At 42.8% G+C, this 51,905-nt stretch overlaps 1 protein-coding gene across 1 annotated transcript; it reads right to left on the bottom strand.

Moving 5' to 3' along the window:
* Positions 1 to 14,612: 14,612 nt before the first annotated feature.
* Positions 14,613 to 40,873, bottom strand: CRACDL (CRACD like). The gene is made up of 10 exons (XM_075057387.1): positions 40,807 to 40,873; positions 39,696 to 39,861; positions 36,650 to 36,785; positions 36,123 to 36,287; positions 35,412 to 35,480; positions 32,190 to 32,420; positions 28,464 to 30,078; positions 17,631 to 17,830; positions 15,761 to 15,896; positions 14,613 to 14,939 (listed from the first exon to the last, which is right to left on the bottom strand). The coding sequence occupies exons 1-10, from the start codon at positions 40,853 to 40,855 to the stop codon at positions 14,794 to 14,796; spliced, it is 2,913 nt and encodes a 970-aa protein (XP_074913488.1). The 5' UTR covers positions 40,856 to 40,873; the 3' UTR covers positions 14,613 to 14,793.
* Positions 40,874 to 51,905: the final 11,032 nt, after the last annotated feature.

Genomic DNA, 51,905 nt, shown 5'->3' with positions numbered 1-51,905 from the left:
TTGGGTACCTGCACAGTAGCCCTCAGTGATTTAGCTGGCTTTCTCAAAGCTTGCAAAGAGGGGCCAGTGGCAACTCAGGCAGAGCATAAAAAAGCAGCTCAGGAGAAGTTTGCAAGGTCTTGACACCTCAGCTGTTCTGTGATTTTATTCATTGAGTGGTGAAAATTTATTATGTAAATGTGTGCTTTAATCCTCACTTTTATAAAGAAGTGGAATGAAGTGGATTTTTTTATTGAAAAACAAATTCAGCACAATAACTTTCAAGCAAAAATTAGTGCATGCACATCCTCATGTGCGCGCGCACACACATATATGGCAGACTTTTCTGTAGAGATCCCAACAAGCTAAAAACATTAGAGCCACCATTGTTTGCCTCTAATAGATAAGTCTTGCTTAGGGATATGAATTTTTGCATTTCTGTGCTGGAAAAAAACAACTGGTTGAGACATTTTCACATAAAAGTCCTTTTGTCAGGAGAACTTAGGCTGCTGAAGAAAAGACTCTGTTACAAGATGAGTTTAATGACAGTGATTTCACAAGGACTGTCTGAGCCTTCCTGCTTTTTGTTCTTTCACTGATTGAACATTTGCATGAGGAAGGTTTACCGACTGGACCTTGGCAGTGTCCAATTAACTACTAACTTCCCCATACAATAGAGTAAGTGTAATGTGGTTGTTTCTCAGTTCCTCTGACATTTTCCCCTGAAATTAGTTTCCTGAGAAGGAAGGCAAAGTTCAAGACAGAAAAAAAAATTCAACATTGCCCTCATCTGACCTACTACAGCAATAATCAAATGCCTCTTGGCATATTCCGCTGCTTGATGCATGGAAAAAGTGCACAGTGAAGGAAAATGCTGCAGCTGCCAGAGGAGAGGAGTTGGAGCTGTGTGGCTGACACGCTAAAATGTCGCTTACTTCTGGTGAGGGTGGCAGCTCCCTTTTAGGCCTGAACAATATTTAATCCCAGCAAATTTCCAAATTCTTTCTTCCTGCTGAGTTATTCTCAAAATTGGAGAAGATTAAGCACTTCCAAACACTTTGTATTTAAATGCAAATGTTAAGGTCCAAATGCTGTAACAAACATAATAGGGGAGACTTGGGGGGAGAAATTGTTTAAAAAATATGGGAAATTTAAATACTTAGTGTTCCAGGTTTGGTTGCTAAAAAAAAAGCCCAAGGAGCTTGCTATTCTATACTAGCAAGAAAAAAAAAACAAAAAAAACAGAGAGAAATGCATAATCATATTTCAACAGAGGGAATATTTCCTGCTGGGAAATTTTTGCTAAGGTATTACCTAAATGGCAGAGTAAAGACAAAGTAGCAAATGCCACTCCAGCCCTGCTGTGATTTCACGTATGCTACAGTGACCGTTTCTGGCACACCTGAGCTGCCAACTTCCATAGGGCTGTGCGGTTGTTGTCATTCACCAGATTTGGAGTTTTTTTTATCCATGCACTTTTCCTGACTCAGTCAGAAGCACAACAGCGTTGTTGTCCTTGCGTTTCACCATGCTCATGTTCTGGCTTTCCCAAGCACTAGGAAAGATGCAAAAAAGGTAGAGGCTCTTGGCAGTGGCAGCAAAAGTCTTAACGGTTGCTCAGCTGAAGAATGGTCATCTGAAAATGGTCTGTGTCTCCTGACTGAAAATTGAGTCCTCTCTCAGAAACAGTATTTATTCCCAGCCTGCCACTAACCTTTTTTTTAACAGAGCAAACACCTTGGGACTCTCTATGCTTCTGCCTCCATTTCCCCTCAGTTTTGCCTTTTTCAACTGTAAGCCTTTCATGACCAATTCCTTCTTGCTATATGCTATCTGAGCACCTTGCTCAGTGAAGCTGTATTTCTGCTGGGCCTTTGCTACACTCCCATATCAACAATAAAGAGGGGCACAAATATATGGAGTGTGTATCAGGGAAGGATTGGATACGGTTGCCTGCTGTCCCTGCAGTCGGTCTGTTCCCCAGGCTGTCTCCTGCATAATATCACATGCCATCCCCACAGCACATGGCTGGTGAAAGGAAAAGCAAACTCCCCTTCAACCACCTTCTTAAACCCAGTGTGTTGAGGAGTCTGGCTTTCACTCGCTGTGGAGGTTCTGTCTGAGCTGCAAATGCCTCTGCCATATGCTCAGAGGTGATGAACATTTACATTTATTCATCTCCTTCTGAAGGCAGAGGCTTTTAAATACATTCCTACTGTTACATAAACATAAATCTGGAAACTGTGAAGTTCATATTGTGCCAATGTTGCTGACGGTAGCTGAGGTCCAATGCCTGGGTAAAGAACAGCCAGATACATTTACTACTGAAGAGAGAGTCCAAGCAAAAGGAAATAATGTTAAGAATTAAGGATTTTGATTGCCAGTTCATTTTCCGCTTGCCTGCTTCATGGTACTCTCTCTCCTAATTTTAAAAGATGGAAAATTTTTCAGGGAAATTTTGAGAACTAAACTTTGTGAATTGGACATCTTCATTGTAAGCAAAATACACTGAGAAGGTCTCTCCTTTCACTTACCTTGTAGTAACTCGGTGGTTGGTCCACTGATAGCAGGGAAGCTGCAGTGAAAGGGAAGTCTGAATCAGGCCGTCAGCAAGTATAGGCTTCTGAAAGTACCCTTTCCTAGCAAAAATAAGTACAGGTTCAGACAGCACGGGAAAAGAATCCAAATCAACTTACATAGGCAAAAAGTAAGATGTTTTAGAAGGAAGGGCCTCTCAAAATCCAGTGCATTGTCTCATTGCTAGATGAAGCTTTGAGAGAGACTGTGACTCCTGTATAATTCTTATTTTGTGCAGAATTGCTACAAACTGTAAAGATTTTCTAGCTCCACCCACTACAAATGCCCAAATACCCACTTGAGTAATGCACAGTTAAGACTCTAGCATATTCTCCAAAATGGAGATTTGTAAAACCTGAGCTAAAATCTGCAAAAACAATGCAAATCTAAATTTCTGACTGCCAAGAAACACAGACTAAAACTTTATACTCCAGACTTCCAGCACAGGCTCCACCACCAAAGAGTGGGCTGGCCGCATGTTAGTCTTTGCGTTATTTTCTTTGTCTCACCTCTCTTCTGGTCTAGCCCAGCCCAGCTCTTTGTCTTTAATCCTCCTTCCCACAGGAAGGTGGGGTTGTGCAGGACATGGTTCAATCCACTTCATTAAGACCAGATGTTAAGAGTCAAAACCAAGCACCAAACTGTTGGCTAAAACCCAACTCTGGGGCAAGTAGCTCCCTCCTACTCTTGCCCCATTACCCAGGAGATGTCTGATCAGTGGGCATCTCCTCCTCCTCTTTCTTCCACAGCTGACTGAAGGTCAGATCTGGACATCCTGTGAAGACTAAACTGGAATAAAGCAATTGCTGCCACATCTCTTCACTTTTTGCTCTGTTTCTGATGAGGATTAATAACCTGCAAAAAGCCATGCTATGGCGAGGGCTCTGCAGACGGAGAAGCAGGGGAAAATCTTCCCATGCTTTTTTGCACCAACCTGACATCTTTGTAGAAGGGGGAGCACTAGGTAAAGGATGAACTTAGTGCACATTTTCTGCTGCTAGAGACAGCACGGGGCAGGGGATGAAAATTCCCTCACCCATCAAAAGATGAACCATGGGGTTGGTGGCTACAAGTTAATAGATGGGCCTGTTTACAAGGATGGGGCAGGCTGCCTCTCCATGAGTAACAGTAGCTGTATGACCCTCTGCATGCATTCTTGGCAAACTAATTCCCAGCCAAAACTATATGTTGATCCTGATGCTGGAGACGATGGTCGGGTGAGCATTTGCACTAACTGCAATCATCGGCTGTGTCCTACCAAGGCTCGAGTCAGCATTGCCTCAACAGACAAAGAGGCATAGCCCTCGCTCTTGTACCTTCCTTGCCCCAGCACCTCCTGCTCTGATCCTGTGCCACTCTCCTGTCTTCCCCAACAGCTTTGCCTTCACAATCCTGTACTAAAATTGTGAAGAACAACCAGGAATTGTTAAACTAGCTCACACTGGGATGAAGGGAAGAAGAAACAGATTCATGAGTGACTTGACAAAGCATGACCTTGCAACTTGTGTCCTTCTAATCAGGTCCAGCCCCATCACGTCAGATACGGATAAAAAGTTCAAATCCTAGGTGCATCCCTAATCATGGTAAGGGGGTTTTGGTCTTCCCGTCAACCTGCCCTTTCTAAACTTTACCTTTACATTCACTGTGCATGTCATTCCACACCGCAGCAAGGCCATGGACAAGCGGACACAAATCCACTCTGTGGAGGACGAGAGCTGTCATTTGAACCCAAGGTATGTGCCAAAGTGATTCTGTCAGCCACTGATTTGAGGCAGGGACGGGAGAGGAGGAATAAGAGAATGATATCTTTACATCCCCTTGCTCAACTTACCTATAGTATATATCATTAACCTTAACCTGTATCACTGCAAGACACAAGTGTCAAGACAATCCCTGTGAACTCTGCAGCACTGAAAATAATTATCAAAGCCACTCTCCATTTAAACTAGCAGAGCTGTTGCTCTGCTGTAATGAAAAGATCTCATGCTTTGCCCTATGGCAGCAGGGATCCAGGCTGTATTAAGTCATTCTGACCGGCCTTAAAGGCTTTAGTGATGTTTCTTTCATTGGAGCATTATCTTTCTGCCAATTTAGAATCCCATCTCCTCCCCACAAAGCAAACCTATAGTTATCCAAGCAGCAGTGGGAGGATGGTAGGTGGCAAGGAAAACATAGATAGGACAAGAGCATTCTTCATGGCCTTTAGAAATAATGAGTGCAATTTCCCACATCTTAGGACTTTTTAGACCAAGGTTTTAGGAAGAAGAGAAATGAACCTCAGTCAGCCAGGAACCCTACCCGTGTATCTGGAATAACGTGTAAATAGCAGCAAGCTCCAACAGGCAACAAAAATGTCAGTAATAACATAAGAGCTCTGGGACTATCAGACAGTTCCATCCCCCAGGAAGGACACTGACGACATATGTTTTTAAATGAAGCAGTGTATTCCTTTCTTCACAGATTCAAAAAAAGCTTTAGATTCCCATCTCCACGTGCAAACTGGGTGTTCAGCCCCCTCTCAATTGCATGCAGATTACTCTCCTGGCACACAAAAGGAAACCAGCAGTTTAAGAGCAATATGTTGATATTGTATTTTATTCCCAAAAAGTACTTTTCAGAATGACAGCTCCTAGTGTGATCCCACATGCTGTGCAACCACGTGGGCAAATGCTAATTCCACCACCAAATGTGCAGGTAATGAGAGTGAATGGGACAGGGGTCAGGAGCAGACACCAATCAATCAAAGCCATTAAGTACTGCTGGCAGCCGGAGCACACCAAACAATTAAACTCTTTCTGAAGTTTGTAACATGTCAGTGATGATGAGTTTGATAACTGCAATGGCTGTATCACTAGCATATTGCATGTCATACATACTATTACTGTTATTCCTATCCTGAGAGAAACAGAGCTGTAACAAATTACAAGGCTGACACATGCAGAGTCCTTTGGTTTTTAAGATCATTACACCTTAACCCTAGGTTACAGAGTTATGGCACATGTGTACTGACGTGTTCAAAGTCAGGCCTCAGGATGACTCCTATTTATGGATAATTAAACCCTAAAACCATCAAGGGCTGGGTTTTGTCCCTGGCCGCCAGAGCTGAAGGGGGAAAAACGCAACAACAAGGTGGAGAGCATCATGTTGGGCACAGGTGAAGTGGTCTTGTGTGGAAAGCAATGTCTTTCCTCCCCATCTCTCCCATGGCGCAGGCTGTCTTGCAGCCCACAGCCCTACCTCTTCCCTCTGCATTTAGGTGAGGTTGCTGGCTGCCAGAGGGTGAACCTTGCTGGCCTTGCTCCCCAGGGAGCACAACTGGGATGGTGGGTGGTTCTTGGAGGAAAACATCCCACCTTCTCCTCACAGAACGTGGCTACAGCCTGTCCCCTCAGCCTTACCCTTGTACTCATCCTGTTTCATCAGAACCTGTTTATATTTTTAAATCACAGTAATACCATATCTGCTGCTAATTACAGCCCAACAATACTAACTCAGTGTGCAAACAAGGCCATCATCCAAGTATTGTTTTGCATAACCAGAATGCTAGGGTTGTGAACATTTGCATAATGTTTGATTATTTAGTCAGAACATAAAATTTGTCTTCCTCTCAAAAACATTTTTATTAAATGTCTCAATAATTAAACACCACTATGTTTATTAACAGCAGGGAAGATTCATAAAATGCATTACTCAGAAACAAGCAAGTAACTACATCTCACTACAGTAATCAAAATACGCTGGTCCAAAGTAAGTCCCCAAGCATAGCAAACACCAGTGTGAACTCCTATGTGCAACCAAGCAGAATACAACTAAAAGTGTAACAGTTCAGTGGCTGTACCTTGCAGGGGTCAGGGAGCCAGAATTCGATAGCTTAATTCACTCATTAATCAATATATATACCATTTTGAGAAGACTGCTTCAATTCTATTGAGTCAGCTGAAGTGAGCCCATTGTCTATGAAAGGTAAAATTTGGGGTCAGCTGGAGGCCTGCATGTAGTCCCACAGTCTGGGGAAGGCGTCTACAGGCTTCTGCTCTGGCACGCTGCCTGTTGGAAGGCGGCAGGACCTGCGCACTGGGTGACTGGCCCATGTTTGCACCCTTTGTGTGTGACCTGGGAGCAGGTGGGTTCTTCATGGGGTTCCTCTAGGCAATTGCTTAACAGGCTGAAAAAAAGTAAAACAGGGTCTAGGGAAGTAGCTAGAGGCACCTAATAAAAACATCTGCCTTGACGGCATAGGAAAGGAGTTCCTTTTGCAGTGTTTCTGCACCATTGCTTGCTGATAGAGAAGAGGGGTCAGCTCCAGCCTCAGTTATTTTGGTGTGTAAATAGAAAAAAATCCCCTGAAGTGAATGGTCAGAGACTGGGCTGAAGTTGCTGAATGTGTTGGGGATGTCCCAGCACCAGGCAAGACCCAGAGGTTCTTTTAAGCAAGTAAAACTCACAGGCTGCTGAGGAAGAGACGGACACTGGCTGTGACACAGTGGACTCCAGTTTGCTCAAAATAGCTTCTGTGCGCAAGTCTAAAAGCTCCAAATTGTACTAAGTTGTTTGAAAGGAAGGCAGAATTCAGGACCAGAAATTGTTTCTTGTTGAAGGAGTAATCACCCACTAAATTAGGAGGAAGAATGCCTTATGTCCTGGGAACAAGCATTCACCTCTAAAATCCAGTATTTTAACAATTTGAACTTATTAGCTTACATATAAGAGAAGCATAGAATTAAAAGGTTATTTTATTTAGGCAAGATGGAGATTTTTATTGTCTCTTTTAAATTCAGCTTTGTACTTCAGTTGTATTTCAATAACGTTATGCAAGAAATGAAGCTTGTGTCCTTCTGCCCTCTCCAAAACTCATCTGTTACTTGCTAACAATGATTCCAAATTACTCAAGCCAGTTTCTGACACATGCATATAGTTAAAAGGCTCCCTTTTTGTCCATCAGTTACATAAAAGCAGCCAAGGAAACTACCTCTTCTCCTCCCATATCCTTGGCGTAACTTCTAAGGTGCAGCCTGAGCGTTAGTGTTTTGCAGCACTGCGCTGGGGGATCATGTCAGACAGGAGCTGGTGAGGGTACGGCTTACTTTGGTAGGTAGATTTGAGGAGCTGTTTGTGCAATGGCGTAAAGCAAATGGGGAAACCAGCACAAATTTACCTGTTTGAATAACCACCCTTCACTTTCCCCACATGAAGATGTAAGCCCGCATAAACAGGCTCTGACAACGAATGCTGCCTTTTTCCTAAGCCAAAGCAAAACCCCCTTCCCCATCCTGCTTTAGGGAAGTAGGTCACCATAAAATCTGCATCCCCCACCTCCTGTCCACGATCACAAGGTAAGATAAATTATATCCTCACATTAATCGGGGAAATTGTGGCGTGAAAAGGCAATTCAAAAGCTCAGTGTCTCTCTGGAGAGCAGCTGACACTGTGATCCACCATCAAAAGTGCCTTGCAACCCACTGCCCCAGGCTGCTTGTGCCCTGCTCTCCGCTGACGGACCGAGCTCAGTAGCTGGATCTGGTGATGAAGAAATGCAGCCACTGTGGGCTGCTTCAGCGCACCAGGAAAACAAACTGAAAATCACAGAGGAGGAGGAGGAAGCAGCAAAGAAACCGGGCAGTAGGAGTTCCCTGCTGAGCAGGAAAGTTTGCCTCTGTTATCTCTAGCTCCAACTTCTTTGCTTTGCTTTGCTTTTCTTCCTTCCGAGACTGTAACACCGCAGTACGCAGACTGTGCCCACCAAATTACCATGCCGCACGAAAGCACGTGCAGCTCATCGAATCCACAGTGAACGCACACTCGTGTGCATGTTGCACACCCGTTAGTAAACGTGAATTTATGGTCCCCTTGTGCTTCTATGCCACCTTTATGCAGAGGCCTGATAACACGTGGTCCAGCGTGACGCCTGCCAGCCGGGGTTCATGCGGCATCGTGTGGTGTACGGTTTGCAGCGTGCCGGCAGGGCCTTGCCTTCCTTGGCCCTTGTGTTTCCCAGCGGGTCCTGTGGAGCTGGATTTACTGCGTCATTGAACCACCCCATAGCCCCGGGGTTTGAAAGAGCGTATGGGCGAGCTTTGCAATGCCACGAAGCTGGAGTGCGGGGAGTGACATGTGCCACAGCTCCTCTTACTTAGGAGTCTTTTTTTTTTGTGGTTCAAAGTAAAGGCATGAACCAAACAAAAGGCTTCATTAAACAAAAAGCAATCCCTTTTGCATACTGGAGATGAGTGCTGCAGGAAGAGGCAAAGGAGTTAAAAGAAGTCAACCCTTGTTTAAAGGAGTGGCCAGATGGGGAAGATGATGTCTGTTTTGCCTGGACAGGCTCAGGGCCTTATTCTTCTACCTTGTCTGCAGGCAGCCTGCCCATCAAAATTATCTCTGGTGCTGAGTGCAGAGAGGACGAGCCAACAGCTTATTACAAGTGTCTGTTATTTCTGCTGAGAAAGGTGGCTTTTATTTTCCTAAAGGGTTATTAACTGAATCCTCCTCTTGTCATAACTCTGGGTGTTTTCCTCTGCTCTTTCTAGACATTTCTCCTTGGTTCTTTGATGTAGGCAATGGTAGGCAATTTGTTAAAATTGCGGTAGGAGGAATAAAAATAATGTGGGAATAGGATTTCTTTGGGAGACACGATCGTCAGAGCATGACTTCGGTACAAACTTGACTCTGCAGTTCAGCGGCCTCCTGACATGGTGTTGAAATCTTTACAGCACCTTGGGCTGTCCCTCGCACAGATAGTCCCATGACTGGAGTTAGAGCCCAGAGACAAGGAAATACTGCTGCTTCACCTCAACACGGTGGTTGGGGCAGGCAGCATGGGTGGTGGTTGGCAATAGGAGGGTCTTGCCGGATTCCTCTGCCTCCTCGCTATCTCTGATGGGGCCATGCTCTTCCACAGTCTGGCCCAAGAGCAGTACAGGCAGCCTGGTTATCTTGTCCTCTTGGAGCTGCTGGGATGGGTGACGAGTGACAGTGTGGAAGCCATGCACCGGTAATCATCACAGGACCCATTGGTGCAAAGTGCCATTTTCCAGTAGACAGTGAACAGAGATGTCTTTCTTTTTCCTTTTTTTTATTAAAATGTTTCTCAGGCAGAGTTGACTTTCAAAGGCAGTGTAATAAATTACATGTCAGTTCTAAACTTTAGAGATCAAACCATATTTGGGAAAAAATGACAGTGAGTTAAGATACCACGGTACCTGGCTCAGTGTCCTTGAATAGGCTTCAGTGGAGTTATGAACCTGCAACATATACCATTTCATATGCAAATAAGTAAATAAACAAAGCAAAAAGAAATCAACAATGAAAGTACTCAATGTGAAAGTGTGTGAGATGGAAGGAAGGAAAATTGTCCTCTATTGCTTTGCTTCAGTAAAATCTTATACACTCTTAGCTGCATTCCTAAGTTCTTAAGAGAGCGATTTGACATCCCAGCGAGGGAGATATAGTTCAACGTTTTCCTGAATGACCTCCATTTAAGCTGCCTTAGGTGAGCTAGAGAGGTTTTCTTCTGGGAATGCAGCCAGTGTACATAGAGAATTAGAATCTGCAGCAAAGGTGCTGCAAGACACTGGAAAGGAAGCAGATCTGAATGGGCTATGAATACATGTTCCATCATTCTCCAGCTTCAAAGTATAACATGATGCAGAGAATTATCTGGGAGCAATAATTGTAAAAATCTTCACATGGTATTTATTTTGTGAAGTCAGACAATAAAAGATCCCACGCTATAAAACTCAGCGGTTCCTGTTGCTTCTTTACCGTCTTGGTGAACATTGGGAGTATGTGAGCCTGAGACCTGTGCCCACTTGGAACTGAAATGCCGTCTCCTACAAGAGCTAATCCCGTTCAGTCACTCTGTGCTGGATCACACAAGGTTATGTTCTCCCCCTGGGGTGTTATGAGACATGCAGCACTGCCCAGTGTTCACAAATGGCTTTTTTTTTTTGGACTCTGTAACAGTACAAAAGTTATCTTCTAACCACAAACAAAAAATCCTGTAATTAAACCTTTGTTACCCACAGCAGAGTGTTCATCAAGTATACAAAGCAAACATTTTGGCAAGTTTATTATGCTCCTTGAGACTAAGAGGGAATTAATGGCATTGCAAAATTACAGCAAGCTGCTTGCTAGGCTGCTGCTGGATATTTTCACTAGCAACAAGATTTTATATTCCTCTTCACCTTGAAAAAAAAGTAACAGATTTATTAAACATTTTTACTGTCAAAGGTAACACAGTGCAAAACACCATATCAAAGTAAAAGGCCAGAGGGATATTTTGGCCTTAAAAATTTATTACACTTTGCTGTATATTAAAATAATTGAGTTGTAATTTTTTACTTAAAATTACTAAACATTAAGAGGTAGCTAATTAGGATAATCCAACTAGTAAATTGCATAAGTCACCAAATCTAGAATTTTTGTGCTGAAAGACACCTGATATGTGATTTCATTTGCATCGTACATGGTCCTTCACTGCTGGGAAGGACAACTGCTTGCAGACTGTCACCTTCCTTGTTAAACGGAAAGCCAAAGATGTCTCATGAAGCACTTCTGGGAGAGGAAACTCTTCCATTTTTCAAATCCATTTTGTTGTTGTTGTTTGACTGTAATTCACACTATGTTAGTTTATGTGCGTGAGTCATGAACAAAGGGTGAATTTTTACATTTTATGTCCCTGTTAGATGTTATACACCAACAATATATATTGCAGCTGCCTGAGCAAAATGGATCAGCCTGAGTCAGTCATATTGCTTCTCAGCTGGAAAAGTACAATGACGTCCTTAGGAAAGCTGATCAGATCTGAAAGGCTCTTCTGATGGTATCGAGTGTGAAACATAAATCACTGTTCATACAGACAAGAAAAATATATTTGTATTTGTATCTTTCCATTGCCACAAACGAGCCATTTGACCAAAGAAGAATACACAGGCTCTAAAACTATTTTCTGCCTATCTATTGACAATTACATGACCCTTCAATTTAGAATGAAGAAATCTGGGTACAGACCAACGCCCTGCAAAAATAAAAATTCCCCTAGCCGTCAGATCAGAGGTCCAGGTAGCCAATTGTCTTCTCTTGCACAAAGAGGCATTGGCAGTGGTGGGAGAATATGAAGAAGACAAGTCCACCAGCCGCTCTACCTCCCAAAGCCTTTCCCAAGCCAAGGCCCCGGCTTTCATGTTGAGCAGCATTTGATGGATTTTGTTTTCCACTGATTTGTCTAGCTGCTTTTTGAAGTCAACTAAACCTTTGGTGTCTACAACTTCCTATGGCAATCAGTTCCAGTGTAATTATGCATTGCATGAAAAGAAGCACATCATGTTACTGCTTCTCCAAAGCATGTTTTGAGATACTTAAATTCCTCCATAATTACGGCAGAATTGGTCAAGATCCTGAGTTTGTTTCATGTAGGCCTAAGCAGCCTGTGGGGCTCCAGACCCATTCCCTTGGAGGTCGGGTGAAGGTTGCTCATGGGCTCATAGGGATCCACAAAGCTGGTTGTCGCCACTCATGGCAGTCATTTGCACCCACTCAGCGCTAAAAACCAAAAGTGAGTTGAGACAGTGAAAGCCCTAAGGCAGCAATACCTGGACCACATCGTAGTCAATGGCAGAATGCGGGCTGATGTCCACCCCACGCTTCCTGCCTCAGCATGCTCCCAAATTCAGATCCCGCATGCCGCACGAGGAGTAGGGCTGCGGTCTGTTAAGAGCTAGCTGCCCCCTCACTTCCTCTCCTTGACATGTCTGCAAAATGACGGGGCTTGGTCTTGAGATTGTGAAGGTTTTGCCATGATACCTCTGCCTTTCGTCGCTGTTACTCCTGAGCATCCATCTATGAAAACAGGAGATAGTCCAAGAGGTTTGTACTCTTCCCCACACAGCTGCACAGGTCATGCTCCCGGAATTCAGTCACAATTCAACACTGTTTTAATCATTTTAAAGAGGGAGAGAATTGTAAGGAGACAGACCGTACCTTTAACTACATTTCCTGAAAACACTCTGCTCTTTGCATGGTGTGGCAATAATTAGAGAATACAAATTTGGTCCTTTTTTATATATTATATTCCTTTAATACAGAAACTGTTTTTTTTTTTTCAAGATTGCTACAAAAAGTAACAGCATATCTTAAAATTACACTTTATGCTAATTAGTTATTTATTACAGAAAGGGTGTTTTGGAGAGAGGGAGTTAAGATGGGTTTTATTGTATCTGAAAAATGTATCTATTTCTACTGTAGGTCCTAGAGTATAATTTGAATAGAAAAAAAATATCGCTTGAGATTAAGGACTGTGCATGCTTGCTCATGGGGAAGCAAGGTGAATGTTGTTTGCACAACCAACCTTCAGGCGATTGAGCCCAAGGTTGCATGTCCTGTAATTAAGTTACTATTTCTGTTGTGGATCTGTTTAACAGAGAGTCATCTTGCCACCTCTGATTTCAGCAGGCATGCCCACACTGCCTTTTGTGATCTGCATAAAGGAGAAAACCCTGGGACAGCTGGCAGAAACCCGTTTGTGTTGGGACCACTGACAGCTGCTGTGATGGGCTGGAGCAGGTCCATGCAGTGGCTGCGTCAAGCCTTCAGCAGCCATGCAGGCTGATTTCAGCAGCGATGTAGGCTGACTGGCTTTATCCAAAGGCTTTGACAAATATAAAACTTGGTTTTCTTCCTCCTATTTTTGATGATGAAAGACAACCTGTCTGAAAACAGTTACCAGTGTCTTGGATATTCACATGTTCCAATGCCCTGTTTCTTTATTCATTACAAAATGCAGTTGTCATTACTGAGGGAGCTCAGGTTTTCCTCCCCACCTCCTTAGAGAAGGCAAGATTTTGAAACTGCAAATGCAGGTGTTAGGAAATCCTAGGTTTCCTAAAGTCTCCCTACATTTTTCCAAAAAGAATGTTAATGCCACAAGAAAAAGAGAATCACAAATATAAACATAAATAAACCTAGGGAGTGCAGTGCTAAGGTAGTACTTCACACATACACAAAGTGAAATGCTTGCCTTAGCAGTAGGGCATTTAGTTTCAAAGAAATTCCCTAACGGGGTTTGTCGTTTGCTTCTTCAGCTTAGAGGGAGGTCTTAAAATATATTCAGAGTGATTTTGGTCAATCAGCAGCAATGATTTCTCTTGTCAATCTCGTTAAACAGGTGAAGGTGAAGAGCCTTCATAAGCAGGAGTCCCAAACTGGTGGGGGAGACTCAGGCTGATGAGCCTGAGAATTTTATATAAAGTTAGTAAAGTACAGAGATGCTATACATTACTGGTTTTAATGAGAATAATTAAGCTTATGTAGGGGATGATACATGAAGCTGACACCGCAATGAAGTTCACAGTCTTTCCCAGCATTTCAGTTTGGACTCTAGCTCAAGGCTTTTCAGTTCTTATTTTTTAACTAAATTCATATTGTCTATTGCTACTAATCCTAGCTTCCTAATTGAGAATGATGATTTCACATAAAGGAAAGCCAGTTGCAACCAGATAAATTCAGGTAGAAAAGCAACTGTGAATGCATTGATGAGCTTCCCACTGCAGTTCAGTTTCCTTAATGCTCGCCTGCTTGCAAACACTGTGCAACCAAGGTTGCTCACAGAAGGAGCTGAGGAATTTTTATTCGTGGTCACGCATAAATGTGTGTCTTTGTGCCTCATGAAATGTCACCTAAGCCCAGAAACTGGACCACTTGGCTCAGCTAGGCAAACACGCAGCTCAAGCAACACATTTTAATGGAGTACTCACTAGCAGCTATTCATGAAAACCTCCATGGGCCAAACAGCTTGGACAGAAAGAGTGTCAGGCGATTCCAGTGAAACACATCAACAGAATCAGGATGTTAGTGCACAATTTATAAATGTAAACAGAGAAAACCATGACAAATAGAAGTTTCTAGCAACAACAGAAGTTCAGCAAAGTTTAGCAAAGATCCTGTTTTGATGCAAATGTCATTAAAAGCAGAAAACGCAGGAAATACATACAGCAATAGTTTTATTTTCCAAAGTGTAAGTATGTCCTTAGCGTTGTTTAAGTAATCCGTTGCCATTGCGATCCTGATTGCTACAAAGTTGAAGGTAAACGTTTTGACTGCATCTATTGCACACTTTCTCCACAGCTGTATAATAAAACCCTTCTCCAGTATCAAGAGATTCTTCACTGTGATTAGCTGATCTGTAGAAGTTCAGTTAAGTAGTTGACTTAATTATGAAAGATGCCATTTGCTTGCATCGTTCTATTTTATAATCTGTGGCATATCACTCCAAGCTTGCGATTTCTTTTTGGCCAGTTCCATCCACAATGGCTGATCTGGAGCAGCATTACTGGCTTTCTTCAAGTGGCTTATTTCCTCTTTATCCACGAGTGGTAGTGATGGAGCTACTGTGAATAAAACACATGGACATGTTACGTTCACTTGCTGTACAGCTATACACCCTAGCTCTTTCATTAAAAACTTCCTGTGCCCTGCTCTAAGGTAGAAAATCTTTACATTTCACATGGAAGCTTCTTCTGCAATACGTTATTGAGGAAATAACCATTCTGTGCTCAAAAGAATGCAATGTTTTTCTCAACACTGATCTCTTTAGTCCCTAAATTTACCAAAACCAACATGATGACCTGGATTCCTTGCTGTGCCTTATGTTAACACCCAGGCCAAAGAAGAAAGAGTCTTTTCATTAGCAAGAGCATTCATTTGCGAATTCCTCCTTTACCTAGCCCCCAAGTCACAGGAATTTTATTATCTTCAAAACTGCTGCCCTTCTTTCAAATTTGAATTTACTAAAAAGATTCAAAGTTATTGTGGGAGGACTGATGGGCAGACAGCTTGTGATGACATCATTCCAGCTTGCTGTGGAAACCACATTAAAACTGAACGTGACTGAAAATAATTTTGCATGCATTTTACACTTTACACTGGGATAGTGCATTTGGGACCCTGTCCTGTGAAATGGCCTAGCGCTCTTGATTTGCATTTCTTTCAACACAAGTTTTGACTACTCTGTAATCGAAGTGGTCAAAAGAATATGCCATCAAATAAAACCCCAGATATGAGCACTGAGAAAACAGTTTGCCCTTACTGATGTGGGGCTGGGGAAGAAATTACAACCTAGCCCCTATTTGTTTTCCAGCACACTCAAGCAGGATTTCTTCTGACAAGGTTGTGAGATAACAGCCTACATTTTAAGCATTTTATTTCCTACCAGGGACACAATGTGACAGTGAATTGGTTCTCAGCAGCAGCTCCTTCACTTCAGACTTTGTCTCTTTCCTCTGTTCTTCAGAAGTGGTTTTAGGTGCCAAGTGTGAAGGTTTGCTCCATTGCTGCTTCACTGACCCCTAGGCACAGAGAGGGATAAAATCCAGGTAATGCAGAGAGAATGAGACCAGTTTGGAAGAACAAAGGGAGTGGATGCAGTGCCTGTCATGGTCCAAAGACCACACGTGCTCATCATAAACTGGTCCCAGTCCTCTCACTTGAGCTGATACCTGTTCAGAAAGCTCCAGTGGTTTCACACTAGCATCCGTGATACTCTACAAATTAAAACTATGCCTCTGTATCTCTTATTCAAAATGGTATCTATGAGTAGGTTATTATAGTCTTCAATGCAAAATGTATTTCAAGCCCTTTGCATACCTCTACTAACATATATAGCATTTGGAAACAGCCTTGTTCTCTCATGTTTCCCTTCTACCTCCCAAATTTTGTGGGTTAGGGCACTGTATTTTTGGACAGTTGATGGTAAATGGATTTTCCATAAAAAAGAAATTGAACACAACCTCCCATGGATTTTCTTGCCAGTATCAAAAACTACCCTGAAGCAATACTGCCTGGTGCCATGTGGGAGAAGGAGAAAGTGGGAGTAGTACAGTGGCACCCAGCCTCACATGCTGCAGTCAGGAGCATCTTGGCATGTTTCTCTGTTAGCTGATACAGGGAAATAAAATGCATGGCATGAATTTTAGGGAACGTTGCCAGCTAAAATCTCTAGTTTCCTATTCTGACACAGAAACTGTATTTTGGGATCATTTAAACCCTTGGTGTTTTAAGTGCTATGACAATGTTGAACATTATTGCAGTTCATAATCTTCCCTAGACATTTTATTAGGTATTATTTCTTGTTAATCTAACCACTGCTATTTTTCATCATCTAGAGATCTTCTGTTATTCCAGGATATAATACAGCTATCTGGGTTTCTAACAGTACCACCTGAAGCAAGAAAGTAGGCCATTTGCACTGGGAATGCTATACTGGTATAGGACACACATGCTCCTGCATCAGTGCAGGGCTCTTACTGTGCCAGAGGTGATACAGGCAGCACTTGCACGCTGCTGTCTCCGTGAGCTAGCCCAGTACCAGGGAAGCCTTGTTAGTATTCTGGATTAATGCCAAGTGCTTCTGCTGGCACACCTTTGTCATCTGGGAAGATTACTTCCTACAGGCATCACCCTCTTTTGCATGGGATCTTTGAAGAGGCAGAGTCAGCCCATATTCCATGGCACCACATGGCTGTCTGAGTTATCCATATACACAGAACCAGAATTTTTATCTTGGCACTGTCTGCAAGTGCAAAAGTTATTTTTATCCTATTTCACTTCTCAAGGCTCTAAAAATTGTTACCTAGGAGCTTCTGGGACCGAGCTGTTCATTCAGTGTTAAATCAGTCAGGCAGTATAAGAGGTTCAATGAAATGCTGTGCTTAGAAGGATAGTTAACAAGAATGTATTCCCTCTGTATTGAGAGAGATCTGAGACTGTACAATTTAGCACTTCATCCTGGGTATTTTAGCATGCAATACACATATTAGATCTGGTAAGTAAGTATTGGGCACCCACGAAATTTTACACATCTCACATAGTTCCAGGATTTCTTGAAGATATAAAATCACGTATCTGAACAATCGGAGAACTCTGCATCTGTAATACATTTCTGAGAGCAGTGGCTTTCTTACTTATGAGTATACTCATTAAGCATCTGTAATCATTATGGCATGACTGGTAATAGAGCAGTAGATCCAAAGAATACTACAGGAAGATGATATGAAAGCATCACAAATTTGTACCCTAAGTACCTCTGTTCGTTCTTTCTCTTTATTTTGTTTCTCTGTATCTGACTTAACATCCAGAGCCACAAGTTTTTCTCTGTCGAGTTCCTGCTCCTGCTGCACGCCCCTCTGCTTTTGCCTCGCTATGGAAAGCCAGGCTGGTTCTGCAGGAGTGTCAGGATCTCTTCCGGAGTCTCCAGCAGCCACGGGGGAAGACACGCTTCTCTCTGTTGACAGATTATTTATGTACATGGTTATATGAAAGAGAATTGTAATTAGCTTCAGATTGCACTTGCTCGATACACTGATTGGTCCCAGGATGTGTGATCAGCCTGGGTAAATAGGAATTCTGTTTAGTTTGGTCTTCAGAGAGCAATCTTCCTGTGCTCCCTGTTTTAAGTTACCATTCTACTGGTGAAAAATGCTTTGCATCTTTGTTCGGCTAGAGTTGCAGTGTTACTGCCCTCACGTGAGGGAGATGCAGAAACACGAATCAAGCTTCATTAATCCACCTATTTTCCAAGGTCTCCCCCTCTGCCCCCTCCTCCCATCTGCTTCTTGGCCTCTTAGAGACAAGCAGCAGCCGATTCAAAGCTGGACACAGCTGGACCATGGTGTGGCAAAGGCAACCCCCTCCCCGCTGTGGCTGCCCTCGGCTCCTGCTCTTCCCAGGCCCACGCAGCAGCAGCTGATGCCTTACTCTGGTTCCTGCCTTCCTTCCACCCCTTTAGGAGCAGCCTCTGTCACGCAGCCCCTTGGTGCCCACAGGTGCTGTGCGTGACTGAGCACAACAGTCTGTGTCGTCTGATCACACAGAAACAGTGCTAAAACCACAAGGTTAATTTACGGTCTTTTGACGTGAGGTTTACTTTGAGTTATCCCTGCTGATGCTGGCCGTGTTCTCCACTGGGGCCAGTCACATTCATCATGCTCCACCAGAACTGAGATTTCAGTGAGACAAGAAAATAAAAGCACTTCCTAGAGTAAAGGGTCAAAAGTGCTATCCTGCTGTCCTCACAACTGCTACCCAGGGATGAGCAGTATCCAGAGGTATGGGGAAGTGAAATACCCCCTATTCAAATATTCTGTGAAGGGAAATCCTGTCTATACGCTGAGCAGAACTGGATCAAGAGAAGAGCCTCAGCTCCCCTGTTGGCTGCAGCCCCCAGGTTCTCCACTTCTTCATTGGCTGATGCTGCACCTAAAATTCAGTTTTTCAACTAATGTGGAGCATTTGCATGGTTTAAAAAAGGAACAAGAACAGTACTAACACCCTTAGAGCCATGTTAGAGCCATAAGGAAAGACGATTTAACTTTTCCCAGCCGTTTCTGGCCACTAATGTACCCAAATTTATGGAAGGCTATTTCAGAGTAGAAGTTAAGCTTCTCATCCTCAAATCACACATTGTCCTGCCCCTGGGAAAAGTTTGTTACCTAGACAGCATCCTGTTCAGGGACCCAGGAGGAGGCAGACCCAGCCAGGAAGCATTACTGCCCCAAAGTCCCTCGGGGCTCAGCTGCTGTTCTGGCGTAGAGCTGGGCCACCCAGCACAGGACCCCATGGAGCTGTCAGACGCATTTCTGGAGGGCTACAGTCTAATTTAGGGGAACATGGCCCTGATCAGGAAAGCTGGCAAATGTCTCTGAAGGCACATTTGAGATGCCTCATAAAGGCACAGGAGATGAAAGGGATGATGCTCTCCCAAGAGCTGGAGTCTGCAAACTCAGGCACATTATGAAAGCCCACAAACTTTCTTTGCTTGGGGATTTTCTCAAGTCACTGTTGTACCTCATCAGAGATGGACTAGTTACTTGAGCAAGAAAATATTGTAAAACCTATGTCAGCTAAAAACCACAAAAAGAGAAAGCACAAGTTTTGCTTTAAGGCCAAAGCAAGATGTTTTGCCAGCTGATGCCTGCATTTCCCTTCACATTCACCTCATGTGATCTTGCAGGGAAACCTCTGAAAGAAACAAGCCAGAAAGTCCAGCTGTGCAAATGCAGCACAGATAAAGCAGAGCCCTTAGATGCTGAATGAGCTTCCCTCCCTCCTGCACAGCAAGCTACTTCAATTCTCTGCATCCTACCTACACCCCATCTTTCTATGCCAACAGCTGTTTCTCCCATAATCTTCTTCCCTTCTCTTCTCTGGCTGCCCTCACTTAATTTTGTCTAATTTTACAGAATGATAGAGAATAAGGCTGGGAGCGATCTCACAATGTCATCTAGTCTATCCTTCAGCTGCAAGGCAAGAGTCAGTTACAAGATCAATTTCACATGTTTCCTGACAAATATGTATCATCTAACCTGTTCTTAAAACCCTGCAAAGACAGGACAGATCTCAGACTCTCCCTAGACAACCTATCCTATGGCTTGGCTTTTCTTTTTCTACTCGATTTTTTCCCTATTGGGTAAGTTAAATCTTCCTTGCTCTAATTTGAATCCATAACTTCTTTTCCTATATGCTACGGACATGAGCAGATTATTTGTAGCCTCCTTGTGGCAGGCTTTTATGCATTTGAAGACTTAAACCATATTTTCCCCTATTTTAACTTTTCTGATTGGTCATATTCTCTAGATAACTCTTGCTTTTGTAGGAATTGTCCTAATTTGGTCCAAATCATCTTCAAAATACAGTGCTCAAAACTGGCATATAGCACTTGAGATGAAATGGTGCTAGCATCAGGTGAAGTGGAAGGACTACCCCACTTCACCTGAGATGGTCTCCTGTACACATCAGTCAGTATGATGAGCTTCTGGCACAATGATGTTATTGCTGTTTTGTATTTAGTTTGTGAGCTCCAGATTGTGTTACTTCCCCTCTTCCATTCCCCATTTGTATCTGTGCATCAAATTATTTTTGCACATATAACAGAACTTTCTACTTGATATACGAAAATATTCTTTTCAAACTATGTTTGTACTTTCCCAAGGTAACCCTGATTTCTATTCTTGTCCTCCAGTGCGCCCACAGGCTTTCCAGCTTGGTAATACTTGCAAACATAATAATCACACATTTAGTTCTGTCACCTATGTCCTTAAATATACTGAATAGTGTCAGAACTAAGATGGCCACCGTCTAATATGACAGTGAATCATTAGCTGGCACACTCAGTAGCTTTGCATCAACCCAATGAGTAGCCTCACCAAGACTGTATTTATAGGAATGTCATGATATTTATAGGAATGCCCTATGATACCAGTTATCATTTGATTTGAATGCTCTTGACCAAGTCATGTTGGTTGAAACTTATGTTATCTTGTAGACATTTAGAAATAGCTCAATTATTCCTTTCAGTAGTTCATATTAAGTTAAGTGGTATGTAACACCCTTTCTCCCTCCTTCTCTTCTTCATCTCACCTCCCTTTTCAAGATGTGCTACCTTCTGGAGCCTTCTCTTATCTTCCGCAGTTTGCCAAGATAACCACTAGCAGCTCAAGGACTGCTAACCCATATTCTCTGAATATCTTAGGACAAACTTCCATTAGGAGCTTCATAAGCCAAATTGATGTGATGCCTGCTAATGCATCTGCCATCACATTCCATCCTTTGCTTGCAGGCCATGCCCTTGAACCCATCTGCACCAATTGCACCTTTTTAGGTCATCCGCAATTTGGGCAGGACCTGTTAGTGCATTGCCCAGTAAAACCAGGTGCCACGCTTCATCAGTTCTCAAAGCACTACTGTGATACGCAGACTGACTGCCGCTACTGAAGGTAATGGTGATGTCTAGTGTTCCTCAGAGGTGAGGATCCCTCACTCAGTACAAAAAGTAGCTTTTCACTTCAGTTACCTTCTATCCAAATAATTAGTCAACTCGTTTTCCTAGCATCCTATAATGAATATCCATCCAACAGTTACGCTCAATATTACGAAAGTGTTTCCCCACTGAAGCCTCTCTGTGCCCTGCTGGACTCATCCTGTAAATCCATCCCATCAAACATACCCTTTCCCCCTGTGCACAGGCTCTTCTCAGCCCAGAGAAGACTGGGCTGCTTCTCTGACTGTACAGCTACAGACACACCACCACACACATCCTTTTCCACCACCTTTTTACCTTCCTTCACCGTCTGTAACATCTCGGTGCTCACAAACACCAACGTCTTTACCCTGAAGGCCCTTTTCAATCCACCTACCAGCTTTGCCATGATACTGGGAACCTGGCTTCTGCCTTGATGCTGCTAGTGATGTACTTAGTGTCTGTGATTCAAAATCACCCTTTGTGTTTTGTCCCATTTTCCCTGTCACACCACAGGAACTTTCTGTAAACACCAACCAAACTGCACATTGTTCCTCCTCTGCTCCCAACATACAATCAATATCAATAAAATGACTGCTATGCCCAGGCTCTATTTACTGTGATACATGTAATGGTCTTATTACTACCTGTGCTCCTGTTTCTCTGTCATCCTCATGGATTTAGGATTCATCTTTCTGTTATTTCGATCTGCATCACCCAGCACAACAGGGTTCCCAGTCCCACAGCGGTATGTCTGGAGGCTGCTATTATAACAATGTTTTTCATAAGGCAGACACTCTAACGAAGGCATCAAGCACTTTTGCTCTTCAGACAACTCTCCCTGATGAGACGCCAGACATCCTAGTCATGCCAATTAGAAGGCAGCCAAATTAGAGACAAGGATCATCCCATAAGAGATGGTATCAGAATGCTCCTGTGATAGTAGGGAACAAAAGCTCTTTATCACCATCTTAAAGATTTTATATGTATCTGTACAGGCCTGACTTAGGACAGCAGAGTCGTATCACCTACAGAGGATCAAGACCTGATCTGCTTCTGGGAGGGGCTCTCTAGTTTCTTTAAGCAATTACGTTCTGCCCTTGTTCCTGTGAGAGTCTTTGTGGCAGAGAGCCAGGTGGACAGGCAAGGCAGGGGAAATACCTTATCTTCAGCAAAAAATCATCAGATGCAACCCGTGCAGGATTTGCTACCTCATCTGTCAGCCAGAATTACTGTAAGAGGTAGAAGAGTCATATTCACTATTTATTATCTTTCCCATTGCCCAGAGGTCTTTACATCCTCCCACCTCCAACTAGAGAAGGTTTCTTGGCAGTATACATGCACCGTTGTTCCAGCCAGAAGGATGAAAGGTGGTGAAGTAATCCAGGAGATAGTACAGTGAAATGAGTCGGTAGTTTAAGGTGGTCTGAGACTCTCCCAGGAAGCTCTAGGTACCCTGAGGGGCACCAAGAGGCCAAAAGCTTTCTTGGGAACCACCTGTTCACAAGAGAAGTGCTGCTTGCACACCCTCCTCAGTTCGGCGACTGTCTGATCACCTTGAACAAGCTCTCCCTGTCTTACCTCATCCGGTCATGAGGTAGTCCAGGCACTTTTATGGTTCCCCATGTGGCAAAGCACAGCATTTAAAGAACCGGATAGCCAGAGTGGAACCAAAAGTACTCAAAAGCACAATGTAATTCCTGCTTCTGCTGCACATTGCATGCACAGCACAGCAGCCTGCACAACAGCTCCCAGCTGGTAAATGCCACTTTTAGGGAGACAACATAGTACAAAATGCAAGTGGTGGCATTCTCCGTCGGAAGCTGGGTGAGTTTGAGAGGCCACAGCCATCACAAATGCTCCATGTTTCACTTCTCTGGTGAAGCAGGGCTGAGCCTCTTGCTTCTGCATTACACTCGGGAGATTTTCTGAATAAAACTAGAATTTGAATCATATTCTTCAGTTCTTATTACAACATGTTATTTTAAACAATATGCTATTCAACTTGTTACTTAATAACCTCATAAGCTAATAAAGGATATTGCTGGCAGCGATTTGTCTCTCGTTCACTCACAGCAAATAACCTCGTGATTGCATCTTTCCCTGGTTTCCTTGGAGCTGGCTTGGCCTCAGGCTTTTCAAAAGGCAAGTGAGCCCCTTCTTCCCATCGGGCTAAGTCACCAACAATGGGAATATACCACGTCAGAACTTGTCAAGTCATCAAGCTGCTTTGTGCATAATGTCACCATGTATTAAAACTAGCATTTAATGTAGGTTGTCGAGGTCTTCTGCTGCCATGTGAAACCCCACCCGGAGGCTGCTGAAGCCCTCCCTTCACATCTTTCCCACAGCCACCAAACACACACGGACAGTCGCAAGACCAGCTGTTCTGTCTGCGTTCTTTGTCACGTCCGCAGCTTCCAGACTGACCCCCCCAGGATAAGCCCTGAAGCCAAGGGAACCACAGCCACCTTCTCAATTCCCTTCCACAAACCAGAATCACCCAAGCTCTTCTCCGCTGGGTCTGACAGTGGCAGGGCGGGCTGTCTCAGTATTCCCTAAGGGGGGATATTCCCCTGCTGCAGCCCCATTAAATGCAGGTATCTCTTTCCTTCAGTATCTTACTAAAGCAGCTTTTTTTTTCAGACTAAAGCTCTGATCTTATAGATGAAATTTCTTTTGCCTAAATATTGTGGAAATGAATGTGTACACTTCTCATTGATAGTTGTGTATTATCATTTAACGTGTGTCAGACTGGTTGTGTGAACAATAAGATGAAGATAAAACATTAATCTTTATGTACAGAAGGAGATCTATCATTGACTTGTTATTGTGCATTGGTTTATACACACACAGAAAGTGAAAGAGAAATACATACCTATTTCTGTCTATTGACAGACAGATATACTGAGTATATACAGGTGTATCTGGAGGGCGGGGGGGGTGCTGCTCATATGGATAACTGCAGCAAAGACATACTTAACATCACCCTGAGATTTAGGGATTGATTTTTTTTTAGAGATGGCCTCAGGTATTGTACCCGTTTCCTTTAAATCTAAAGCCTTTGTGTGCACAAAATATAGCAGAGGGTCTTTATAATATTTAAATCTCATACCTGAAAATGAACATCTTATGCCTGCAAGGACTGCAAAGAGTGGTTATTCTTGCCATACATCTGTGCAGGCAAAAGGTCAGAGGCAGAATATTAGAGCCTTTTGAAAGTCATACCTCTAACAGCAAGCAAAGCTAACTTGTGGATTCCCTGCATATTTTAAAAGCAAACATACTCAAAACTAATCCAAACAACTTTACACAGGGAGATAACACCCCCTGTATACAACAGTGTCATTGTTTTATAACACTGCTTATGCATGCATATTTAATTCCACACTGTTGTAGCTTTGCTCATTTATAAAACACCAGTTATTTTAAGATAGGCTTTACAAATGCATATGGCATTTAGTATATCCTGGCCTACATATTTCCCTTTGTTTATTAAATCACTACATGCATTTGTGTCAGTGTACACACCCAATTCCTTAATTTCAGACAAAGCTATTCTAAAAGATTTGGCTAAGTATTTCTGACATTTCTTTCTTCTCTAAGCTGCTCTGTGAGGTATTTGACTTTTGGTTGGATCTATACCATGGATGCCAGGATAGTCTTTTTTACACAAGAAACTGCTATGTTTGCATCAAAGTCTATTTCGCTGCTGGAAAACAGCCATATTGCAAAATAGCCTGACACAACCGAAAAAGCAACTTCTTTTCGAAAAAGACAGCTTTCTTTGCAGCTGTAGCCAGGGCAGCATTAAAGCAATGTCTTTTTTATATAGAGAGAAACATTTCTCTTGTCATTTCAGAGCCTGTATTTGACAGACAATACACACCAATTTCATTCACCGTTATGTTCACTGTTCCTCCCTGAGCTCCCTTCCTCTGTTAGAGCATGTCTCCCTGCTACAGCTCCTCAGCTGCTGATTTTTATATATCCTAATATGCAAATTCACACAGGTATTGCTTGTAGTTTTGCTCTTGTAATAACCTGTTAGCATATATTAATTGTTTCTGCCCTTTACAGGATTTATAGCAAAGTATATCAACCCCAAATGACACAGCTTAACCTCTTAATTCTTGCAAAAACTTGTGCCTTTAGCTTCAGAAACTTAAGAATTACTCCTCCTGGGGTGACTAATTTCATGCAGCCATTAAAGAGCCACCTTGCAGCCTGAGAGAGGCCAAGCAATCCCCACTAGTTCCCCAGAAAACTCTGGAGAGCAGGAGTGCTGCTTTCACCTGGGGTGGTAAGCCAGCACCCCCACCAGCCCTCCCACTGCCTTTGGTACTAGGAGTGCTGAAAAGCTAAAAATTGATCTGAATGAACCAAATTGCTCCTACTCACCCCATGACACAGCAAACTGACTTTTTCGAGATAAGTGTACATGAGAAGGGAACTGCACCCCCTTACATCACCGCTTCACAGCTTGTCTTCTTCAGCGCAGGGATTTCCTAACACTCAGTGGGAAGAAACTCCCTGACAGCATGAAGTGTCTCCCGTTGGTGACCACAGTTCTTCAAAAGGGCTGATGAACTCAAGGACTAGCAGAGAGCTGGGTGCCAGCATTAAGGGCAGTTGGATGAAAAAAAAAAAAAGAAGTGGGTGTCCCAGCAGATCAGGAGGCCAAAGGTGGCTGGTAAGCCACACAATCCATGAAGGGCTGTGCTGATTGTGCTTGTCAGGCTTCTCCTGCTTGTGGTTGCAGAGACACATTCCTGACTCACTGGGCTGAGGCAAACGTTTCAAAGAGCTTAAAATGATGTTTGGGCTGGGGTATTGCCCTGCTAAGCCCTCATTACATCCTGTGGCAATCCTATGGTGAGGTGCCAGGGCAATCGGAGGAGGTGGGCACACCTCGTTCACCCACGACTTTAGGTGGCCAGCTCAGGCTAATGTGGCAACTTAGCACAAGGAGGTGCTTGGTCAGATGTCCAAGGAGAAATGTCTGTGGTGGGGTGGGAAGAACCTCAGGTCAGTTTGGAGCAGACTGCTTTGTATTTAGAATTAAAACTCTCTCTGAGTCCTGACATGCCCACATATCAGAACCCATTACTGAGCTACTCCAAGCTGGAAATATGTGGAAAACTGTAGCAGCTTTGCTTAAGTTGATACAATAAGATCAGTAGGGCAGCGGATAAGATTACCATCAGAGACCAATCCGAACCACTGTGTTAAACAACCCCAGGCCATACAGATTTGGTGTAATACTGTCAGGTGGAGAGGAACGTGTCCAAAACAGGGCTCCTCGACCTGCAGCCCCAGGTTCAAATTCTAGGTGTGTGCATCCCTGCCAGGGGGACTGGGGCACAGCTCTCACCTGCAGACTCTATTTTGCAGAGGACAGTCCTGAGCCTGGAGGCAGGAGTCTCCTTCACCCCAGGGCTGAGGAACAAGAGGACAAACGTGCTCCCCAGCTCCATTTCTTCCCCTTCTCCCTCCTCCAGCACTCACTGTCTCCTGCCCTGCTCCTGCTGCAGGCACCCTGGGACACAGCAAGAGGGATGTGAAAAAAGGCTGTGTGCAGGAGCACTGGTACTCCCGCTGCTTTCCTCTATCCTCTGCCAGACCAACCCTACTGTGCTAGATCTCCTCCTCGCTTGTTCCTGGTATGACTCTCCCCAAAATCTCAATCGATCAGAGATTTGGGCATCACTACAAATAATCAACTATTCCTCAGGGCAGGGCAGAGGAGAAAATGCCTTTAAAGGGAGTGTTGGGATTATACATAGGGAAACCACCTTGCCCGTGGGGTGCGGGGAGCCTCTGGCTGGACGGCTCCTGTGTCCAGCCATGGAGGCAATGAATCCCCTCATCTACAGCCGCTGGGAGAGCAGAAAACTGTACACGTGGCCAGTGCCCTGCAAAAATATCTGTGATGCTGCAGCAGATGGAATCTGCTGTCACTCAGGGCATCAGCAGGTTGTCTCTGGGGCCAGGAAAAGGCTTTTGTCACCCTATAGGACAAGTGGCCTGCTGTGTCCTGAGGTCTTCTTTTGGCTTGGTGTTCCCCCACTCTGAAGCTCAGAGACTGATCCCAACTGGAGAAGAGCAACCATGCAGGGGAGCTCTGCAAGGGCACAAAGAAACCTTTTCATTTGCTTGGCCAGCTTCTCCTCCTTACATTCTTAACATCAAACTCGTGACCAGACAGATTCAGGGCAGGGAAAAAGTGTCTCCCATGTATCAGAAGACCTAAAGATTTTTTTCCCCTTTTGGCTGTTCTCTGAAGTGAAGAGCTGAGGTCTCCTCCTAGGATTGCTTGAGCATACTTCACCTAACTTGTTTATTGTCATTGCAAAGACCTCAGACAGTGGTGCTGCTTCCAGTCTTTTCTGTTCTCTGCCTGTAGCACACAATATGTGTCCAGAGGACTGATTTTTTTTTTAACTCTAACCCAATTATATAATACAGACAAGAGGGTAAAATTTAACAATCTGCAGTAGACATGATCTTACGCTCTCTCCTGGCTTTAAACTCCAAGAAGCTGCAGGGTAGTTAATTTTTGTTTTTAAACAAGGAATGAATAATGATAAAGATGGATAAATTAATAAGCAAAGCTCAAAGAAGATAATAAATAAATAGTCTGTTGAGCATGCCAGGCAGTTACTAGTATTTCTGCCTCAATGCTATGGTGAAAAAGAAGGCCTAGAGGTCTGAGTCACTCATCCCACACAGGGCACTGCACTTAATGTGTGCTCCTGGGTTTTGAATTGCCATACAGCAGCTCTGAATGGAGACACTTAGTGGCTTGATATTTCCGTTTCACAATACTTGCTAATGCATTTTATTTTTTGACTATCCCTTTGAACACCCTTTAAACAATGCCCTGAAATGCAAAAATCACAGGCAAAAATATCTTATTTTGTCTGCTGCTTGTTCCCTGCTGTCCTTCTGATAATGTTTTTAGCAAGGGAGAATCAGGGAACAACATCACTGAAGGCAGAGCCATCAGCTCGTGCTCACCAGTGTTGTGACTGACATGACAGGGCTGCCTCATGCTTTCTTACAGGTAAGGTCATTCCTTACGAGTTAATATAACTTTATATAGTTTTGTGAGTCTTACCAGGCACTTTACAAGGATTTGACTTTTTCTCCAAGTCTCTATCTTCATTTCTGGATTCAGGAGAGTGAATGGCTTTGTCCTGCTTCTCCTTGTTTGCAGTAGTATTTGGAACGGTTATGTTTTGCAAGGCTGGCTTTTTAGGCAACGGAGGTTTGCTACTAAGCTGTTCAGAGGACTTTGCTTTGGGTTTGATCTTTTCATTTAAAGAATCACCGATATTTGTATCGGCTGTTTTTTTGATCTGTGCCTTATCACCTTTTAGAAAGGAAGTCAATCCCTCATTTTCAAAATGAAGCTCTGCACTGTATCTTTTAATCCCTTTTGATTCTGGTGATGAGTTGTCTCTATATTTCAAGGACAGTGAGGTGGATCTAAGTTTCACTTGAAAAGGACTTTTATCTTCACAGCTTGGGTTATTCTGAGATACCACCAAAGAATCATTTGGCACCGGCACCGAATCGACAGCCGGAGAAACACAGCCAGCCACAATTTCTGCAGGTTGGCCTGTATTGTCAGAGTCGGACTCTGGCAGCAAAGCCTGCTTTTTGTTGCTGCTTTTTTCCTCCTCCAGGTCTGATCCCTTCTGCAAGTCTTCTTTCCGCTTCTCATTTCTTGAGGAGACCTTTGCTTTGGACAGGAAGAATCCGGTATTTAACGGGCTTTCCAACTCTGATCTTTCTGGGAAGTGTAGGCTTCTGGTCCTTGGTCTCTCCCGCGCAGAGGAGACAGAAAACTTCCTCAGGGCATTGAGTTCATTGGCTGCTTTTTCAGCTTTCTTCCCCAAAAGTTCCTCCTTGTGGACCAGGAACTGACTATTCTCCTTACCAGAAGCAGCTGCCTCTTGTGCAATCTTTGTTTTCTCTAGAGAGCAGGAAGCAGATGATCCCATCCGCGTTGAGGAAGCAGGATGTGAAACATGGAACGAGTCCATGGGCTGGAAAGAACCTGTGGAAAATTGCTTGCTGGACTCTGACAATAGAACAACCTCTTTCTTTGCCTCTTTATTAAAGGGCGTTTCCACAGGTATCTGATCATCCTGCCATATCTTTTCTTCTGACCCTGCCAAGAAAACAATAGTATTCTTACTAATTGAAATATCTTCTTCGGATGGTATTTTATTTACTGAAAACACAGTAGGAAGCTCCTTATTTTCTTGATTTAAAGTATTGATTGACACATCATTCACATCTCCAGACAGCAGAACCAGTGTTTCTGAGGAATCTTCTTGCTTTTGTACTTCTCTGTCTGGACTGGAGTAGGAAAAATTTGTGGAGTCTTTGCCTTCTAACAGCAATGAGGACTCAGACTTCACACATGTCGTTTCCAGTGTTGGTTGGCAGCCCTCCGGTTTCTTCTCTGGTAGCAGGGCTTCCCGTACAACAGCAGACTCAGAAGCAGGCTGAGTCATCGCTGGTCTCAAAGCAGGGGGAAGGTCCTCAGGCACTCTGGGCTTTGGCCAGGTAGCCACATTCTGCGCTGCAGCTGTGCCACATGGCAGTTCTTGATTGCTGGGTTTGAATACAGCATCTGGCAAGTCTGCCTGCACCTCCTTTTCATCATCCTCTTCTTCTTCTGGGGTACAGCTCAAATCAGTCAGAGATTCAGACTGGGTCCTCTGCAAGAAAGAAATTCAAGAGAGCTCCATCACCACGTACAGATTTACTTTTTTTCTTATTCATCATTGCATTTACAACCAAGACCTTAGAGAGGAAGGCAATATTTGCCTCCAATGCTGAGCTCGCTTTTTTCTTAACCTACATATTGGATGCTTTTTTATCTAAGCAGATCCTGGAATAATGTATTTAACCAATATAAAAGCAATCAGTGACACTTTCTTCTGCACAACTAGTGCTTTCATGCCTTTGTAGATGGGAAGTTGGCCATTAAACCGTCCTTGGCACTTGATTCCCAAGAGCATACTGGGTATGTTGTGTTGCTCTTGGAGAAAAAGCAGCACTTGAAAGAGGAAAATCTGTCCCTTTGTATTTTGCTACTCCATACTAGCATTAAAAATAAAACAACCCATTCTAGCATGACTCTGAAGAGGGAAGGGTACACAGAAGGAAGAGCAAAAACCTACCAAGTCCATCCGGTTATGACACTCTATGCCAGCTGAGCATCTACCCACATATGGCAGTCTTCTGTCTAATCCCACTGCCATACAGCATTACAGCCTTGCCTCATTTGTGTAAAAGTCTTCTTTTTCTTTCAAGAGTTAGAGTATTTGATAGAAGTTTATAAATGCATATGTAGTTATCTGTGAGGTCTTGTGATTAAGCTTCAGGTAAGGACTGGCTAAATATACAGGGTTTTTTGAAAGCACATTATTAAGCTGATGAATATGCCTTTTCATATGGTGCCTGTATTAACTCACTGATTCACTGTAGTTTGTTGGGTAAATATGTATTTTGGATGTAGGCTCTAATTCTAATAACACAAAACTTGCACTCTGAAGATACTTTTAGGGTTCTTCCAACTTCTTGTTTTGCAAGTGTAATTGCAAAGACAGAGCTGCAATGCCACCTGCATTCACAACCCATATACACAGGAACATAAAAGCAGAAGACATCAGTTAGCCAGAAGCAAGGTGCACAGACAGAGTCAGGCAGGAAAACAATAAAAATTAGATTATCGAAAGATGTGAACACTCTCCATGGAAAGCCAGTCATCTGGCAGTTTATAGGCAGACTGGACAAAGCAATTGTATTTCGGTAATGTTGTTACAATGGAAGAGGAGGTTTGATCAGTGAGTTACTGCGTTACATGCTTTTCTAAATAAGTGGCCTCATCATTGTGTTGCTCACAGCGGTGCTCTACCAAGCCCAAAGATCACTCACAGATTTTGGAAAACACAGAATATCAGCTAACTAATATTTAGAGACAGATGGCATAATATTCCTGGTGTTAAGCAAGCCAATTTAATGGCTTAAATGTATTTAAAACACTGAAAGAAACCACAAACAATAAAGTGCAAATACTGTGGTAAGAGCTGCAAACTTCAGTTCTACAAAGAGAAGAGAAGAAGAAAAATTAAACTATGTCCCTCATAAGATATGACAAAGAATCAGATAAACGGTGTTTTAAAAGGATGGGTTTAAAATTTTTTTTTTAATAGTATAAACTTTAAAAAATTTTTTTCTGTGGAGACTTATTTTAAGTCTCTGTAGTGCACATAAAGGGTTTACAAGTATTGGGGCATGGAAAGGGCTGAATTCAGAACAGTCCTAATGTACAGAATTTGGCTCCAATTAATAGGTCGCAACTTATTCTTTCTGTACTTTTTGAAAATATAAGCCCAATTATATTTGGAAAGTTAAAACTGCTCTGCCATCAATACTCTCTCAAAGACTCTAACTCTCTCAAGGATCTTTCAGACTAGGAAAAGTACACAAGTTGATCATAACGCTTTGCAAAAAAATTTTCTTAAGTAAGAAGTTGTGCAATCAGCCCCAACTTCTGCATCACAAACAAGATACTAAATTGTACTGCACAGTAAATTTAAGAAGAAATTGTTACATAAAATGCTGCATCAAGAGTTAAGAAGTTAATATTTCATCTGTTCCTAGTGCCTACTCCAGATACGTAGCCTCATCAAATAGCAGCTACTAAAACCCAATGAAATATCCATGCCGAAATCTGCCTTTTCTTATATCTGAGTTTGAAATAAGTCCAGTAAGGACTTCCTGGTTTTGTGTCAAAGGTGACACTGTTTATTTTCACAAGTACCTGAGAAAATCTTCTCATTTTACTGGATCTCTGGTTCCGAGGTTTTATTAAAAGCTTGTGTTTAGCAGCAGAATTATCCAAGCAAGAGAAAAGCTCAGGTGGAGTGTCAAAACTGGCTGCAGGCAAGATGGGATTGTCAGATATCTGGGGAGCTCCAGTTTTAGCACTTCCATGCCTAGGGAACAGCTGACCGTCTGTAGAGCAAGATCTAAAAGAAAGACCCAATGTAACCTGAAAAAAAAAAAATCCCCAAATAGAGAATCAAACAAAGAAACAAATAAACAACAATAAAATAACAATTCTACAAATAAGGGCCCATGTTTATTTTAAGGTTGCCTCTTTTTCTTTTTGACACCTCTTTAAAATACATTGCATTTCCTAATGTTGCACGTGGAGTACTGGTGTTGTTCCCACCCACAGTTCTGCTGGGCTGGAGTATCTCTAGCTTCCTATATATCATCAGGTCCCTTCCAACTCTACAACACCCTCCTAAAGACAAAAGAATCAAACATCAGTGGCATTGACACTTAAGTCAGCTTGCGTTTTCTCCTCATGTATTTATATCTGCAAAATAACTAGTAAGTTTACCTGAAATGTAAAATTTCATTTGCAGACTATTCTGAGGAAGGAAATGATGGACAATTCCTACTACAGGCCAATAACCCATCCAGAAACAACTCCTTAATGCTCCAAGGGCGAAGCTGGAATCCAGCTTGCCTGTGCCCTTCACCACGAACTACCCTAGTCCCAGGCTGAGGCAAAAAGGAGATTGAAAAATTTATGAAAAATGACTCTAAAAAGGGTTCTTCCTTTCTCTCAGATTCAGTTTTTGCAAATAGGCAAAACAGTATTTCCAAACTATCTGTCATGGCATTAACATGACCTCTGACAACTCGTGACAGCACTCCCTTTGCAGGCTTGAAATTCCTGTTCATTTCATCAGAGGAGCTTTCCTCCTTTGTCATGCTTTCTTCTACGGGCTTTCTTCTTCCTTCTTTTCTTCTTCTTTCTCTGGAAATGGTATTTTACTGAGGGGGTTGGATGGGAGAAGGGGAGAGCAGGATAGTGTCGAGGGAGGATAAAAGCGCCAGTGTTTTCTGCAAGTAGAATTCTGCATTATGCACTGCAGCCAAAAGATACTCTGTAGTGTAGCGAGGTCCTGCTACAGCTTCCTCAATGGCCAGGGGAAATCTCCCATTGATTTTAGTGGAGGCTGGATCCACAGCTTCCAATCATGCATTCTATTTAAGAAAAAAAACTAGCTCAGCCATTCTGAATAATGGATGCTCTCATTAATTTTCCCTCCACAATATCTGCAGTCTAGTACTCAAACATGACTAATGTACAACAAACAATATGTGGCTGCATTATACATTAGTACCTAACAGTGAATACATTGACATTTCAGCTCCATGATAAGGACGTAGCACATGTTCTCTTGCAAGGCACGTCATTATTTGCCTGCCTTTCTTCTGGCTTCTGCTTTTCCTCGAGAACTTTGGATGTCTTCTCATTGGCAGTGCTCAGCACTGGCCATTACACTGGAAAATCAAGAATCTGGTTTGTTACTTAAATTTCAGGAGCCTGAGTGAATGCCAGCTCTGAGCCGGCTGCAGAAGTTGCCTGTCCCACGAAGTCTGGCTCCAGCGAAGCCTGCGGAAGGAGGGGATGGCTGGCGGACCCCTTTCTCCAAATCTCATTGTGCACGTGGCTCAGTTGTCCTTCAGCTGGTCGTGATGCATGGCACAAGGTGGGGGGCCATGAGGAAGCCCCATCCCCAAAGCCCGGATGGGTCAGTTGCAATCCCTTTCTCCCTTCTTCAATCCAGGAAAGCTTCCAAGACGCAGCAAGGTGTCACTGCTGCCCAAAAACTCAGGGTTGCGTTATGCAAACTCTTCAGCCCTGCGAGCTGGTCTCCTCTGACTTCTAGAAGCAGGCCTAATCTCTCTGAAATGCCAGATAGTAGACACTGCGGTTTGGGAGTAAAGCCTTCAGATGGGGCTTCTTCCTGGCTGTGTTCTGAAACAGGACGGGGATGAAGAGAGCTCTAAGCTAAATGATGGGGCATGTGGAAAAAGCTGAGCAACCACATAGTCACCACCGTGTCTCAGGAGACAGCAAGTGAGTCAGAGAGTGATGTTAATGGAACAACAGGGAGACATAAATCCTCCGTTAGCAAATATGCATCTGGACTGGACAAATTTACACTGAGCCTACACCAGTTCTCAAGAAATACCTTCTTCACGTGTTCTGTTGTTTTTCTTTAAAAATATAAAAATTTCACTGCATATAAGCAGTTTTTCAAACAGCTGCCTGTGGAATCTAATGAGTGTGGCCAGAAATCTTTGCTGAGCCCTGCTGCAGCTGGCCTTGAAATAAATTTTGCATAATTACCAAGAAATAGTCAGCTCAGGACTAGCTTCTCTACTTCCTTTCTGCAATTCCCCTCCACCCCTCCTCCTATTTCTAGAAAACACTTTTCCCTTTACCCCCTGTGTTGTTTCTACCATGACTCCAGCTGTGGACAACTAAAAGGGACTCTTCAGAGCCTTTCAAAACTGGCCTTTAATCAGCCAGAACGGCTGGCTGCTGATTGAAGCAAGCCATCTATTTGCCTGTACTCAAGTCCTGAAAACATCACTTCAGCAAAATTCACAGCCGAAATCTGACTGAAGGCTGAACCTCAGACTTCTAAGCAGCAATGTCAGCCACTATCATCAGGCAAACACTTTCTGCATCAGTGCAAGGTAACCTTGTATTTAAAGCAAGGGTCTGGGCAGATTTCAGAGGATCTAGATTTTGGTCACAGCTCCTCAACAAGCTTCCTCCCTTATCCTATGCATGTAACACAAGCAGCCTTTACTGCAATTTCCCATCTTTAGAAAAGGGGATACTGTTTCAATGTCTAAATCTGGTTGGTTGTGCTTGCAGATTAAATCATGTCTGTGAAGCCTGCTAAAGGATGCGAGCTATTCTAGAGGGCTTAATTATTATCAATGGGCGATTACTTGGCATCAGAATTATGTTGATAAATAATCATAACTTTTATGTTAGACAGACAGGCATTAAAAAAGCATAGCAAATAGACAGGCATGCAATTACATACATACAAAGTTGTTTTTTGCAGCAGACAGGCAACAAAATAATATTTATGTCTTACATTTCTTTAAAAAGGTACTATGCATAAATTGCTTGGCCCTTAATACATTTGGCAGAAGTTACCTGTTCTTCTTCTTCACTGCCTGTTCCAGCTAAACTCAAAGAGCTAAGGTGCTTGTGAGAGTCAGAGAACTGCGGGATGGAATGAGGAAGAGATTCAGTAAAAGATGACAAACGAGGTGGATATACTCGCAGAAACCATCTACACAAAGTGCACACAGATACTGACAATGTAAGTTGTTTTTCTCTATAGTCTTAAGGATTAGCAAGGACACTGCAAACATAAAGTGTAAGACAGGCAGATAAAGAATGAAATAATGTATAACAAAACTATCATTTAAAATGAAAAAACAATTTCAAATTCTTTTATGTTTCTTTTTCCGATGACAGCCTCGAAAAACATTAAAGAAGACAGCTCTCTTATCAGCACATTCAAGAGGGAATACAGATTTTTCAGCCTTTTTTTTTCATGCCTGGCAGCTCTCTGTAGTCCCTAAAAAACCCCCAGCATCCCCATGCATGCATACAAACACATCCTCTCCTTCCTAATTCTGCATTTTCTGGCATGATATTTATATTTTAACAGGAACAGAGATTCTAAGTAGCTGTTTACACAGAGAGAAAGCATTTTCCCATTTCAGGTAAGGTATTTCTGAATTGTTCAGAGATAAAGTAGTGATACCTTTAGCAAACCAACTAAATTTATTCTGCCTTCCACACACAGGTAAAACAAGTCATTAAACACTGATTTTTGTCAACACTAGAACTACTCACTCTTGTTGTTGTGCCTGAATTTAGGTTTTCATGGAGCAAAGACATTTCTGGAGGGCTCCTGGGTAATCCATCATCTTCAGAACTGGTCCCAGCATCCTCTGTTCGCTTTGCATGAAGTCCAAATGGAGGCGGAGGTCCCAATTTCATGGTAGGCTGGAGTTTCAACTTCAGTTTGCACAAAATACATTAGCATGAGATAGTGATGGAGGTTTCCCCAGTACATTTTTTAGCTAAGGTCAATGAGGTACCTTTATTTTAACTTCACAATTGAATGATCCAGGGCACAGGACATCTCACTTTAGATGTTCTCTTAGGGAGCCAAACAACCTATCCATTTTTCAACTATCATTTAAATAGAACCAAGATATGATACTGCTCTTTAATTAAAAACCGCGACATTTAATGTAAGCTGCAGACAGATATTACTTACTAATCAAATGTTCAACCACAAATATTATCCCACAAAATCAAGCCTGGAAAGATGTTCCACCTCCTGCATTTGAAAAAAATTATGTTGTGTACATTACCTGTAAAGCTCTAATCCGATCAGAAACATTTTCTTGAGAAAACACTCTTACTGGCCTTGGAGGCTCTTGCCCAGTCTCAGGGATGAAAATGCTATCATGTGATAAAGCTCTGCTTCCCATAATGCCTTTATGTGTCCTAGAATAATATAACAAATGAGTGAAAACATACAAGTTTTTTTGCCAGTCCTCTTACTCTTAACTCAGGTGGTCTGTTGAACATGGAGTGTGGGATAGGTGTGTGCAGCATACATCACACACGAGATTCCAGACTTCTCCATGAATACAATACAGTCATTCAGGCTAATCTAGGTAACACCTTTAAAAACCAAACAAAAAATTGCAAATGCTGTTATCTGTCACTGTAACAAACTGAATCAAGATTAAAGACAGTTTTACCCCAGCAATTGAGTTATATCTTATGGCAAAGCTACTGCCCCTTGGTTGGAAGCCAGCAACTAGGTTGTGTGACAGTGCCACAGGCAAGCCCAGGTGCAAAATGAAGGGAGTTCACATAAATGAGCCTGTACCTGAGATGGACTAACTTCTTGCTAATGTAAGAATGTGTCTTGCAAATGACTGACCATTACCATAGGAAGAATAAGTACCTTTTACTATTTAAGTGCAGTACAGCATTTAATGAGTCTCTGCCATACAGGTCATTAACAAAAATATTTCAGTCAATGTAATTCTCACATAGAATAATTTGCATAAATCCTTACAAGATGCTTACAAGGTCCTGTGCTCTTTATCAAGATCCCTGGGATTTTCTCTTACAAGCCTGGGGGAAACAGTTTTTTATGGACATTCTTTGTGGGCTAGTGAGAGGAAGCGGAAGATGCTTTGTGGGGTAGCTTCTCTCATATTCTGTTTCCTACTTTTGATGCATGCGGTATGTAACTTCTTTTGCAGATTTACATGTGGGGCATGAACACCTTGTTTCCCCATGGGAACGGTACAGGAGACCCACGGACAGACAGCTAGTTGCTGGGATGTCTCTTGTGCTCATTTTCCTCAGCTTAGCTCATAGCCTAACTGAGCAGGGATCAGAAATGCGTGCACGTGGCATTTCTTCTAGGACTCCCTTCTTTTAAGTTTTTTGAATAAGACAGCTATGAAATGGCAAACCAGGGTAAAGAATACAGAACTGTTTGGGCTCATGTCACTATGAAGTTAATTGAGCAGACATTTTAGAGAAAAAAAAAGAGTACTGTGTATTTTTGGATCTTGGATACTGTTATAGGGACATTCAGGAACATAGAAAAAGCATGGCAGAAAATAACATTTTCTGTGTAATGGCTGCTATAAATAAGTTTGATAAAACAATAGCAGGAAAAAGCTGATCTCTATTCCTGCTGCAGAAGGAAGGAAAGCCTGCTGCTTCTGCTTAATGCATTAGAGACATTAGAAGAACAATTTATCCAAGTGAAAATGTGATCTCTCCAATGCATCCAAGGTCAGACAGATCTATAGCAATTTGCAAAGTAAGTGCCAGTTAAGGCTGCGATGGCTGCTCAACGCACCAACATTTTACAACGACTGCAAGAGCAGCCAGATAAGCAGTGCTGTTGCATGCGCACATTTATCCCAGCATGCTACTTTTGCTTTCTCTTTCTAGCAGACGCATACCTCCCGGATTCGTAGTGGAGGTACCCTAGATGTCTCCTCAGATTACGAGTGCTCGAATTAATTTTCCTTCCTTTCAAGGAATTTCCTGGTCTTTGTCTGTCTAAACAAATAGTAAGAAACAGTAATGTAACAACCCTGCGAGTAACAGCACAGGAACATGGCCAAAACAGCCAAAGACCGGTACCCACTTGGACATGACCTCGTTGAGTCATGCACAAGGGAAAGAAAATCTGACCATCTATGTCTTAAAAATGTGTTGTTGAACAACAATGCCATAGCCCCCTGTTAGACCTGGTGCTGCCAGGAACTCCTGGGGCTTCAAGCTGGACTAATGTTACTGTTGCCAATGCCACAAAAGAAAAAAAAAAGTTAGTAATTTTTTTTGGTTGTTTGGCGCTGCCTGGTGGCCGCGTTGCATAATGTCCTTTTACATGGCCGGGATGGTTTGCCTTTCCCGATCCTGGGCACAGCAGCATCTATCGCTTGAGGACCAGGAGGTTTGTTCTGAGGCACAACATCCACCAATGCAAGGACTTGCTTTTTAGGCAGCCAAGGGGCTCTTCAGTCCATTTCTCCATCCAGGAACACATCTCAACTTCAGACCGGGTTTCTCATCGTTACCTTTCAGTAGTGGGTAACATTTTTGGCAATGTCTGAACAAAGAGGATTTTCACAGGCAGACAGATACACAGGCTGGGATTCAGCTGGTCTAACTTCAGATGTTAAACCACAGGTATCTACATCAGAGCTGGTCACCCCAGGCTCCTGTTTACATTCAGAGGGGAGAAATAGGCACTTCTAGAGCCTGGTTCACTTGAACAACTTCAGACATCTACACAAAAATGACACAAACTTTCTTAGTAATGTTGACTTCTCTCTGCTGATTATAATAGGTAGCTGGTGATTAACTCAGATGCAGACATTTGTCCTTTGGTCAGATGAATCCCATGTATACAGGGGAAATAAAGGCTTCACAGCCTCTGGTTCCTGCTGATTTCAGTTGTAGTCATCCCCTTATCCCTTCCTTGCTTTCAAAACCTGGCGTAAATGGTTGCGCATCTAAATTTCTTTAACAATCCTTAGGAGTTACATTTTAGGGGCATAAGACAATCCTGGTAAGATATAAGCTGAGTACCTAATTCATTTTTGAAGACGGGAATTACATTCTTTTGAAATGATAACCCAAGGCTTATTTATGATTAAATGAAAGCTTTTTTAGTTATTATTTCTTGCTGCACCCCATCCAATTCCCTTGTGATTTGTCTTGCATCAGCCATTTTAATTTTTCTTTCCTGAAAAAGGCAACTGTTTGAGAATGAAGCATTCTGAACAAGTGGAGGAGGCAATTTTGGGGTGTCTTTAGTCTACAAACATTGTAGCAGTTCTGTATTTGTTTACCAGCCAGAGTCCAAAGACTTACTCAAGTTCATCTTCAGAATCATAATTAATGTGCATGTCATGAGAGGCCGCGACATCACTTGTTGACTGGAATAACTTCAGACTGCTGCTCCCAGAAGACGACGTCTCTTTCCTTTTCTTTTTACCAAAAAACTTTTTGAAAGATTTGAACTTTGATTTTTTCTTTCCTAAGTGAAGAAACATAAAGAAGATGCAACCAGCAGCATGTGCAAGTTTTTTTGAACAGTAATAATTCCTTTATAATTTCTGCATAAGTGGATTTTTTTCCTGGAAAATGCAACACAGTCCAGTCTTGCATTAATGTCTTTCAAGACTATACTAATAGCATGAAATTACTATTATCTTGGAGAATGGATTGCAATGTTTATGATACATAAGAAATAACCTATGGCGTAGAATCTTTCCTAATAGAGTTTCTACTTGCCTCTTGAGATAATTAGACTGTGAAGAAAAACTTTGGTATTAACAGCCTGGGATACAGAGAAGAAATTACAACTTGGAAACCCACTGCCTTTGTTCAGCAAGCTAAATAGTGATGATAAGGACAATGTTACCAAAACCAATTTAAATGTAGAAAAGGCTTACATAGGTGGAATGTGCAGTGTTGGGAGGCTAATGCTTTTAAAATGTCAGTTCTATAATACATCCCAGAATATTCTGAAAGCTAATTACAAGACTCAGTGGATCACAAAGTATTACACTAGAAATCAAGCAATAATCTTGAAAAGCAATGCTAGTCTGCTCAGTGAGAAAAGACCTGAATTAGGATCAGCTGCAAGCTCTGAAGGAAACTACTTAAAATGAAATCAGTGTTTTGCACAAGACATCCAAAAAACTTGTGCCTGTCCCATATAAATTGTTGTGACAGCACTGCGAGGCATCCCTGTCAGCATTTCACTTATTGTTGGATCTTGTTGGGTAAAAAAGTTAACTTAGTCACAAGATGCTACAAAAAATCTTATTTCAAGCCTCTGAAAATGTCAAAAATATAACAGGAGGAGAGAAAGGGAGAATGCGTTCTCTAAACAGATTCACTCCTATGATAGAGCTAAGGCACTGAGGCTCAAGAAGTCACAGCACTTTTCATTCACTGGGGAAGGAAGCAATTCTACCTGAATTGTCCTCTCCATCTCCTTCAGTCTCTCGCATCTTAGGCTCCATTATCCTTGAGGAACTCAAATGACAGTCACTAAAGGAGGTAGAAAAAGTGTCGGTCATAACCACAAAATAACAATACATCACTATATATGTGTATACATACAAACAGGCAAGTTACTAAAATATAAAAATATAAAATAATACATTATGTGTATGCTTTTATTTATAAATACATAGACAATATATGTCTAAATATATGTATTGTATCTCTATATAAATATACATAAAACACAAAAATATCCCATAGGATGAAGCTTATTAGGCTAAGGTATAATAGATTCCATAGAATATTTCCACTTTCATAAGATAATAGTACATCATGGTTTAGTTAACCAACTAGCCTCTCCCGACTGAAAATTATGTTTGATGAGATTCTCAAATGCTTCTGAAAGCATGTATCAGAGGAGGTGGGCTTCTTTGACTCTTGCTCTCTGTGCCTATTCAGGACCACAGACAAAATGTCTTTGTGATAATTACAGCATTTGGGTAACACGTACAAGTAACGTTAGTAAAGAACCACACATGTTTTTCCTTTATTTATATCCAATTTGAAGTATTCTACAGATTCTAGTTTTTCTTCTTTTTTAAGCAACTTGTGAAAAGGTAACAACTCTTTTTATTCCTTTGTTCATACCGACAATAGAAAAATACAATTCAAAATAGAACAACTGATTTTCTTCTTTTCTTCTCTCTTCTTTGCTTTTTGAAAGCAAAATATCACTTTGCTTATTAAGGTTCCTAAATTAAAAAATATTTCCAAAATTGTACATGTCCCAGGCCTGAGGACAGAATATCTGTAATTTAAAATGCATTTCCAGAGCAGTAGTCTGTTTGTGCTCTCTTTTCTTCATCTGGAGAGCCATAATTTCATGGTCAAGGCAGAATAAAGACATGGATGCCATTGACTGGACGGTGAGTTAAATGCTGCAGAGTAACTCTTGGGGCTCTAATGGTGACAGATGCTCACGCTACAACCTGGATGGGAGGGTGAGTACCCTGTGGCTATTTTGATCTCCTAACGTATCAGGAGACTTAAGTAATGAGGCTCGTAAATTCAAAGAGTTAGCGAAATGGAAATGAAACATTTATTACTCAAGTTTAAAACACAACGGGTCACCTGAACCATCAGCAAGCACTTGAGCCGGGCCGTGACGAACGGCTGCAGGACAGCCGCAGCAAAGGCACCTCTGCTGCCCAGAGGCTCCGGCGCTCCCCCGCCAGCTGGACCCACATTCTGGTTGTAAAACAGCCCCTGCCACCACCCATTGGGAAACCAAATCAGAGTTAAACACAAACATGGGGGTGAGCAACTTTTGGTCAAGAGCATCTGCCTTACATAGGGAGAATTACTTAAGGAACTGGCCCTAGAAAAGAACAGATGTGGACAATACGTATATTTTTAAGGTAAATGCCCCTGGGAGGTGACACATAAATATGTATCTGGGGCTGTGGCATATCTAGTCAATTATTAATCAGGCTTGGGGTGTCTCAGATTCATGCTGTCACATTGCAACAGCAATGGCAGGAGTGCAAATCAATACTTTTAAAACCTCAGCTGCTATATGCATGCCCTGTAGCATCTATAAGCTACACGCATCCAGAGGTGGGATCCTGCAGCCTCTATATAAATTGTGGATGCTGTAACTCAGATCCCAGCTGTGGCCCACTGGCACAGCTCTGCTGCATCCAGCTGCACTCAGGTGAGGGTGTATTTTTTTATCCAAATGTTTATATGCCATACTTCATTAGTGCTGAATAGCAAAGCCATGGGGATAAATAGCTACATAATGGAAGTGTTTGAAACATGCAAGTATAAACACATTCCCTCTGGCAAAATTCAAGCAGATAATATATTATATTTCTGACAAACCAGAAATGTGTTTTTGTCCCATCCCAAACCTTAGCAGCAAATTTCCTAGAGAATAAAAACAATTTTTAAAAAGTTAGCTCCATCATAATGTCAGAAAATATTTGTGTGACTGATTTGTGACATTTGAGGTCACAAAGAGTGTTTCCACTGGGTGCACCAAACATTTGTGGACAGCAATACGTGACCAGGGGTGCGGCATACATCTCCTCACTTAGGGGAGACAGAAGGACACTGAACCCTGAAGAGCTCTTTCCTTGCCAGCCGTGCATCTTGAAGCAAGGTCCTCGCTCCCCTTCTGACCTCACGCAGCCGTTCTTCAGGTCTGCCATGTTTTTGCTGTTTTCTAAGGTTATTTTAAAAATCAGCGTGTCTTTCCAAAAAGTGCCCAAGACCTGGGGAAGGCAACCTGCCACTGCTGTGCTTTTGGGGATGTCTCTTGCAAGGGTACAGCATGGGACACAGGGCTGGAGTGCCGGCTTGTGAGAAGGAGACAGGTCCTTGGCCGGTGTTCCGCAATTTGGTATACTACTTACACAGAACTTGTTTAGCATAACTTGCTTAGCATTAGTAGCTAAATTTGCTGAAGCCTTAGGCCACAAGCTGTGATCCTTCACCTACGTATGTTGAACTTTTACCTAGTCAAGTAAAAGAAAGGCCCAGAGCCAGTTCAAGCCAGAAGATAATGAAGCTACATTAACAGAAGCTGCAACCTTAGTGATAAGAAAAGAAACAGCCCACCTAGAGACAATGAAAGGACCCAATGAAGAACAGGGAGACCCCAGACCCTAATATTACTACTGGTCCGACCTGTTGCATGAGGAGTGGGGAATTTAGATTGTAAGGGTATAATTGCCTAGGGATTTCTTTGTTCAAGGTCCCTCTTTGGAGGCACTCAGCTTGAGCTGTAGCGCTATTACTAAAAAGTACTTTTATGGAGGAATCTATCTTTCGGCTTATCAATTCAGTGGAAACCTAGAGTCGAACCCTGTTACAGTGGCTGGCGTGTGTAATTTCCGTAACACCAGGTCCCACCACCACTGCCGGGGTTGTCTCTGGCCAGCTCCCCAGTGTCTCCTGGGGGAAGAGCTGGCTGCTTGGCTGTGGGAGAGCTGCTGAAGACATCCAGGAGGTGTGCAGGGAGGAAAGTCATCCAGGTAAGATGACTTTGGAGGGAAGCAGAAAACTACCTCGGGTGTGGGTCGGAGGCCCCCAGGGTGGAGGAGACACCAGGCACGACTACCAGCGGCCTCTGCCTCCTGAGCAGGAGCCCAGACTCTGATGTCCTCAGCAGCGACATGGTTATTTTAAATTATGCTAAATAAATCCTAGAAATTTGGGCCAGATGGGCAATACTGGTTTTGCAGTGGGGGGCCTGTAAGGCTTTTATAAAAACTGCATCTCAACTCGGCGTGCAATTACAAGGATTGGGGAACTGTGTGGACCTTTCACTGCCCAGAGCTTGCGAGTGGACATACCTCAGGTTTTCAGTTCAAAAGGCAAGTTTCCAGCCCAAAACCAGGGTTTGATGTGACTCTCCCAGGCCCACGCCAGCTGACACGCAGGAGGAGGAGGCGGCGGTGGCAGCTCTCACCACAGTCACTGTGCTGTGCAAACGCACGCTGTGATGAAAACCTCAGGGCACGGCCGCCCACCCAGTGCCAAGGGTGCAGGAGTTTTATGGTTTTTATTACCAAGGGGAGATTTGTTTGCGTCACGGGACATATGGGCACCCGCTTCCTTAATCTGAGGATGGCGGGGGGGGGGGGGTGTCAGCAGGCGGCGGAGGGGACTGGAAGGAGTTGCAAAATACTTGGTAGGCAGTGCGCTGGTGGCAAGGTTTTCAGAAATGCGCTCAAAAATCAACAGATCAGTTTTTAGCAAACCTTGATTTTAAGCAAACACTGAAGCTGAGACTTAGCCACTTGCTTGAGTGTTTTGCCGAGAGACAGTTCCCACTGGAGCAATATCCCAACACAGTGCAAAGAGATACTGGCCCCTGCTGATCATCCTATGGCTGCCAGAGATCCCTCTGCACTGCTCTGCGAGCAGGGTGCTGCCCAGCTTAGCATCTCACCAAACCTAGCTTTAGGCAATCGCATTCATTTCTACCTTAAAATTTATGATGACATTTTTATTGACATGGGGGAAAGTTGTTGTTCCTTTTAAATGCTTCCTTTGCTGAACGCTGTTAGGGAACTATTGGTTTTCACCTGCTCACCACCCACCATGAGATAACCCTATTTTCTTTCCCAAATATATAAATTTGGAGAACTTTTCTATCTATATCTCCCTTTTTTTCCTTTGGCACAATCTATTTTAACAATATCTTTAGGCAGGTTTTCAATCTTTCAAGCTTTTTCCCCAGTGTCTGTAACAAACCCTCTGGTATTAATACATTCATCATAGGAAAGATTTGATTAAAACATGATACTTAAGAGGAGAAACAAAAAAAAACGGAGGCCAAAGTTTACCCTTGGTATGACTATAACTGCTTGTCACTTCCTTGCCGTAAACAGAGATTTGATTGTTTGCTCTGGAGCTAAATTTTATTTTTCTCAAAGCTTTGCTTAAAATCTATGATGGCCTACAAGTTTAATAGCTGTGCAATGAAACACTGACAAAATCCAGCAGCTTTGAATCAGCACCCACTGGCATGGGTGGTACTCAGTGTGCACTTAGGCTTGGATCTGAAGGCTCGGTTGTGGAGCAGGGCTGCTGAGCTTTCTCATTTCCAGTTTCCCCAAGGATTTACTGAGGTCCATCACTATACTAAATAATCCTGTGATCTGAAGATTCAGCAGGATTCACATCCTAGAGGAGCAGCCTGCATCACTTCTTCTCCCTTGTTAGCAAGGGCAAGATTTACCACACTGCTGGCAGTTGTAGTCTTTTCCTCCTCTTTTTTTTTTTTTCCTTTGCATTTTATGTGTGGTTCTTTTCACAGTGGAATAGTAGAGATACCTGTTTTATCAGTTTATTGTAAGATTTTATAAGTCCAAAATGTCTGATGATAAATTGCTAAATATTACCTGAGCTTATAACAGTATTTTTTCTATATTGGACTTTTCCCAGCAGAGACTTTTTCCACTTCTTCCTTCCCATGCCCTTTCTAGATGAGCTAAGATACAAGAAATACAGCTGAGACTACATGAATGCAGAGAATAGAGAGGGAATATGGCAACACAACGGATGTTTATTTCCTTTCCTATTCCTCACAAATGTCAGTACATTCAAAAGTGTATATCCACAAAATGACAGCTGAACTGAATGACAGCAATTTACACCTTTTATTCTTGTGCTGTATAGGAATATTCTATTTCTAGTTCAAGAATTAAAGTTATTTTAAAAAAATCTGAATTTAGGGTAATTATTTCACATGAGAGGAAGACCTGCCCTTTTCTCTCTCCAATATCATGATATGCACTAAAATTCCTACTGGTATTACACAGCCTTGTGGATTTGTGAAAGAAAATGCAGGAATTCTGGGGATATAAACAAAACCCAAATACTCAGAAAGACTCCTCTGGCTGAGGTAGTAACTGAACTGAAAACATCCTAAATACCACGGGTGAAGACTGAGGCAGCTTCTCCTCACCCACCCCTTCGTGAGGGCTCAGATCTGAAATGGAGGCACCATTCACAGGCCATGCAGCCCCTTCTCCTGTCACATGGACCGCAGGAAAGGGACAGCTTGAAGTTTCCAGAGAGAGCAACCCCAGGGCACCTGCCGTGATCCCCTGCCAGCAGCAGGTGGATCAGCAGCGCTTTCATACCTCTGGAGATGCTCCAGCTCTCCGGCACGTGCATTAGCGAGAGCACCATCCAGGCACCACACCTTGGCACAGCGCAGGTCCAAAAGCATGTTGTGATCACCTGCCTTCCAAGCAAAGGTTTATCCCTGCAACTAGGGGAGACCATCCGCTGAAGACATTGCACAACAGGGTGTGGTAGAAGGAGGTGTGGGAGAGTGGGGTAACGAGCTTGCGATGGGGAGGTATTCGCACAGCGCAAGAAACCCTGCTATTCAACACACCTCTCTGCTCAGATCTTCTCCTACTGACAGAGGTCCCAAAATCACCCCCCCTTTCAAGCTCTCAAACCACTTTCAGTGCTCCCAAGTGATAATGCTTGAGCCTAGCCAAAACTAAATCTCTCACAGCATGCCCAATTATAAAATCCTTTCCAGAAGTCATCCATCATCTTGAGCTTATCTTACTAAGATAAGCCTCTCCTCTCTACCCCTCTTCTGCAACAGGAGGTCTAGGAAGCACAGTGAGGTGCTCCCCCTGAGCTAGCACAGCACATACGAGTTGAGGTATTAGGAGTGTCCACGAGTGAGATGCAGTTCTCTGGGAATCCAGTTAGTTTGTACAAACACATCCAAAAAGCTCACATAAAAGGATGGGAGAATTTGATAACAACTGCAACACCATTTCCAAAGCCATACATCCTCCTGCTCCAGACCTCTCTTTATTTCAAAGGAGTACAGATTTCACTTTTTATTCGGCCTCCGATTTTTAAAGCAAATGAACAAGTGCACATTGCTATCCTTACATACACACAGCCATCCTTGGAGCTTTATCCAGACTCCCAGCACTGTGACTGAAGGGCCACCCTGCCTTTCTACCATGCCAGCACCTATACAGGATCTGTACATATTCTAGCTGCGTCCCCATCCTTTTTGAATTATTAAAAAGAATTTACCCAGAGAAGACACATTTTCTGAGAAAACTGCACTGTTTTTCTCTACCAAATCTATATAAAATATCAAAGACAAACTTCATGCCAAACCAAGAAGAAAACCACCCTGTCACTTTTTATATACAGGTTTGCCTTTTGTTTTCAAAGCTGGGCAGATGATCATCTCCTTCCATTTTGCTCAAGTGGTTTGAATCAGTAAATTAAAAGTATTACTTTGCAAAGTCTCTGACTTCATGTGTTCTCTCCTTATTTTAATAATTTAGTTCAGATGTTGTCAGCGCCTACTTGTTTATGCTGACTGATGTCCATGGGGACATCATCTTCAAAATGTGATATTTTCACAAATGGTTTGCTGTCTAAAACATGACAGTTCGTTATCCATCTTCATTAGTCTCACACTGAACCTGGTACACCTACCCCATCTTTTCTTATCTGCATTACTGGTTAATAAAAGGTTTTGTTTCTTTGCTTGTGGCTGACATTTTCTCCAGCTACTGCTATCGTTGTAGCATGCTCTCATATTATTAGAAAATCTGTATATTGCACAATCATGATGATGTGGTGAGAGCCTGTGTGCCAGTCCTCATGCTCGGAGCAAGGCTGGCTGCGAGTAGCTTTGCTACCAGCATCCTCTCCCTGGCTATGTGGGTCCTAGGCTGGCATCCAGGTGGGAGCACCCAGCCTGAACACAAGTCAGTGCCCTCCTCTTTAGAACTCTGCCTTTTAGGGATCCTCCCTTTCTCTTCCCAGTCACTGTCAAAATGAATAGAGCTAGCTGTGGGTGATTTGCCCTTTCTCTCAGAAAAGACTAACAAAAGTTAGTTGCACCAACACATAACCTCTTCCAATGCTGCTCCTTTTTCCAGAGTTTGCTATTCCTCCACCTCCAACATCGGTGGAGGTGGAAGAATAGCAAGGCGTGGCACAGGGACCAGCTACGTATAACTACTGACATGCTACTCTTTCTCTGCACCAGCCCTTTCCTTTGCAGTACTCACATCTATCACTCAAATCCCCTGTTGCATACTGTGCAAACATAAGGTGATGCCCAATGTCCCTGTGATTACCAACAGAAGAGACATCAAGGGATGTCAAGTAATAAAATACCTACTAAAAGGAGGATGGGAGAGGGAAGATAGGATATAGCTCACTGCATGGGCTTCGCTTCCAAGCCTTTATGCAAACAGGGCAAGACCTGCCATGACCAGTGTGTTGGACTTCATAGGCTACGACACAAAAACCAAAGAGGCAGCAGGTGCATCTTCCCAAGCCTTTCAATGGGTTTTCTGTGTGTTCAGTTGTTTTCACTTGGTTCTTCCACTACTGTTGGGCAGTGCGTGTCTTCCTTCACCTAACCAGCCCAAACTCCTGTCTGGTGCATCTGTCCCTGTTATTCCAAAGGCTGTGCAGATTTTCGTCTCGGATCCTCACCAGCCCTTCTGCCGTGCCCCTGCCAACAGCACATTCCTTTCTCTATTACAAGCACAACGCATTTCCAAGGGACACAGGGAAAAAACCCTGCTCTCTCTACCTGTTTTTTCCCAAGAATTGATAGACCTTCCTTCCCCCAGCCTTTCTGGGAGAAGTGAGAAACACTCCATAAAATAAACTTTCCTCCCAAGCAGCTTTTGAAGAGTTAGCTTTTTTTTAAAAAAAAGTGCATTTGCAACAGAACACACAAACATAAGAGGTCAGAAGGCACTACCAGGACTGCCCAGTCTGATGTCCTCGATAGTGCAGGGCTGTCCCCAAGAAGGGTGAAGGGAACTCCATTTCCCTGATAGAGCTCAGTAACTTGAGGGTATACACCTTGTCAAAGGTCATATTTTGTTCATGGGAAAAGCCTTAGCTTGCATGCTTTCTTTAAACAAAAAAAAACAACAACAAAGCAAACCAAAAAAACATATAAAAGAATTAAAAGGGGGGGGGGGGAGGAGTTTGCATTGGCAAAAGAATAAAGCAAACTCATGTGAAATGTCATATTCCAATGGAGTAACCCTTTCCTTCTTGCTTTCAGTTCTCTATTTTTTGTGATTTAATAGAGGGGCCAGAAGATCTATTCTACCAACATGGAAAGCATTATTATTAAAAGACCTGTTAGAGTAATAAAACCACATTGGCTCTCCTTCTTCTTTCTCAGCACGCAGGGATAATAAAGGCATAGCTATTTTACACATAGACACAAGACCTCCCCCAGCCAGCTCCCTACCAGAGATACTCTGCTATATTTAGGAGCACAAACAGCTCGACATACTACCAGAGTTTTAGGCTTTTATCAGCCATCTTTAGTGACAGAAGCACAATCTGTATTTTTAACTTAAATAATATCGAGTGTTCACGTAGAGTACTTTGGCTAATAATGTTCTGAAGAAGTTAATCATTTTGTACAATAGCAGGTTAACATCTCTCCGAGTCAAGGGTCAGTAAAGTATTAAAAATTCACTGTGCCTCTCCTTGAAAAGCAACAGAAAAAAATTAAAATGTCTTGCTTTAGTTAGAAAAAAATTACATTTGATTCTACATGTCGCAATTGCAATTATTCTTGAATTCAGCACTGGGAACATTCCAGAAGCTATTTCACAAAAATAATTATACCAGGTCTTTTGGTATTCAGAATGAGTAGAAATATCAACATTGTTATAAGGTCTCAGTGCCTTTAAATTCAACAGAACATAACAAGGCTTTCATTGATCCTTCCTTGCTTTTTGGAACCATGAATACAATAGTCTATACACCTATGTACACACACACACACACACACACACTTACTTTGTGGCAAAGAAAGAATAAGACTCACCTGGAACCAGAGCAAGCCCTGAGGAATGGCGCACTGACACCTGCTGCCCCATCAATTAGCCTAATGTAAGCATGTTCTTGTACAGTGCAGAGGTTAATGGGAGTTTAAGATGCAGAAAGTGTTTAACACCACCCAGAATGAGATCCTTATTCAGCTTTATCTGCTATTCTGAAGAAAACCCAGTGGGCCAAGTTAACCAGACAATGAAGGCAATTGCTAACATCAGAGCTGAATTTTCATCCTTTCTGAGCCCATCTATACTGCATGGAGTATTTACTCTCAACACCATAATGTGTGGTGTAGTCAACAGTGTCATTTCAACAGTTTTATTAAGTTTCTTTAAAAGTTAACGACAAACCTTTTCAAATGTCAGGTTCATTTGAACACAGAATATAGCTATATCCCAGGCCTACTTCCAAATATTTTGCCATTAGTGTGATAAAAAATACAGTCCGGTTTGGCCAAATACAAGTAATGAGGAAAGCGCGTGAAATAAAGAGACTAGGCTGGGCTTTACTGGGTTCCTTGCAAATTCCTATGCTGGAAGGATTAAATAATCATCAGGATCATCTATGAACCATGTGCAGAATAGTTTTAATATTGGATATTTAAAGTAGAGAAAAAAGAAAGAAAGTAGGGAATGCAAAGAGAATGAATTAAATATTCTAAGAGAAGCCTGAGCCCTTCCAGGCAGAGATACACCAGCCTACCAGCTGAGACTAGCCAGAATACAAGCAGGTTCATTTCCAGGAGCTGCTCATGAAAGGTGCCATCAGGGGCCCTCAGTCCTCAGCACTCCCTCAGCTTTGCCTTGTTTCAGCCCACACCGCTCTGCTGAACCGGCTGCAGTCGTGCGCTAACCTGGAGTCACCTCGAAGGCAGGGATAACAAGAAGCCATGTCTCCAGACCAAGGACCAGCTCGCCCTCCTGGGTCATCCTAGCATGAAAGAGCGGCGAGGACGAAGTGAGATCCAACTGGAGCTGCAGGAGGGCAGCAGGAGGTGGTGGGGAAGGGGAGCATCTTCCCCTGCATTCCCTCTGCAGGGCTCTGACTGCAGACTCAGAGGCCAGTTTCTTCCCCAACATCCACACGGACCGTCCAAGAGGTACAGCCGCTGTCAGCGCAATCTCAATCCTCTGAAATTTCCCTGGGCAACAGCACTCACATATTTCAGCAATAACTGCTACCTTGTAAACACATTCCACATTCCTGTTGCGTGAAACCCCACAGGCCAAATGCAAAGCTGAACAGCCTCTTGTCTAACTGTTGTACGAGGCTCGCTCTGAAGCGGTGCATGTGGCAGGCTTTTAATTGGGAAGGACCTTATTTAGCCTCTTTTGACCCTTCCTAATTTAGTCCCTCTTGGCTTTCAATTGATAATCATTTTCTTGAGCCCACATGGGAGAGAGATGACCCATGGGCTCCCTTCTCTTTCCTCCACCCACGTAACACTCAGATCACTTCCAGAAAAAAGAGAGCGAGATTTTTAATGCAAGGTCACAGCAATACATGACTACCATAGGTTTTTCAGGTAAGAGTCCAGTTAAGTTGGACAGTCTTCCTAACTCAATTTCTTGCGTAAACAGGCTGGAAGGTTGCTTTCTGACCACGCCACAATAAACAACATTGCTGAGTCCTTTCATCTTTACTCGAAACCTTCCACCACAATCTACAAGAAAAACA

This window comes from Buteo buteo, chromosome 25 (genome assembly GCF_964188355.1).
Source record: "Buteo buteo chromosome 25, bButBut1.hap1.1, whole genome shotgun sequence".
Lineage (NCBI taxonomy): Eukaryota > Metazoa > Chordata > Aves > Accipitriformes > Accipitridae > Buteo > Buteo buteo.
The sequence above is the reverse complement of the archived record's forward strand: the minus strand, read 5'-3'. Positions and strand labels throughout refer to the sequence as shown.

What these genes read in the sequence shown, in the direction of transcription:
- CRACDL (XM_075057387.1), bottom strand. Translation starts at nt 40,855, where the DNA reads ATGGAGCCTAAGATGCGAGAGACTGAAGGAGATGGAGAGGACAATTCA. An exon ending in GATTCTGAAGATGAACTTGA is followed by an intron (nt 36,786 to 39,695) that starts GTAAGTCTTTGG and finishes ATATTATTCTAG; the next exon opens with GACACATAAAGGCATTATGG. An exon ending in ACTGTCACATTGTGTCCCTG is followed by an intron (nt 14,940 to 15,760) that starts GTAGGAAATAAA and finishes TTTTATTCACAG; the next exon opens with TAGCTCCATCACTACCACTC.